The 60,948-nt window shown below is 39.5% G+C and overlaps 7 protein-coding genes across 10 annotated transcripts in view; 2 read left to right on the top strand and 5 right to left on the bottom strand.

Moving 5' to 3' along the window:
• Positions 1–10,092: 10,092 nt before the first annotated feature.
• Positions 10,093–10,906, bottom strand: LOC115743006. The gene has a single exon (XM_030677581.2). The coding sequence runs from the start codon at positions 10,805–10,807 to the stop codon at positions 10,220–10,222; it is 588 nt and encodes a 195-aa protein (XP_030533441.2). The 5' UTR covers positions 10,808–10,906; the 3' UTR covers positions 10,093–10,219.
• A 2,691-nt stretch (positions 10,907–13,597) lies between these two features.
• Positions 13,598–21,680, top strand: LOC115742927. 2 transcript variants are annotated; one of them, XM_030677473.2, is made up of 7 exons: positions 13,598–14,088; positions 14,423–14,699; positions 18,789–18,838; positions 18,946–19,062; positions 19,187–19,945; positions 20,292–20,508; positions 20,677–21,680. In XM_030677473.2, exons 2-7 carry the CDS (start codon positions 14,432–14,434, stop codon positions 21,189–21,191), a joined length of 1,926 nt encoding a protein of 641 aa, XP_030533333.1. In that variant the 5' UTR covers positions 13,598–14,088; positions 14,423–14,431; the 3' UTR covers positions 21,192–21,680. The 2 variants fall into 2 exon arrangements, with proteins under 2 accessions (XP_030533333.1, XP_030533332.1); XM_030677472.2 differs by having other exon boundaries at positions 13,600–14,088; positions 14,394–14,699.
• Positions 21,681–22,695: 1,015 nt separating this feature from the next.
• Positions 22,696–25,502, top strand: LOC115742926. Of its 2 annotated transcripts, none has more exons than XM_030677469.2 (5): positions 22,696–23,363; positions 23,948–24,166; positions 24,621–24,722; positions 24,856–24,957; positions 25,072–25,502. In XM_030677469.2, the coding sequence occupies exons 1-5, from the start codon at positions 22,809–22,811 to the stop codon at positions 25,246–25,248; spliced, it is 1,155 nt and encodes a 384-aa protein (XP_030533329.1). In that variant the 5' UTR covers positions 22,696–22,808; the 3' UTR covers positions 25,249–25,502. The 2 variants fall into 2 exon arrangements, with proteins under 2 accessions (XP_030533329.1, XP_030533327.1); XM_030677467.2 differs by having other exon boundaries at positions 24,853–24,957.
• A 446-nt stretch (positions 25,503–25,948) lies between these two features.
• On the bottom strand, positions 25,949–27,972 carry LOC115743007 (stress-associated endoplasmic reticulum protein 2-like). The gene is made up of 3 exons (XM_030677582.2): positions 27,829–27,972; positions 27,095–27,251; positions 25,949–26,150 (listed from the first exon to the last, which is right to left on the bottom strand). Exons 1-3 carry the CDS (start codon positions 27,829–27,831, stop codon positions 26,104–26,106), a joined length of 207 nt encoding a protein of 68 aa, XP_030533442.1. The 5' UTR covers positions 27,832–27,972; the 3' UTR covers positions 25,949–26,103.
• Positions 27,973–30,058: 2,086 nt separating this feature from the next.
• Positions 30,059–35,245, bottom strand: LOC115742988 (protein NAR1). Of its 2 annotated transcripts, none has more exons than XM_030677560.2 (10): positions 34,902–35,245; positions 34,515–34,585; positions 34,212–34,365; positions 33,737–33,911; positions 33,440–33,566; positions 32,685–32,909; positions 32,436–32,607; positions 31,891–32,017; positions 31,514–31,605; positions 30,059–30,633 (listed from the first exon to the last, which is right to left on the bottom strand). In XM_030677560.2, the coding sequence occupies exons 1-10, from the start codon at positions 35,028–35,030 to the stop codon at positions 30,481–30,483; spliced, it is 1,425 nt and encodes a 474-aa protein (XP_030533420.1). In that variant the 5' UTR covers positions 35,031–35,245; the 3' UTR covers positions 30,059–30,480. The 2 variants fall into 2 exon arrangements, with proteins under 2 accessions (XP_030533420.1, XP_030533421.1); XM_030677561.2 differs by having other exon boundaries at positions 34,515–34,659; positions 34,902–35,244.
• A 17,862-nt stretch (positions 35,246–53,107) lies between these two features.
• On the bottom strand, positions 53,108–55,077 carry LOC115742947 (CASP-like protein 2B1). The gene is made up of 3 exons (XM_030677508.2): positions 54,378–55,077; positions 54,089–54,221; positions 53,108–53,501 (listed from the first exon to the last, which is right to left on the bottom strand). The coding sequence occupies exons 1-3, from the start codon at positions 54,599–54,601 to the stop codon at positions 53,265–53,267; spliced, it is 594 nt and encodes a 197-aa protein (XP_030533368.1). The 5' UTR covers positions 54,602–55,077; the 3' UTR covers positions 53,108–53,264.
• A 5,231-nt stretch (positions 55,078–60,308) lies between these two features.
• Positions 60,309–60,948, bottom strand: part of LOC115742898 (glucan endo-1,3-beta-glucosidase 12-like) — a 1,213-nt gene continuing 573 nt past the window's right edge. Inside the window, exon 3 of the mRNA XM_030677421.2 lies at positions 60,309–60,623. Coding sequence (XP_030533281.1) covers positions 60,589–60,623 — 35 coding nt within the window. The 3' untranslated portion in view covers positions 60,309–60,588. The remainder of the gene's footprint in view (positions 60,624–60,948) is intronic.

Genomic DNA, 60,948 nt, shown 5'->3' with positions numbered 1-60,948 from the left:
CAACCTCGCTGGCCCTTGCTTCTGGCCAGCGACCGGCTAGAGGAAAAAGGAGAAGGAAAAAAATAAAAATACATAAGAAATTGAAAAAAATATTTAAAACATTATTAAAAATTGCCACGTCAATGCCAACCGGTTAAAATTGGCCAGATTGATTGAATTAGCACAAATGCAAGTGGTTTAGAACTCAATTAGCAAAAAAAAAAACTTATTATGACCGAGTTGGCACTACTACAATAGGTTTAGGAGTTTTTTTGGTAAATTTTCCTAAATTTATGTGACCCAAATCTTACATCTTATTGATTATCAACACGATGATGAATGAGATTGAGGATGCGACCCCCATTCAGTATCTAGGTTATGACAATATTAATAATTTTAATGATATTTACGAACACGGCTCTAATCTTCCATGCCATCGGGTTTTTTATGTGCTCAGACATGATTGCTTTCAAGTTTCAACAACCCCCCTACATTATTGGGTTCTCTCTTCTTCTTCTTCTTTTGTTTTTGGTCAAAATGATTGGGTTCTTGAGTGTGTCCAACATTTAGCTTGACATTATATAGCAAGATCATGCAGACCACAAGAAATTGACGATGAAACCAAAGGGAATCTCAACTCATGGTATTCTACTGTCTCCTCTTGCATATCTACTTGAAATTGATTGACGCACGCAATAATTGGGACGCAATCATTTCGGAAAGTACCGACACTTGGAGCTCCTCCACTGGAGAGCACACGAGGGCGGGTGTCAATCGCAAGGAAAATTTCTAACACTTGGAAAGATTAGATTGTCTAAGAGTCGGCTTTGGTGAGTTTTGCCTAGTCTAATTGAGGCCATCTTGTCTTTGTCTAAAAAGCATGGCATAATTGGGGTAGGAAAATTACTAAAAAAATTTTAAATCTATTGTAATTATATCGATTCAATTTTAAATTTTTTTTTATGCTAACTGAGTCCCCAATCTTTTTCATTTGAGCCAATTTAGTCTATCAAGCCGATTTTGATAGAAAATTACTGAAGTAAATAATTTTAATAATATATTAATAGTTTTTCAAATTTTCTAAACTATCTTTATTCTTTTCTTTTTCCTTTTTTATTTTCTTCCTAGTTCTTTTTCTTTCTTTCCTTTTTCCTCTACCGATCGTTGGAAGAGAAAATGAATTCAAAAAAATATCAAAACATTATTAAAAATTATGCACGTCGGTATTGGCCGCACCATGTTAGGAATTTACGGTCAAAATTGGCTGATTAGATTGAATTGACATAAATGTATAATGTTTAGCACTAAATTAGTACAAAAAAAGTTTAGGACTAAATTGTCATAATTACAATTAGTTTATGATTTTTTTTTTTTTTTGTAATCGTCCCAATTGAGATGTAAGCTCAGATTTCAGAGTCATGGTTGCTTCTCGTAGCTAGTGAATTTGATCATGAAATTTGTCTCGTTGTGTGTATGATCGGTACATATCTTTGGTGGGCCTTACACCAACACAAGGCGTGTTAAGGAAGAGACGGTTTGAGATATTGTGTCTCCGTCGCCTTTCCCCACCACACGCATTAGTTGAAGAGTCATACAAAGTCGTCATGTTAAACTTTGGATTATTATCGTGCAAAATATTGGGGTATGGCTCATACTCCCCTACGACAAGAAAGAACGTGGGTCTCGCTCCACAATGAGCGGGCGGGGGTTCGGGAGAGTCACCCCGGCAGGGGTCTCAAGGGGGTAGAACCCCCTAGACACCAGAGAATTTTTACGATTTAAGCCGGTAATTTTTTACTAGTAATTTGGGCTTGAGCTAGGGCTCATAAATAGTTAATACTATATATACTCTTTTTCGTTTGTAATTGAGTGATGTAATGAGAGGTGCGAGATGCTAATTATAGTGGAATGTTATGCTGGACGTAGTTCTAGTTAAGGATAAACCATGATAAAATCACATGCGTCGATTTATCTTTATCACTACGTTTTATTTCATTGTGATTGTGCGTCGATCCTAACATCGCAAAAGACATAAGGGCTCATAGGTAGTATTGGCTTTCATGATACGATCCCTTGTCAAAAAAATAAGCAACTTTTGTGTTAAGTTTTTCAATGACGTGCAATCATATAACTAATCATAGAACAAAACTCTTTTAATATTGTCCGAGCAATGACTACCTTTGTTTTCTGGCTAAACATGTTAAAAATATGCAAATCCTCTTGTCCTCACACGCAGCACTAGAACGGGAGGGGCCAGTCAGGAGAGTCAAGTCATCATGTGACAGATGACTTGATATTGCTTATCAATCACCAGAGCGTCAATTCGATAAGTGATCTCGGAATCAAATCTAAACACTTAACACACTTTGAGGGATATCTGTTTAAAACCAACAAAATCAAATATGTTTTAATTTTATTTCCAGGAATACTAGCTCGATTTGACCCAAGATGACTTGTATTAATATCCGACAAGACAAGATGATGCCACGTAAACTTGTAAACGACTTCTAGCAGAAAGTTGTAATATCGCTGGCGTTTTTCGTTACTCCTTGTGTCATCGGCCATGATCATCTTGTTCCTCGATGTCATCATGTCTTGCTGTTTGATAATTTAGTGCTTCCATTCGTTTCTGATGCCCAAGGAACCGGAAGTTCGATTTTCTGCAGTACACCGAGACATTACACCATATGACCACGTCACTCGTGAGTTTCAGCTTTCATTACAGTTGAAAGAGCATGAGGCTTTTTAGTTCTGTCACGGTAATAATTACTTTGTCCAACAACAATGCGAGTCTCTCTCTCTCTCTCTCTCTCTCTCTCCAGCAGTTTCCACGTAACTCCAGTCCCAAAGTCAACGGAAGATGGCGCTATTTACACGTTGGACACAACCACACCGTGAAAACCCCGAGTCTCACGCAAAAAGAAAAAGATATTGGGACGCGATTTATACTCATCATTAAATAAAAGTATAAAATAACAAATAATTAAAGAATTATTTTCAAAATTACGGGCTTGATAATCTTTTTTTTATTTATTTTGGGGCGCTCATTAGATCGTGATGTTTGAAAGTTTATGAATACAAGCGACGTCAAAAACATGGACTTTGCTTTTATAGATTCCGACATGATCGTCTTTCCTTTTGCTTGGAATCTACTCTTGTTGAAGAACTGCAAAGAGAAGATGAAGATGCATAGAAATTTTATCCTTCCATATAGCGACTCCTATGGAACACTAAGAGCTAGGCACAGTGATATAACTCGAGGGGGGTAAAAGAAAGAAAGGCTAGACATTTTGTTTATGAAACTACAAGTGCTATTTGATCTACGACAGGACTAGCAGTGCTGAAAGAGACATAAACATGAGAGCATGGTTGTCATCCACCCTAGAAGAGACAAACACTTGATGGAATTTGCTTTTAGTTCGCTCATCGTGTACGTGATTGTCCTACAATTACACTGCAATCAGCTGACTTTTTGCTTCAATCCTGATCTCCTCCTTCATCTTCCTAATGAATTCGTCAAACTTTTTGTTCAACTCCTCTGTACTCATCATCTCTTCATTCCCTGTAGCAACTGCTGGTGATTCTGTTTTTCTCCTCGGGTGGCCACATTCTTCTGGTTCTTCTTCTTCTTCTTCTTGTTTGCTGAGTCTGTCATCTTCTTCCACGACCCAAGTTTCATTTTCTTCTTCTGCTTCTTCGACTCCTGTATTGGCAAATTCAGCTTCTTGTGACCTTTGCTCTTCTTGTTGCTCACCTTCATCTCCTTCCCCTTTATCTTTTCCTGGAACTTGAAGTTTCTCCTCCTCTTCCTCCTCTTCTTTTCCTTCAGCTGCAAGAACCAGATTGTTTTCCTGGTATTCGTTATCGCCAATAGTAGCGGCATTTTCAGCAGGCACAGCTTCAACTTCAGATGATTCGGGAGCTGATACTTTGATCTCCTCCTCCCCGTCTTGATTCTTGTACACTTCATCATCACCATCAAGGTCAGACTCAGATGGTGAAGAGCTGCTAGAACTGGAGGAGCTCTTGGCAAGAAAAGCCAAGATCCCATTGCAAACAAGGAACATGAACTTCCTCTCGAGGGGGCGAGTGAAGATCGAAAACAGCACCGTGGAGAAGCAGACGTTGAAGGAGTCGGGGAGGAGAGTGTATCCTGACGGAATAACACACAACGAAAGACAGCAGAGAGATTGAGATGACAAGTTTCAAAGCCCTCTTGAGGAAGTGGCTGTTCTCGATGTTGTTGGTTTTGTGAACGTTCTGGGCTTTCATCAAGTTGTCATTTTGATCCATCTTTTGCTTGGGTTGTTTCGTTGTTGGGCGCAAAAGCTAAAGGCAAGCTGAGCTTGTGGAAGTGAATGATGGAATTCTCTTTGCTTTTTGGTTTTTTTGGGTCGACATGGAATCACAGTGCCCCTGGTTATCTCCCTCTTATAGAAGAGTCCTAAAGAGCTGTAGCTTATGGTGGGGAGCACCATGTGAAATTCCAAGTATACCCTTTGGGGATTGCATTTTCGTGCCTTTTTTGTTTTCGAAAAGCGTGGAAACCAATGATGGGCCTAGCCAACCTCTTCGAATATTATCGATTAAGAAAAAAAATGACATAAATGGTCCCTGAAATTTTATCTCATATGCAATGTGATCTTTAAATTTTTAATTTATTCAATATAGTACATGAATTTTAACTCAATGTGCAATATCGTCCATTGGCTTTTGATTTGTTTAATGTGATCCCCGAACTTTTGGAATATATTCAGTTTAGTTCCCGAACTATGTGAATATCTAAGGTTGTTTTCTAAATTTGTGCGAGAACAACATTGAACACAAGCAAATAATGTACTAAAAGCCTAGGGACTATATTGAACAAACTAAAAATTCAGGGATCATATTGAGGGATTTTATTGAACGAATTAAAAATTCATGGATCATGTTACACAATGGGCCACAGTTCGTAGACTATTTGCGTCATTGTCCCTAATTAACTATTGTCAAAAGACAAATCTGTCATTTCAGCTTCACTATTGGGCAAGCGTATCCTCTTGAATTTGGTATGTTAATATGGGACGAACTTTCTATAACAGAGATGGATACGGACTTCAAGTTGTTCAAGCGTTTCTAGGAGTGGGAGGACCCCTCTGGAGGCACACTCCACCATGAAGCGCATAGGTCTTTTTTATTCCAACTTTGTCAGATAAAGCTAACAAAAGTAGCTAGCTGCAAAGCAGCTAGCTTCTAGCTAAATCTACAACAAGATTTGCTTACACAAATAAATGGAGTCTTTATCCTTATCTAATCATGCAGGTCAAGCAATAATCGCCGTATACGTGTCCGCGCTTAACCAATGTGGCACATAATTTGTTGTGTGCAGAATCTATACAACGACATAACTATTAACTACGTAAAAGAAAGTTAAAGAATTGTTTTGTCTCTTGAAGTAACTAAATTTTTTTTTTTTTTTGCCTCTATACATTTCATGTAGTCCACATCATCAGCAAGCAGATCTTGTAATGATTCTTCCTACTGAACTAGATTTATGCGATTTGCTTCTGTCGTTGGAAGATGGCAAACAATGCAGACAGACATCTCATGCCAAGATTGTTAGCACTATCATTTCCGGTTTTGCCTCTTCCTTTGTCGTTTTGCTAGATTTCTTTGAACAAGGGGCATGGCATGACCTGCAGATGATATTTCTCCTGGAATCATGGTCCACTGTCCATTCAGGACTCTTCCATTCCTATCAAGGGCAAATGAAAAGTGGAATGTCTCTGGAATTCTACTGTTGGTGAATTTTCAGAAGCCTCGGGAAAATTGTGAAGCTCTGCGAAAATGGATCTGCACATTGGCGCTTTTCTCTTGCTAGTACGAACATTGAACGGCTTTCATGAGTCCTTTTAGCATGTTGAAGTACGGCCATGCTAAAAGCTCCAATCCAAAATTTTAAGCTTTTGATTACAAAAAGATTGCACGAACGTAAAGAGTATATAAGACTCAATTGTTGAGTAATATGGGATAATATCTCAACATTGTCTGTTACGTGCAAAACGGATTAGGAGCAGCACGTGAAATTTGACTGATGAAGGTGAATGGACATGCAAAAAAGTGACAGAACTAGCTCTGATACTATATTAGAAAAATCTATCCAAAAGTTTAGTGTTTTAGGTGGAGAAATATATGCACATCTGAAAATTGATTTTTTGTTCGCCATACTAAATCGACCTTCTCAGTCTAATCAATATAGGTCATCCATGGCGGGACAGTATTAGTCAGTGATGTGGTCTCAAAAAGTCAGCATCGAGTAAAATTTGCAACATTTATTTTACTGACAACAACTTTTAGGAAAAAGATTTTTCAGATTTTTCAGCATTTGGTTCACATTATATAAATAGTCAAGGAAAACATTTTTCTTTCTGACAAAAAAAAAAGAAATACATTTTCTACCAACCTAAAAAAATACCTTCAAAAGTGGGAAAAATGATTAAAGAGAAAATCATTTTCTCTTCATCTTTCCTCTCTGCACTCCTTTACATTTATTTTCTTTTTAATTATTTTCTTTTTTTCTCTTTTTTTATTTTCAGTTTTCCTTCGTCCTCAGACGCAGCCACTTCTACCAACCACAAGCGAGGGACGAGCTTGCCTAAGGTCGGCGAGGCTCGAGCTTGTCAGTTCCGCGAGGCTAACAAGGCTCAAGTTCACTTGCCTCAGGCAAGCTCAACCTCACCCGTGGTCGGCAACTAGTAGAAGAAGAAAGAAAAAAATAAAATAATAAATAGAAAATTACCAAAAAAAAAACTTAAAACCAAAAGAGAAAGAAAATATATATAAAATAATTAAAAGAAAATGAAGGTCAAAGAGATAGGGAGAAAAGAAGAGGCAAAATGATTTTCTCCTTTTAAAGATGAAATTATTCGCCACTTTTGAAGGTGCTTTTTCATTTATGGAAAATGTTTTCCTTGTCTAGATTATGTTCTATGAATCAAACGTCGAAAAATTCAAAAAATTTTTTTACTAAAAGTTGTTTTCAGTGAAATAAATGGAGCCTTAGATGTTGCTATTTTTTAGGTGCAAAGTCTAAGCTGTTTTCCCACTAAATCATGAACCTTGAAAATATAACTGTGCTTGGGAGATTAGATTGGTGTCACCTTCATAAATATCACATCTTTAATAGCATTCAGATATAAGATTAAGATTAATTATTTGGCAAAGCTACGTTACGGTTGGTGCAGTCTAAACATATCATGAACCGAACTTTGAAGAAACGTTATCCTAAACAGTGGGAAAGAGAGCATAAGACAGTCAAGATTCCTGACTTCAACAGAATCCGACGATTCTACATTCTTACAGCATTTTCAAAATCCTCCTAATTATGTTACTATTGTTTTAATTATGAAGTAGATTCCACTTCTAGCGTATTCTTGATTATGCCACATTATAGCAAATTAGCAATCTACAGCTGCCTTAGAAGTCCCACATTATCACAAATCAGCATTAATCCAGTGCATTCACAATTTACCCCCGGCGGCCCTCGCCGGCCAAATTTTCCTTTGTCGCCCCTCACTCACCTCAACCAAGAAAGAAAATGAATAGTTGATCTAGGGTTTCACTTTTCTGAGAGGGGTAAAATTAAAATTTTCTTTTAGTAAGGTTCTCAAGGTAAAATAGACAACTGACTAATTTTTTTATTTTATTAATGGAGCCTTCAGCATTTCGAAAATACTAAGAGCCCACTAATATTGGGCTTTCAGTTATTCCAAAGCTAGCATTTGGCCCAATGCCCTTTGAAAAGGCTTACTAAACACCCTAATATTTCTCAAGGGGGCATTGGAGCCCTAAAGCCTCTTGAGCAAACTAAACCAAAAGCATCATATGTCTGATTCATATGGTCTCTAAATATTCCGCGGGAAAAGTGTTAAAAAAGTCATAAACATATTGTATTTGTGCCAATTAAATACTAAACATTTGAATTGTATAAATTTAGTTATAAACCTTTTGCATTTATGACAATTGAGTCCATCTCGACTAATTTTGGCCGGAAATCGTTAACGTGAACGCCGATCGTCCTATGTTTCTAGGCAGATATAGTGTATACAATTAATTTTAACTTTATTCAGAAGATACATTAGTTAAAATAGGTGAGAACATAGATCTTTGCATTTTACACAATGTTTGTTCTCATCAAGTGTGCCGATGAAACTCTGCCTGAGTGGTATTCCCCTAGATGCGTCTCAGAGTCTACTTTCTACACCTCAGCCTGCCTCTTCTCTTGTCCGATGGTGAAGCACTTTGAATTCAGAAGGTCATGTTTACAGAGGCAAATTCATGTCAGATAGCATCTGATCTTCATTTAGTCACCCCTAAGACAGGGCATCTAAGGGGAAATCGAGGAACAATACTAGGAACACAGAAATCTACTCAAATTGATTCACTAACTAGTTTTGCAAACTCCAACAGGGGAACTAACCAAGCGGGATCTTGTACAAAATGCGCAGGATTGGCATTTTAATTAGTCGGACGGAGTTGTGATTAGGGGTGAGATGCCAAGAGCCTCCTCACGTTGGACCTTGTAGGCAACTTTTAAAGAAGTTATTTGGTCTAGCTTGCATTATTGAACAGTGAGACGGTTATGCATCTCGGTGTTCTATGTTTTGTCAACTGAAGCTCCCTTAAGTAGTAATTTTGCCGATTTTAATGGCAATTCTTCCTGCAGAAATGGTGATTTCCCTATGTTTTCCTTGGATACGTTTAATTACCACGAACGCAAAAACAATTACAATCACAAATGTTGACAATTCAGCTAGGATTTGTACGAGACATTAGAGAAGCAATGAGGGCTAAAAGAGGCAGGGGAGGATCGGATATTTAGCCATGATATTGACAAGGGCTTTGTGCTGTTATTATTACTTAAATGTACTCGTTCTTGTTTTGATCATTTAGATTGGATTTCAGTTCATGCACGTACTCTCACATAAAAATGCAGTGACATAAGAAATAGCGATAATCCATCTTCACTGATTCATAAAACAGCGATATGATATGCGATTTCTGTGGGCGTTGCAACATGCATAACAATACATCTAAAGCCTGTAAAAGATCAAACATATCACCATTCTCATGCTTGAGATAATGTCGGACGAGTGAAGTGTTCAAAGAAAAGACCTCTGGTATATTGGTTTGCAGAAATAACTTTTCAATGTCACAATGCAGATCTTTAGGAAGACATCAGAGTTTATTAGTTTACGATCACTGATGAGCATAAAAAATGCTTCAGAAGCACCTATGTGTGAAAATGTTCATTGAACTGTGAAAATCAATAGAACTTGTCCAGAATCTTAGAGAGTAAGCGAAGTCCCTAGAGCAAGCATAGATTTTTCAGGGGATTTGAACAAATGCGAAATCATATTCTTCGATTCAGGAAGCAGGAAGCCCGGATGTTAGAAAGAAAAAAAATCTCTTTGGTATTTCGACGAGTAAGAACAAGTTGAACAACAGATATCAACAGATATAGAACAGTTAAACTATTTCCCCAGTTTAGACAAAACTAACATAAGAGGTTTAGCCATATTTCATCAATTACATTCCAGAAAAGCATTGTAGCCTGCACACTTCCAAGGAAACAATAAAAGGGCAAATTCTAAGGATAGAGACAACTCGGGGAGAGTATCCTCCAGCTGATGGTAGAACATGGAAGATCTTTGCAATAACCTTATATCAGGAAGTTAGGTCGGAAATTGAAGGAAGCGCCTTTTTCTTCTGTTGGGATCAAAATATGAAGTGTTCATTAATCCATTTAGGCCTCTTTCCCTTTGCAGATGGCCAGACAACTAGTGCTTTACAATATGAGTTTTACAGGAGGCTTCAGACAGATTTGTGCACCACCCTTAACATGGATGTGGACTATGAAGGACTCAATCAAACTATCTACCAATTGAGCTAACATACCGAGCATTTAACCCTCTCAAAATCCAAAGCAAACTCTGTAGCTGGACATGTTCTAATATGCCAAGCATACAAAACGCAGCTACAAAATTCCGTACATCAGATGACATTGTAGGACATCATCCATGAGATTAGCAAAACCAACCCGTAGTGAACATCATTATGTCAAATGAGCAAGACTTGCTAACCTTCTGCTATTCCAAGAACTATGTTATGGTTCATGCGTTAAAGACATAAAAGCAGAGAGCAAAATGAAGAGACATTTGAGAAATCTATCTTCCAGAAAAAAATCGAGACTTTGGATTAATTAATATGCATAGTCATAAGAGAATTCATTGACCCCAACCATGGTGGCCACCACCTGGTACACAATGAAGACGCCACCTCCTAAGATCACCAGGATCAGAACCGCGGAAATCGGGTTCTTGAGCAGCTCCAAGATGGGCAGAAATATAGTGTAGACAGCGCCTGTGCTCACAGTGAGGGCATAGAGCGCATATCTCCTGACATTTTCCCAGAACTCCTCTGCAAGTGGCCCTTCAGGTCCAAAGGCCAGAGCCCTGCTGTGGTGGTCTTCAAATCCCATGAGGACCAGCACAACGCCAATCGAAACAGCACCTAAGACCGCCTTTCTTGAACACCCATCTGGCGAAACACGATGGGAGTGCTGATTCTGGGACTTCTGGATGGCTCCTGTGGGTCTTGAAATGGAATTGCATTCGGAAGATGCTGATGCTGATGCCGATGATGATGATGAAGGAGATGGTAGGGAGCGGTGCTTACTGCAAGATGTGATGATTCTCGAGGGGATGAAAGTGGCGGCATTGGATCTTGGGTAGGGGAGCTTGGTGCGTCTTGGAACAAGGAACTGAGATTGCAGAACTAGTGTCTTCATTTCTGTGGAGTCGCTGTTTCTTTTTTAGCTCGTATGGATGAGTGGCGGCATTTTCTGGTGCGCCTTATCGACGGAACGAGAGGATAACGATGGTAGACTGATCATTGCACGGGCTTGGTCAAGATTCGAGATGAGGATGGGCTTGCGCTGAGAATTGAAGCCCTACGACAGGCCTGGCTCCAAAGATTTTCTAAATAATTCCATGAAATTTTGTCTTCACTCATTTTAGATTTTTTTGTTGTTGATGTTGTTGTTGTTGTTGTGGCCATTACATTTGTTTTTTTTTTTAAAGATAAGTGCACTAGAAATCCTAAAACTTGTCACGAAAGTGTGAATGAGCCACAAAACTTTCAATAACTACAATCAAGCCTTAAAACTTATCAAGAAAGTGCAATCGAGTTCTAAAACTTTTAAAAAGTGCAATCAAGTCTTAAAAATTATTACGGAAAATGCAATCGCGTCCCAAAATTTTCAGAAAATGAAATCAGCAAAAGGATTCGATTGCACTTTCGTAATAAATTTTAAGACTTGATGCACTTTTTGAAAGTTTTAGGATATAATTGCACTTTCCGACAAGTTGTAGGACTTAATTACAGTTTTTGAAAATTTTAGGACTCAATTGCACTTTATGCAAGTTTTAGGACTTCCAACGCACTTATTCCTATTTTAAATTGAAAAACTCTACCTTTGCTATCTTCCTCTAATTTATTCTTGAAAACATCTTCAGAGCTTTGAAAAAAAAAAAATTGTGCCAAATGCATTTGCCACAAGTTATACTTTTACATAAATAAAGCATAAATTCCCCCAACTTATTTGGTAACAATTTACAAACAAAATTCGAATTTTTTTTATCCAAATGTAGATGAAATATGTTGAGTCGGTTCTTGCACTTGAGCATGTGGCGTCGATGTATGGTCCATGTACTTTTAGGAATGTTAAATTTAGTCCTTGTACTTTATTTTATTCACAAAGTCAGTCCTTCTGCTATTTCTCAACGAGAATTTAATTCCTTCCATCATGTCTTAATCCGAAATCTCATGAAAATGACAAGTCAAAATCAAGTATTAATTGGTAATTCCTACATCCTATAAGTGTGGCCAACCTGATTGAAAGTCTAACTAAAATGAATGATTTCATCCTATGCAACTTAACATCCTCATTTTCATTATACTTTTATATCTTTTCGGGCTATAGCATAGATCTATATAGCTAGGACTACTTTTAGACAAAAATTAGATAGTATTTACATACTATACCATAACTTTTAACTCAATATTTTATAGGCAAAATACTTAGATAGGTTATTAGAAATCTTTGAATTATTGTGTTATGAACAAGTCCATATCAAATTGATTCCCGTTTATGTTGTGGGAAGGTTGTTAGTATCCGGTGTCAAATTTAAATGACATTATTAAGTAATTCTTACAGAAACACATTTAATTATTAATAAATCCATCAATATGAACTTTAAGACCACGCATGCGTACCATGTATTTAACTGTAGACAACATCATTTTAAGTCTCATTTGGGATAGATTATGAAAAACCGAACTTAAAACCTTATCAATCAATTGTATAGGGACATTTCCAAATAAAAAAAAACATTGGTATGAAGACTTATGGTATTGCAAAAAAAAAAAAAAAACACGATCTAGGGACCGAATTAAAACATTCCTAAAAGTACAAAATAGTATAGGAGCCGCAATTTAAATTTGAGATGCTTCTAAATGGAAGGATAATGTACATGAATAATAAAATCATCGATGAAATCACCAAATTGAAAAATATTGAGTCGTTCATATAGTTTTGTATCAAATAGGTTCACGTGTTGGAGAGAAGCGAGCTCTGAGATCGGCCACAAGATAAACCACTGTCTCCTCGAGCTCCCGACTAAGTATACCATAGTAGCCAACTAAAGGCGTCAACGAAAGGCAACAACTTCACTTGAGCATAGCACGATTTTATCTAGAGGGACAATTTTGTAAAGTCACCACGAAGTATCGACAAATAGCAAACTTCTTTTTGTCGATTAATAGTTGTTGATATTAAGGATAATGCTATTGCTAACAAAACAATCATAATTAAAGTTTGTACCATTTACTTGAAGAACAGTGTTAACATAAATTACACTATTTCGATAAGCAATGTATAACCGTCGTGATTTCCATTCTTGACATTATCGATCACAAAACTACCATATTTAGTAGCATCAGCACCAGCCATCATCATTGCCTAACTACCATTGGCACCTCCTCTTAATGATGCTCATCGTATAATCATCGTGGCCATGGCTATCGCCAGAAAATCGATTTCTCTAAAAGCATTCAATAATCGTTTTTGACTGCCAATCACCGCTCACCAATCGATACCGTTGCCTTCGTCTGCTTATCATGCTTCCATATTACATACCAGTAGAATCGATAGTCGTCGAAACCAACCTACCAACTACTACCACGATACACCTCCGCCATGCATGGAGTTTTAGCGATGCAATAATCATCGGGCGCAAGTACAAAAATACAAAATCGCATCGGCCTCAGAAAACATCCTGAGCAAACCTTTCCTATGCAACTTGTTATTGAGAAAAAATTGTGTTTTTCGAAGGATGTCTGTAGACGGCGAAAATTGCTCTAGAAATCGAAAGCAGATGTTTTCGTTTGATAAAATACTTTTCTGCGTCCGAATTTCAGGCCAAGTTTTTCCCTCACCTAACACAAAACCGGTGCATGGGAAAGGTTTTTGTCGTCTCCTGGCCACTTTGCCTTGCTCCGTAAACCGCAAAAAAAAATAAAAATAAATAAAAAATTCCTCTTCTTTTTTCGCTCGTTAATCGTTAATGCTTAGCTGATTGTGCAACGATGCTCGAATTTTTTCCTTCTTCGCGTCGCTGCGGTCGGCTTACTTCAATCTCTATCTCCCCTGCCGAATTTGGCGGATTGCGATTGTCTCTTAAACCCAAATCCCCACTTCTCGCTCGTTTCTCTCCCCCCTTACTCTCTGGGCATGCGGCGGCCAGACTATATAACACATTACAGCGCCCATTGTTGTTCTCTGTGTGCTGGGCTGGTGTCAAAGATGTCTCCTTTTTTCCTTCTTGTTCCTTTGATACCGGTGAGACCCTTCAGTTTTCTCTCGCTTTATCTGGGTCGTTCTTGACCGGACGACGCCTTTTTCCCCTCTTCGATCACTCTCATTATCTCGTCTTCGGAGCTGTCTGGGAGGGGTGTCTAATTTGCGCGGCGCTAGCTTCGTTAACTCGGTTTTTATGTCTCTGAAAACCTGTGAGTTCTGTCCGTTCTTGCTCGTTCTCTTTCTCAGCCTCGTGATTTTTCTCCGACCCGTGATTGTTTTTCGACTGCTTTGTCTGTGTTGACGCTAGAGCAAGCTTTTGTTATCAGGGGCTTGAAACGGGCTTCGTTTTTCTTGTTTGGTTTGTACGTGGGCTGAAGGTTTTAGGAGTGGTTGAAGTGATATTAGGGTTTTGTGGTTGTCTTTCCCAAGCGTGTGTTGGTGGTCCAACTGAAGGGGTTTGATTAAGTAGACCTGAATTGAGGGAATATTTTTTTTTTTTTTTTTATGTCTTGAGGTTGAAGTGAAACCCTTGTGATGGTCAAGAGGTTCAGGATGTCTGACGATAAGGATGGTTTCGTGGCATGGGAGGAGCGGATCATATGTGCCGAACGAGGCAACAGGGTGGTGCATTTTTACTTGAAGGATGCATCGGGGAATTCGTTGCTGGCAGTTGTTGGGACTGAAAGGAGCATTAGGCACATGATGTATATCGCGACGGATGATTTTGTGCAGTTATACGGGTCCAATGGGTTGATCAAAGGGTACAAAAAGTGGCGAGCTAGAAGAGAAGTCGTGGAATTGCTCGCCTCATTGGTTTCAAGTATGTTCTATGAGTGCTCAATGTTTTCTAAATGCCATTTGTTTCCCTCGCATTGTTATATCAATTGTTTGTACAAGTTGGTTTCCAACAAATGAGTTCATAGGTCAAGCTTCTTTGGCTAGTATGTGAATTGTGATATGTGATGCCATGATAGTTTTGCAAACCCTCTCTTCAGAATAATATAGAGGTAAAACACGGTCGTGTGGAGAGGCAGGTTCAGGACATTTATGTTTCCGCATTCCTAGTGTAAATTACTCACCGCTAGATGCTGTAGTCAATTCAATAGAGAACCCATACATGTCTTCTTACTTTATATTGAGCACACGTGCTCGAAGAAAGAAGGTCTAAAAAATCTACCCTTCCTTTGAGAATTGTTACTGTCCTTGGAATGAGCTCATAATGGTGGAGTTAGCCTTTGAAAATCATTATAACTGTGCAACATTATTTTCATTTATCTAGAATTTTGACAATCACATTTCATTGGCTAATCGTGGTTCTTGCATCATTATCATTTGTAAACTTTAATATGTCCAATTATGTTCGAGACTGAGGTAAACATCCTCTCATCTCTCTGGATAATGGGGTGGCAATGTCTGGTTAAGGACATTAAAAATGACTTTTTTGGGGGTTGTTTCATAATAAATGTTTGAGCATCACCAATTTGAGTTATTCGCATTAAGTGACCATTTTTTGGCTATATAACCTTCGGGAGATTTTCCAGATTAGCACATGTGTCAGCATCAGATTTTTTAGGTGTTAAAGGACCATCGCTTAAAGTGATATGCATTTGCCGAAGACCAAAATAGTGGAGTTGATAGTTAAGGAGGGTGATGATTACTCTATTTAAGTAAGGAGCTAATGCCGTTCAAACCCAAATAACGAAGATGAAAGTGAAGTGGGAGGGAGAAAGCGAAAGACGCTATAATCATAGTGTTGAGAATTGCACTTCTTTTATGATGCTGGGTTTGAGGAAGGATCTTAATCATCCCTAGGTGATATGTATATACTTCAATTGGACCGTTTGCTGGATGGAAGCATTCTAAGGGAGTGCGATACGAATTTGACTTCTGGATCTTGTCAAATTTTGTAGGAGTAGTTTCCTGTCACCTTCTTGAAAATAAGAAAGCTGATGAAGATAATTATCATATAGTCTCATTAGAGTGTTGGCAATTAGTAATCCATCATTATAACGTAGTCAGCTTGCTATCACATAGTCTTACCATGTTGGGCAGATGTATCTCCAAGGAAGTTGTCCACCTAATATCCATTTTTCATTTGGTGATATTGCAATAAAACACTGTTACTGGAGTAAATTTTGAATTTCTCCTTTTATTTTAAGCTATTTTTTGCAAAAGGTTCTCACTGTCTTTACTCTTGAATGCTCCACTGGCCCTTGTGTTACTGGTAATTACACTATTCATCTCAAGAATTGTGTTTTTGTGGACTTTGAATGATGTGAATCACTCAGTATTTCGCTTTGGGATATTCTTAGTGTCATTTCTGTCTTTAGGAATTGAATTGCTTAAAATGTAGAATTGCCTAAAAATTGTGAAAACCCATCATCCGCAATACTACATTCTTCGAGGACCACAGCAGCAGCAGCAATAGGAAGCCTTATCACCTGGTTGTTCCTGCTTCAGAATCATTTTAGTATTTAAACAGGAGATTCACATTGCATTGATCACCGTGAAATGAAGATACATATCTACTTAATACTACCTATTTGTTATGTTACTGAAGAGGTTATTTGTTTAAAGCCTCCATGGTGTAGTGGTCCTGCATATGATAATGATGTGGACCCTTGACTTATATGATGGTTATGCATCATGGGCTGAGTGGTCTTCCTTGTTTCGAGGCTCATAACCTTGAACTGTGATGTTAAGATCCCTGCATATGCTTACGTGCGGAGTTTAGTGAGCTACCATTACATGCACACTCAATTACTAAAGAGCGGACTAGTGATTTGCTTGCTTATTATGTGTAGATGCAGAAGATTCTGTTCATGCAGTACAATTATGGAAGATGAGTCTTCTCCGTGTCCCCTTTGTATTAATTTCGTCTTTGTCTTTTCGGGTGCTAAGTTTTTCTAGTATGTAGTCAAGTGCACATGTGCCTATGGCACCAGGGAGGGAAGAGATTATTGGATATGGGACGTTTATTGACTTACCGTGAAATCTTGTCATGACTGTTAGCTGTTTTCCTTAAGGACCGCATTTATATAGTTGCCGTTTTGAAGAGATTTTTTGCCAATATTACAGAAGAGATTATATTAAACTCTCTGGGAAATGAGCTGCACTCATGTGTCTTTTGCAAGCTTTTTAAGTTTGTGCTACAACTGTTCTTTGATCAGAATCAAAATTTTCTTTTGTCTGGAGAGGAGAGAGAGAGAGAGGTCTTCTGTGATGAGTTCTTCAATGAAGCACGCTGACTGCTGTTATGAAATGGGTATCATCAATTTCTCCAATTACAAATTATTTGTTTGCTCTTGCTTCACGCTATTGTTTGTCGATTTTACAGATCCTTTCTTTGCTATGCAAACTGATGTTGTGCATCGGCTTTGCCTACTTTTGCCTTTTGGTACTGGAATTTATTCACTTTTATGATGGACTTTTGAAAAATTTCCAATGAACTTTTCATTCTATTTGATAGATTTTGATTGATTAGCTGGTGGTTTTCCGAAAAGAGTCCTATGATATCCTTCAAGAGTCTAGTTCATCATGTGATTGCATAGATCTATCTGGGTAACAAATCCCAAGAAGGTATTATGAGCTTGTTGTACATATTTAATGCATATAGCTCACTACTCTGTTGTTCGATAATTGTTTGTAGTTTGGTAGTTCTATAGTTTGTTGATCCTTATCTGGGTCGGCGTGATCTATGGAGCAGTTCGCCCATGATTATGCTAAACTTTTCCTTGTAGAATGGATGCTATTAATGATATTAGAAAGCTGGTCGATTTCGATTTTAAACACGCCTTTAGAGAGGTAGATTTTTGTTATGATGATGCTATTACTCCCATATTTTGTATTAAAGTGCCAATAGAGAGAGAGAGGTTTGGGGGGTTGTCGCGTAGAGAGGAAAATGCCAATGCATTTATTGGTCATGCATGTGAGATCTGACACGAAGCATCATAAGTACTGCCACTTGTTTCATTTTGGTCCATCTCGATCAACTTGCACTCTTTGGAAGAACTACTGATGCTGAGTGTTGAATCCTACCCCAGGATTTTTTTCATCACGGACTCAAAAAGGGCCAGTGTTGCCTTAGGGTTCACTCTATGGCACTCTTGAGTAGCCTTCGGTTTGAGACATTGTTTGGTGCATCTGTGTCTGGTGGCGTGGTGCCTGCTTATCGTTGCCTGCCCATGACATTGGTCTTGTGCTTTGTTTTGCATGCTTGTGTTTTTGTCTGACTTTTTTTGTGTTCGGTGTCTACACCTGTGTGTGTCCTTGTGCATTTGTGTACTGGCCTAGCCAAACTGCAAGCACTCTTTGTTAATTGATATTTTTTTCCTCTATTTCTCCATTACAAACTTTGGTCTGCTCATTAGCGCTCAGATAGAATAATCATTTGACCCTTTCAGATAACTTAAGTACGCAAACACCTCCATCTTCTCCCTGTGTGTGCATGTCTTGAGATTTTTTTATTGTAGCTCCTCAATGAAAGTTAAATTCTGCTCAAAATGCTTTATTATAGTGGAGCATGCTTTGACAAGGGCGATGTTTGTCATGTTCAGTGTCTTGATTTTTGTCTCATCGAGCTATTTGTTAAACCCATGGATGATGCCAGTTGGGTAGCTTACACTGTTTAATTGTATGATGACGAGACTGTCAGTGTCGGTATGATGCTCTTTGCACCTTTATTGTTATGGTTTATTGTCTTTTGGTCAATCAAATCACTATGAGATGGAAATTATAATTCCCTTTTTTTGCATAGGGTATTTAGTGTCGGTGGTTGTGTTTTTCTTCTGTCTGGTTGAGATATTTATGTGAAGTAGGAGTTACCTTTATGCTCTGCAATTCTATGAGTGAACATGGTGCTTTTATCTGGGTCCTGAATTTTTCTGACAAGATTGGATTATTCATGCAGATTCAGAGACTGACGACGCAGTTGAAGCTCTGGTTTCCTATGAAACTGTGGTGAGTATGTTTTTTGCTTGTGAAAGCTAGAGTTTAGCCTGCTAGATTACTGTGATTTGTTGCCCTAGAGATTTCCTATGTTAAAGAATTTCACATCATTGATTCAGCCTCCTAGGAAATTGAAAGCTATAGACCAAGAGATTGAGTGGGCTGGTGTTGCTTGGGTTTGTGCTAAACAGCTCACACATTATCCAGCTTTTCACAGAAAAGATATCACCATTGCTGTAAGTCTCTGCACTTCTTCCAAAAGCTAATTTATTGCCGTGAGCCCATCCATCAACCTTGTTTATTTTGTCATAGAAAATATGGACTTTCTTCTCCTTAAGATTTCAACCCTTTAATTTTCAGATCCATTCTTTTGCACTGATCATGGCCGAAGAAGGTTGTCTATACCTTGGCTATGTGGAAGATATGTACGAGGATAAGAAAGGACTGAAAAAGGTGAAAGTGCGCTGGTTTTACCAGAATGAGGAAGTTCAGCATGTAATTCCTCAGTTGAACTTGCATCCCAGGGAAGTTCTTATAACACCTTATGTTCAGATGATCAGTGCCGAATGTGTTGAGGGTCCAGCAGCGGTTTTGACTGCACAGCACTATGAAAAGTGCGTGGCTTCTGCTTCACAGGCCTCAGCTGCTGGAATATACATGTGCTCGAGGCAGTTTAAGAACAATAAGGTCAAGCCCTTTTCACTCGCTAAATTACGTGGCTACCCGAGCCAAGCAATTTTGTCTTGTCTTGATAGTTCTTTTGTCTGTAAGACCAAAAATATGGTCCCCAATAAGAATGGGGAGGATAAGGAAGAGGGCAAGGCCATTGATGGAAGTGGTGGTTCGGGCATTAAAATTTCAGAACCCCGGAGCCAGACTCCATCGGCATACCCTAAGCTGAAATTAAAGTTGCCAAGGAAAAACACGGGCATCAAAATTTTGACCGCGAAACCCGAAGTTCCCTTTTCGTTTAGGGTTAACGATAAGATAGAGCTGCTTTGCCAAGACAGTGGTATTCGAGGCTGCTGGTTTAGATGCCAAATCATACAAATGTCGGAGAAGCGTCTGAAAGTGAAGTACGATGATCTACTGGATGCAGATGATTTTGCTAAACTCGAGGTATGGAATCGTCTGAATATCTTAACTTTTTTTTTTTTTTAGATACTTCTTCTGAACTGGAAGTAGGAGACATTGGTGTTAATGAGTCAGTATGCTCGTGCTGGGGCATTTTGACATGGGGCTTGTGTCTTCCAGCATAGAGAATAGGCTAATCATGCATCATGTAGAATTAGTTGACAATCTAACTATTTTATTCTAGTTGAAACTCCAAGCTAGCAGTAGCATTTGCTAGAGATATATAGCTGTATTACCGGAATGTGAGCATTTTCTGGTCATTAACGATTCATATCAAATGTCGAACTAAAGTTTAGAAAAAGCAAATGAATTCCGTGTTTCTTGATCACAGGAATGGGTTCCTGCAGTCAAGGTGGCTTCTCCTGATAAATTGGGCATGCGGTGCCCAGGCCGACAAACAATTCGGCCACGCCCTCCCAAGAATTCTAGTGACTGTAAGTTTGAGGTTGGGATGGCAGTAGATGCGTGGTGGTGTGATGGTTGGTGGGAAGGTGTTGTGACTCGACTTAAAGTCTCTGGAAAGAATAGTCTGGAGGTTTATTTCCCAGGTATGCTCGAATCTAGCAAACTCTTGATGGGTTGCCCTTACTTTGTTTCTGAATCTTGGAATTCATGTGTAAATTGCCATTTGTCTGAGTTTAGGAACTAATTTGTGATTGTGTAAATCCGCTAAGCTTTTTTGGCTAAATAATGTTTCTTTTCTGCCATTATTTTAGGCGAAGGCAGGCTAGCTACATTCCAAAAAAAGAAAGTCCGTGTGTCAAGAGAATGGGTTGATCAAAGATGGGTAGACATTAAGTCAAAACCTGACATCAATGCATTTCTATCAGCAAATTCTTCTGCTGGCATTAAGTCCTCATCGTGTACTCCTGTTGAAGAGGCACCTAACTGTGACAAATCTCCACCGGGGTCTCAGAAAATCGTCTCAACCTCTAAGAAGGGAAAAGTGATCACAGAAGAGAAAGAATTGCCTGATTTATCTGCATCTCATGATCTCCGAGAAAGTGTAGGAGTGAACAAGCAGACCTGTTTCAGCCAATCTGATGTCCAAACATCAATTGGCGTTACCAACCGCAATGGTGGTAGCGGCACTGCCACAGTTGCCGTTGGCAATGAGAAAAGAACTGCATCGATTGAGAACCCTCAGTCCGCCAACAGGTTATTTGAAATAGCAGATGCTGTAGAACTGATGACTCAAGCTGCCGAAGAAGGGATATCTATTCTCGATTAATCCTGAAGTGGGGTGGGAGGCAGTTTTGTTGGGAATATGGAGACAAGGTGTTGGTGACTGGTGACTGGTGATGCTAATCTGTTTCTTTTTCTTATATGAAATTCGGTGTACAGTAACATAGCAGCGGTTTCGACCGTCTACAGGATCAAGACTCCCCTACAAATTTTAGTCGTGGTCCATCCAAATGGAAGTTGTAGTCCAGTTTCAAAGGTACAGTTTATTAGCCCGTGGTTTTGCTCGGCTGCAGAAGCAGGCATGAAGCTTTCGACTGAATCGGCTTTTGCCCCTTTGATCTTTATACCTTTCTGATAGTAACCCTCATAGAATGATGATGAAGTATAGTGCAAGTCTGTTCAGCTCTCAATGTTAATAGACTCAGACAGTCTCTCCCCTCCCTCTCAGAGGAGATGAATTTTTTCTTTCTTGGAAACGAACTGGGTATTGAGCCTCACATGCTGCACATTGGAATGGAATGCTGCATTCATTGCTAAACTGTTTGTATTCTGTAGCACTCTCTCTCTCTCTCTCTCTCTCTCTCTCTTAGACTGTCAGGAGCTGGTCCGCGGTCGCCTCTAAAGAGGAAGATCTTCCGAGACGCAGCTCCGAGTGGATGAAGGACTCGACCAAAGTTCTGCCATTGAGCCCACACCCACTTCCTCTACTCCAGTTTGAGACTCCCGAGGAGCTCTCCCCACAATGACAAGTTGCCAGACCGGATTCTCGGTCATTCTCGAAGTACTTGATTGTTCTTTCCTAGAAAGATTTAGTACAGTTTGCATCAAGTGAAAGATAAACGACTCCTATACCGCCCCAGCACCAACATGATCGCCATCGACCAGTGAATAAGCAGGGAGCGCTATCAACATGATGCAGAGAGATTTTTGCCATCGAGTTCACAACTAATTCGTCCATTCCACATGAAGCAATTTCGATTTCATATAAGCAATCCTTTTCGAGATAAGTAAGTAATCTCATTATCTCAAACCAAGCAGGTTGACCGCTCCTAATACAAGTCACGAAGGCTTAATCACTGATACGTGATACCGCCAAGTAAACAACCACACTAGATCAAGCTTCCCGGTTGAACCGGCAATGCAACAATAGAACTAATGGTAGAGGAGAATAAGAATGATGAAAAAGCTCCCTAACTTTGAAATAGAGCTGAAAGAACCGATTGGCACAATGTTGAAATTGACACAAGCATGACTCATCCGAATTGAACCGGCTAGTTTCGGCTCACAGTAGCGGGCTGGCCCGGTCCACCACTTCCATATAAACAAAATTATGGAAAAAAACTCTTCCTGGGTCACATTCGTAATTTCGGCGAAGGTTGGGGACGAATTTGCAAATCAAACGAAAACCGAAATAGAAAACCGCGCCTTTCACGCTTCATCAAAATCTTTTGAATTCGGGCAGCGCCCCTGAAACTCTGCCAACGGCCGCCACGTGTCCCATCTTCCTCATTCAAATTCAACTCGGTCACTCACTCTTTCCAAAAATCTCTCTCTGTGCAGATCTTCGTCGTCGTCGTCTTCTTCTTCTTCTTCCAGAAACCCTAGAAATGCTCATCTGAATCGCGACAAGTTCTCCTCTTTGAATGCAGCAACTTTAACAAGAATGGCGGCGACATTCAAAGCAGCCTCGCGCTACAGCTCCTACGACTCGCGCTCTTCCACGTCGTCCTCGACGGAACTCAAGCAGAAACCGGGCAAATCTCCCGCGCTCGCGCCTGCCTCCTCGTCCTCATCCTCCTCCCGCGCGCTTGTCAGGACCAAGGCCTCCGACCTCCCCTCCGGCGCGAAGAACCGGAACTTCGCGGACATGGTGAAGAAGTTCATGGGGAAGAAGTCGTCCTCGGGGGCGGCTTCGAGAGGGAAGCTAGGGAGCGCCAATCTAGTGATCCCCGTGGATGTGATCGCGGAGGACTTGAAGAAGGGGGCGAAGAGCAGGAATCAGCTGGGCGTGTTGCCGAAGAAGCTGTTTGGAGGAGGATTGGAGAAGAAGGTGAAGAAAGAGAGTGTGAAAGCGTTGACGGAGGTCAAGGGCGGAGGGATCAACGCGCGGACTTTGGCGATGGTGTTGAGGGGTGAGAGAGAGCTTCTGAGCGCGAACAAGGAGTTGGAAATGGAGGTCGCTGAGCTCAAGTTAATGCTCGAGCAGAAGAACAGAGAAGTTAGTCTTTGTTTGCTTGTTTTCTTCGTTTCGTCTATGATTATTCGCTTTTTGATTTTCCATGGGATTTTTCCGGATGGAGTTGATATTAGATTTAAGATCTGATTTTTTTTTTCATGTACATTCTAATAATCTCTGATCTAATTCGTTCGGAAAAAATGTAATTTTTTTTTTTTTTGTGATTCGAAGTTCTTACTTAATTGACCGCAGGACCATTAGCAATCATTAGATTGAATGTTTCACCAGGCTTTGGACTTTGAATTGAATCGATGTTTCAGATTCTTTATGTTTCCCCAGATTTGATCATCTTCGAATTTTAGAAGGTTTTAAAACGTTGTCAACTTGTCATGGTTCTTTGATCCTTAATTCCTCTCCATGAATACATTTCATCGTGAGTTTTATTCATGACATCAGTTCCTAACCTGCGGCACGTTCTCTTGGAATCAAAGGACAAACTTGATCCACCAGAAAGGTTAAAACCAGGAAAAAAAAAGCAGTAATTTATTTACCTCAGCCCGATTTTCTGGTTTTATACCCTGTACTAAATTCGAGCATGTGGATCGACTGTTCTCTCAAATTTGCAGGTTGAGAAGTTGAAAGATCTGTGCTTGAGCCAGAGGGATGAAATCAAGGCATTAAAGAGCGCGGTGCTTTTCCCTGAGGTGACAAATAATGAGCTTCAAGAACAATTGGAGAAGCAAGGGACAGAATTAAGGCAAGCCAAAATGATAATCCCTGCTCTACAGAAGCAGGTCACTTCTCTCACTGGTCAGCTCCAATGCCTTGCAGATGATCTCGCTGAGGTACCATGGCTTTGACTTCTGCTGGTTTTATATAGTGGGATCACCTTGGATTCAGATTAATTCATGGGTATGATTAGAAATTTAAGACTTCTGTTCTGTGTGATGAAGTTTATCCTTGTGGTCGTTGAAGTCATAGTTTGTACTTATTCTTGGAACAATTTCTTCCACCGTTAATCATTTGCGTGAAAATAATTCTTGCTCATGAAGTAAAAGGTTTTCTTCAATTTCTAACATGGGTATTATCTGACCACCCTTTTAAGAGGAGAGTATGTCATGTATCTCTCTGGATTCTCATTCCATGTTGTTATGGACATGAGTTTCCGTTATATATAGTCTAGATGATGTTTCTATCAGACGCTTCATTTGGAAATTCATGTGCTTTCTTATTTGTTAAAACGGTGCTTGTGGTCAAGCATACATCAACACTGATGGAGAATTGACTTTGCTTGAGCAGGTGAAGGCGGATACATATTCTGCTAAGGCATGTTTTCAACACCAGATTGGCAGCTCCCCGAGGACTCCTATATACAACCATGAAGAGGCAGCTAATTCTTTGGTAAAGTTCATAGCATGCTGGATTTTCATGTGGCTTCTTTTCCTTCGGCCTGTTTCTGTATTTATTTCTCCTAGCTTCTGCATTCGCTATATTTTCTTCAATAACAGGAATTAAACATCTTTTCATTCAGCAGTTTAGCTCCAGTGAAGCAACAGCCCCTGGTAGTCCAGATGACTTGTTCCTCAAGGACTTGAATCCTTGTTTAACTCCCAATAATGGCAAGACAGGATCGTTGGTGAAAACTCTTTATCTCATATACTAGTTTCGAATCTCATTTTTACGTATCTTTTGATAGAGAATGCCGAGAAATATCGTTTGATTTCATTCAGGAATCGCCACAATTTTGCAGGAATTTAAAGAGGAACTAGAGTATAGTTCTTCAAGATGTGTCGGCTTCTCTGACGGGAATATAGGGACATTCTATGAAGCTGGTTTCAACCCTTGTCCCAGGAAGTTGTCCAAAAGTTCTGATTGCTGCCAGAAACCTTGTACCACCAACCGAATGGCCCGCGCAGGTCGCAGATAAGATGAAAGCTAATGCACATACAGAAAACCCGTGCACCGGCAGTATTTTCAAGATGTATTTCGATTTCCATCCAAAGGTTATCTGCTCAATGATTCCTAATGTCGCTTTTCAACTCCTTCCCACAAAACGGACATAATTGTGCCCGTATCCTGTACCATACCGAGTTCTTCCCTCACTAGCAAAGGGTCGTAACCATGTTGACAGGATATCAGCTCGGCATGTATTATAAGTTTGGTCAATTAAGTGGTCCTATCCGTACATGGCGTTGGCATATGCATGCTCTTCTTAACAATAAGCTATTCTAGTCGAATTCTCTAATAAATGAAAAAAAATATAGCTTTTTTTTTCCTTAAAAATGCCTAGCTTATTTTGTTCAAATGTCATCAAACCTTTCAAGTATTCTGAATATATCATTTTGACTAGGAGGTACAATGAACTGGACTTGAGTTCGACAGTTTTAGGCCGGTGAATTGATTTCTCGAGAGATCATATTTGCATTAATCTTGCGTGAAACACAGAGTGCAAGCACTAGTACACACGATGAGGATGCAATACTCGCTCATCTTGAAGGATTCATGCTCGGGCTCCTCTGCATTTGATGTACTAGTGATTTGCATTATTTCCTTTCATCATTCTCCGTGGGTCATCACAGGACCACTTTCAATAAATGCCATCAGATCAACACAGATAGATAGCCATATTTTCACAAGGCAGGAGATCCATTTTATAGCTAGACATTATACATTGTCATTAAGCTCTTAAAACCAGCATCTTTCCTTCACGATATACATGAAAGTACATGAAACTCATCACATCCCGGTGTCCCCAGCTCCCTGCAACTAATAACGCTAGCCCTTAAGCCATTCCCTTACTTGTAGCTGTCCTGATTATCTGAAACAAAGCTGCAAAATAGAAAGGCGTGTCAAACCCTCTTCCGAAAATGGCAATCTGAGTCCCCTTGGTAAGAAAAGCAAAGTGATCAGCATCAACTCTTGAATACAGAGAACCCAAAACTACTAAGTTTCGTTTACTAATGGCTCTATAAAGATTTCCAGCCTCTGAATCTGAGTATAACAATAAGCAGTCTACAGCAGCTACATATAGATGACCGCGATAAGCAGTTGGAAACTAAGCACTTTCATATGTTGATCAGCTCTTAAAATTGAAAGACAGTTGCAAACAGCAATGAATGTCAAAAGCAAATTGTCCAGAATACGCTCAGCATCTTATAGTAGAAGATTATAATAGACGCACCAGCAGGACATCTTGCATATGCTGCAGAGAGGGTAAAGAAAGAAGAAATGTACAAGTTTTGTCAATAAAAAATACAAAAGGATAAAGTATGCGACCAGAAAAGTCTATGTATACAGAACAAACTTGGATAAACAGATGTATACTTGTATGATTCATATGTAGTTTAAGATCCCACCAACCCACAAGTCCACATAAAATGCTCAATTGCCCATGAACATTCTAAGATGGCGCCTCATTTGACACCCACATTACAAATTGAGATATTTCCTCATGCTCTAGTTTGTGTCATTAGATAAACATAAAATTTGACATCACATTACCTCTTTTGCATCTCTTGTGAAATGCAAAAAGAGGAAACATTTTAACCACACCTGCAGAGATGACTGGCAGCTTTCTCTATATCAAGTACCATTAACAGAGCTATACAAACCTATAAAGTAACAAGTTCTTTGAACAGCCTGTAGAAATCTTTTCCCGTTCATCTAAAAAATGCTATAGAAGTCTCACTAAACCATTGAAGCAAACAGAACTAGATATAAAGCTCCACATGCAAACAACGAGCACACGAACTGGACAAGACGAAATATCATACATGATCCAACAACAACGAAGACAAAGAATCCGAGGACAATACGGCCGACTGGGTAGTCATATCCTTTCTTGGATGAGGTTTCAGGCACCGTTCCCCTCCTTGTAATGTTCTTCTGAAACTTGGCAACCTTCCTTTCGGCAAAGCGCTTTGATGTTGTCTGTCCAAACCAAAAACAGCACAGATCGAAAAAGTCATGACTTCATCATATTATCCAGAAAAATGATTCATGTACATTCCTAAAAACAGATTTTGGACACACCAATCCGCCAAACAAAAAGAACTTGCTGCCTTTTTCTCTTGAGACAGGAAAAAACAAAAAATGCACAGATCCTGGTGACAAGCAGCTTTATAACGAGAAAGATTCTATAATCACCGTCAAAAAGGAACAAACTTTAAAAGCAGACACAAAACCACAGCCCTAAAAACTTCAGGAGAGATTCTTGATAACACCCAAACAAGCCGTATGAATTGCCTTCGGTTTTCAAGGACAGGCAACAAGCTAAAATCATCTGTTTATCAAGAAGAAAACTATTTCAACATGAAGCCATGAGTAACGGAAGAGCATGAAATCCTTCATCAGACCACCCAAAACCAAAACTTGGAAAGAAATGAAAACCAAATCAGGCCGTTTCTCCTCTCCTGGAGCCACGAGAAAGCGCAGGCACGAAGAATCACCAGATGAGAACCAAACCCACCTCGCGGAAATCCCACAAGGAAGAGGAAGAAGACGTTACCATTTTCGAGGTTTAGGCAGATCAAGAACAGGAGGGTCTGCGTTGGAGCGCGAAGAGAGGGAGAGTGCTTTCTGTTGAATAATGGTTTGGTATGGCAAGTGGAATTGATGGAAAGACTGTATTTTTGGTAGTTTTCTGGAACCAGAGATTCTTTTCCTTTTCTTTTTTTTTTTTTTTTTGCAATGAATTTAATGACCATGTTTTTTTAGGGACTCATTGGACTCAATGGTTCAATTCTGGTATGCACATAATGACATTATTTCCCAATCTATACATCACACGACAGTCGAAATTGTAGTATCCATTTATACCCATGACCCAATTTTTATCATGATATTCGACAAAAACCTCATCAAAATTGGAATGAAATCAACTCAGTTATTCATCTTTATTTTCCGTAATCACATATTCCTAAATTTATTATGCAGCTTCTATGTTTTTAGAAAAGATATTTATTCGAGTGGGGCAGTTCTTCTAAGACATTATCTTTATGGCAAGAAATCTATACATGTTGAATGTAGTCCGTTCTAAAGTGTGTGCAAGAATAATGCTAGATGGAGAATGATTATTATTTTCAATCCGGAGAAAAGTGAGAATCTCATGTATGTATGAATTCGTATTATTTAAGAGATAATGACACAAATGATCCCTGAATTTTGATTCAATGTGCAATATAGTCCATGGAGTTTAATTTGACCAATATGGTCTTTGAACTTTAACTCAATGTACAAAGTGGTCCCTAGACTTTTAATTTGATCAATGTGATTCCCGAACTTTTGAAAAATATTTGACTTGGTCCATGAACTATAGAAAGGTATTTAATATAGTTCGGAGATTAAGTTGAACATGTTCCAAATATTCATTGATATTGATTAAGTTAAAAGTTGAGGTACCGGATTGCATATCGAGTTAAAGTTCAATAACCATATTGGTTAAATCAAAAGTTTAGGAACTATATTGCATATTGGATCAAAGTTCAAGGATCATTTATGTCATTTTGCGTATTATTTAATTGAATGGGTACAATGGTGTATGTATGTGTCTCTATATACGTGTGTGTCGAAATGAAATAGATTGTGAAGTAACTAGTAAGAAATAGCTACAGCATTCCTAAGGGTACGCTTTGCCTCATCAGAAAAAAATGATATTCAAGTATCTATATAACAAAGGATGTTCAAACGTTCACAAACTCTCGAAGGGATTCTCTAAAAGTACGTGAAGTCGGCTAGTTGAGCTCCTAACAATTTTGTAGAAACGTCTCCAATTTCGAACTCTTTGTCATAGACTCATAGGGCCCCAAATTCTTGAGAAAATTTCAAATAATGATATAAGGTGTGACTATTTTCTCCACACAAAAAAAAAAAAAAAAAAAGTTAAAGAGTAGATCGTCTTAGATAAAAATCTGACTTGGCCAATTTTATCACCGTTTTCTTAAAAAAAAATAAAAGCCAAAAATGAATATGATCTCAATAAGAGTATGAATTGGCCAATTTAATCTCAAATAATGACCTGAAACAGGCTATTTTCTCATAAGAATGCCTCAAATAGACCTTGTCTAAAAAAAAAAATGCACTAGCTTACTAGCTGGCCAAATCTTTGAGAGCTAGATTGCATGTGCAACTCACATTCTTATTCCGGGGCAAAATGGAGGAAATTTGTCCAAAATTTTCCACTTCAACCCAAATTGAAGAAGCTTCATATGAAAGCTTTTCGATCGTATCTGGCGTTCTTTGCTTTCAAATGAGCACGTGCGGCATATGCAAGCCAACCACAAAGATTTGGCCACCCAAAATGCTCAGGCCCTTATTTAAGACTAAATCAGCTTATTTAAAATAATATCTACTTTGACTTCTCTTTTGAAAATACTACTCCACTTCAAACCCTAGGTTAAAATTAAACTGACTACTTCAAGCCTTATTAAAGATAAGATCTAAACCCTCCTTAAAAAAAAATGCTATCTTATATCCTTATTTGAGACTAATTTGATAATTTCATGTCTTTATTTAAAACAAAATCCATTGCCTTCTTTCGAAAAAAAAAACCCCTACTTTGAAATTCCCTAAAATCCTCAAACAAGTGGTTAAACAACAATAATCTTGGGTGTCCCAAATCTTCTCAAGACAATTCTCGTCCGATGATTTGTCGAGGACATTACATTCCCAGTTTTGGGGCATCTCATACAAAAGGTTGCTTAAGGGAAACAGTGATGAGTATTATCACAGTACAGTTAATCAACTAATCTGCATCTTCACTTTATTTATCACGATAATGTACACATAAAAATGACGACTTTCTTCCTTCAAAGGAAACAAACATGATGACAGCCTTGTACAGAGGCAAGAGGAAAAATTTGAGGAAGAGAAGGAAAAGAAAAAAGAACAAAGAAAATAATGAACTACTGACTCCCGCCTTTCCTCTCTATGATAGTTGAAATCTTCTGAAACTTAATGCGTATATACATAATATACAAACCCTACTTCTTCCCTCAAAACCGGATATCTGTGGAGGTGCATGTGGAGGTGCATCCCAACGAACGACTGATGATTCATGGCTTAAGTTATTGTGTCGTGAAACGTAAGATATAGGAAGAGTATATCCGAGGGGATACGGGCCAAAGACTGAAGCCAGCCCTTGTTTCTATGCTGAAATTTTTTACCAGTTATGTAACTCTGAAGAAATGCTTTTTACCACCGGATGGTACTCTGTATGCATATACTTCTTTGCTTTCTTTGAACCAGGCTGCTCAAGCCATTCATCATACAACTTTCTCACCAAGGGGTTCCTAAAAGGATCAGCAACATAAATCTGTGCAAAATTGACAAATGGGTGTGAGATAGGAACAGGTCATACTCAGATCCAAGCACGAAAAGGAAAAGATGCAACTTTGATATATTTATACACACTTGCAAATCACATCTATAAAAAAGAAAGATCATTTTTTCTTAAACAGCATTCCCAGGGGAGACTAGATGCTGTAAGGGGAAATGGGAATATGCATCTTAAAATAAATACAATTCAAATCTCTTCTTCCCATATAAGCATTAACTATTACTGGAGCTTCAAATAGGATTTCACCATAAAGGCCAATGGGGATACAAGGAGCTCTAGAAAGCAACAAGTATCAACCCAAAATTACAAGATAAGAGAGCAATATTTCTATAGCCTCATGGTTAACACCTTACAGAGATATACTAAACAGTAGGTCTTACGCTACCAGAGAGGGGGAATAAATGAGAGGGGGTTACAAAAAATTTCAGAAACTTTTGATTTTCTTTTTTTGAAGGATTGTAGGGAAAACGTAAAATTTTCTCTACCCACCCCCACGATTTCTTCTCTCTCTACCTCCCAAGCAAAGCGTTAGTAATTTGGGATGGGTTCCATCCTCGGAAGACAAGTTCTAATGTAGAAAAGTGGGGTGGATGGTGGGGTGGATGGCTCACTGATGCTTATTTGTCATCTTTCCTTCCGCCAAAGACCAATGTAATAATAAAACATTTTGAGAAAAAGCAGTCATTAAATAAGAGAAGCTCTTTAAAATTCCACAATCCTCCAAGCTGTATTGGATGATTTATCACTTCCATAATTACTTCATGAATTGGGTGCTTGTAGAGAGAACCTACTTTTGAAGTAGTAATCTACGAACAAGTCCTTGTGAAAAAAACAAATTATGTGACAAACAACATACCTGATCCATGTAAACAGTTTCCAATCTCTGAATCAAGTCCTTCGCAGATTGTCCTGGTTCTGGCTTAATTTGACCTCCACCATTTAAGCAACCTATCGATAAAAAAATTCCTTACAAGCTCAGAACAAGCATCCACCTTAGTAAACAAGGAAAAATGAGCTTCTACACATAGCCACAGATAGCAGCTTCTCCAACAACAATAGAACACCCACCCCCAGGCCAAGAACTTCCTTTAAATGCAAAAATTGCCATAAAATATAATTTTAGTAAAAGAAATAAGGACTTGCCCCAATCGCAAAATAATTGTTCCAGTATTGTCCAACAAGACAGTGCATGAGATATGAATGAATGGCATAACCTACGGAAAAATGCCATACCTGAAGGGCATGCCATCACCTCCACAAAGTCATAATCACACTTGTTAATTTTAACTTTCCTCACGATATTCTGCAGGTTCCGGAAGCCATAACATAATGCAAATTTCAGCGCTGTTTTGCCATCCACCTGCTTGCAGCAAATGTCATGAAACAAGAGAGATTCAGAAAGCGAAAAGACTACAGTATCTTTACAGGTGGAACTGCAGACCAGCAATTTGGAAGTCCTACTTGCAGAGGCAGTGCAAATCCAGATCATTACCAGGAAATACAAAATGTGACTCAAATACTCGCAACCTATGCTACTTTTATATTTTATAAGATGATATCAAAGAAACATCGAAAAGCATAAGCTGCAATTGACAGATCATTGAAAAGCCAGAAGAAGTTTAGCAAATGCGCTGATCATTATCAGTGCTTGACCAGTGGGGATCAAACCCCACCAATAGATCTTATTCCAGCATTTACAGAAGTCTCTTATTGGAGTCAGTACAGAACTTCTACATATTCATTTCGTAATGATGCTAGAGAAGATAAAGCGCACTTACTTCCAAACTCACTTCCTGAAAATCTGAATTCCTTATGATTTTAAGATCCAGGGGACCCTCAATGTCTCTTCCAAATAGTTCTTTAGCTGCATATCTAAAGATGGTTTCTGCGTATCCTCCAGAGCTTCCCAGGACACCATAAAGATGACCATCTTCATTGACATTTGTCATCCTGCACAAAAAGATCGGATGTAATAAAGGCCTGGTTAATGGATACTAAAATGGATAGACAGTTCATTGTGCCCTTACATTTTGTCTAGAGGCGACTCCTCTAAAGATCTGAAATCCACGGTTTTAAGCTTTATCAAATCTAAAACTTCTCCAGATGTCAAAACTGAATCAACTTCCGTAAGTTGAACTTCATCCAGTTGTGTGTCTTTAGGAGAGTCCAACTGGAAAACAAAGTCATCCCGGACGGCCTCCAGCTTCTTATCATAACAGGGCATGACACTTACATGATATACTTCATCAACCCTGTAACAGAAGATACAGGAAAAGCACAATCACAGGAGTTAGTTTGAGAAATTTACAGGACGTGAGAAAAGCTTTAGCATTGACAGGAACGTCATGTGGAATCCTTATGTTCTCTTCTTGCCATGAAGATGGATTGAACATGCTGACCAACTAGCCGACTAAGTCCATAATTGGCCATGTGACGGACCACCCAGTCTTCATGGCTTTACCATAATCCTATCTACTCAAATTAGGCTGGCACCATGAAAGATGAACAGGTCTAACTGACCATCAATACATATGATTCTTGCGACAATCTTGTGACATATGTTACGTACAAAACCAAACTACGCTTTTTTTTTTTTTTTTTGGTTGGAGTTGAGGGGACAGGCAGCCCACGGGAGGCAACTAAAGCTTGAGCAGGCTAATATGTATTCCCTATAGAACCAAACTAAAGTTGCTTGCCTTGAAAGAGTGTTCAAGTTCATATTTAAAATATTGAAAACAAGGACAAAGGAGGGAAAAAGAAAAACTTTAGCTGGATTGTCTACCTGAGGCCCATTATCTGGCATACATGATGCTTAAGAGCAGCTCCCATAGTTTGCTGAGGGCTTTTCACGGTTGAGATGTAAGGCAAAATATAGGACCCTAGTGTTTTTTCAGCATAGCAGATCCAACCTGCGCAGATAGAAAGACATCTGGTTAGAGCAATTTTCCATTTCTTTAGAATTCCCTAAACCATCACTCCTCTCCATTCACTCTCACTTTTTGAGGGTATGCAGATAGACTACTAGTCAGCTCTAATGCTCATACACACGTTTTTGCACAGAATCGATCGGAACACATACCCGGGCATGCTGAAGCAAGCATGGGCAGAGAATTATCTCCCTTCAATTTTTTTTGTTTGTACCGCATCACGAACTCATTACAAGACTCAATGAGGGTTATATCTCGACTACAACTTGTATCCAACACAGCCTTTACTCCCACAGACTTGAAAAAAGTCACGAGTTTCCTTAAAACCTGAAAAGAATAGGTAGGATACTCAGAGTACGAATGGAAGAACGTCATACATGAGTAGAACTAGGTACTATAGATTTTTGAGCGATGACGATTCATGACAATCTTTTCAAAGGGGAAATACAGCACTGGTAAATATCTTGAAACTGGAACAGAGTGACACACAGATAAACAGACAAAGAAAAGAATAAACCATTTCCCTGCTTCATGGTCAAAGTGGAGACCCCATTCATTTAAAAGCCAGAAAGAGCACTTCTATTGGATCATGAAATAGGAATGTGCTTATCTATATCTCAGAATCACCTGAAGAGGAGATAAGCCAAAATGAGCTGCAAGAGAAGCTCTTGATTGCGGAGAGACAGAGACTATGACAGCCTTCCCCTTATCAATGTTAGAGAGAAACTCGTCCAAGCTTTGCTTCTCGAGCATAACTGTCTCTGCCGATGTAATGCATCCACTGCATGGTCGCCAGCAAATAACATACAAGGAGAGTTTATGGAATCAATAGGAGACTAATGAGAGTTCTATCTGTCCAACCAAATTCTTCACAAAGGCAGCAACTAACATCATGTCCCAGAACAAAGCGACAGATAAAAGGAAAACTACCTGCATGCCAAGCAATCCTTGAGCGAAATTTTGACCGGCTCTGTCTTCACTGGTCTGTTGGCAATTGCTACCTTCACCAACAAGTAGGAACACAAACAATCACATTTATTAGTCGGGAAGAGGAAGGAGAATCAAGCATCTTACCCTGCAAACCCGCAAATTAGCAAAGCTCAAATTAGCTCCAACACAATCAAACCAAGCATCTCCGATCCAAAAATATATACGAATAGATAAAGTATTGCCAGTTCCAAACTATTCCCACAACACAGCCACTAAAAGAATTCCGAATTGACTTCAACCCGCTCGAATTCCAAGTCCTAACGCTGAAGCTACAGGAATCAAACGGCCAACAGCACAACCGAGTAAAAACCTCGGCAGAATTCTGACCTCCGGCTTATCGCTTCTCGCCGAGGAAGCCGGTTTGAGGCCCTTGACGGAGACGATGCAAGCTTGGGACGGCGCAATGAAGTCGTTGAGATCTCCAATCCGAAGAGTGGCCGAGAACTTCTCCGACATCCTCCTCTTCCCGAGCCCGAAAGATGCCCACGCGACCGGCAACTCGCAAGGGTATCGAAATCGAATCCAAGATTCTTCTCCTCTGGCGAAGTATGTTAAGAAGGGAGTGGTGACAAATTAGGGTTTTGGGGGGAGGAACAGAGGCGGGACTACGGAGACGAGAGAAGCCGCGAATGGCGGTGATGTTAATCAGACGTAGACGAAGATCAACCCACAGGCGGCGAGAATTCATCTATTTTTATTCCGTATTTTTTTGGTAAAATAAATTTTTAGCGGCTGATATTTATCGATTTGAAATGTTTTTATTAAATTTAATATAGCATTTTTTTTATAACCAAGGTTTTCCACGTGCAATGAATTATTTTTCGGGATCGTATAAGTCCATGAGACGTGATCGTTGGGAGTTGAACCCGCGATCTCATCGCTTAACTCTTTAAAACTCAAGTGTCTCACCAATTTGTCCGACACCTCATTTAATTCGTCAAAAGTAAATAAATTTGAGAAATAAAAAATAATTATTTGTTTCATAATTTTTGAATTTTAATAAAAAAATTCTTTATTTGTGGTAATTTTATGTGGTAATCAAAATAAAGATAACAACAAATAGATAATAGAGTTTTGGATCGTATATCGACATCGACACATACAATCTTCAAGAGAAGAAAAAGTTCCATCGAAACAATTATTTAGTTCAGGGCAACCTTGTTTTTTTTAATTATTTTAAAAAAAAATGCTTCTTCATATACAGATAATAATACATATTCAAATATTTTCGTTTGAGTAATAATTAAAAAAGTTTAGATAATGCATTTTTCATAAAGCGAGCCGAACCTTAAATAATAATTAATAAATCTCATCAGAAAAACTAATATCATGTAATGGAAAATTAATTAAAATTATTTCTCGCAGGTGAATGTTTGATTTAGACCCGACCAAGAGAAATGTCTGATTTGAACGGGTCAAAAAAGTTCACGTGATCGGAGAGCTGGACACCACGTGTTGGCCACGCGCCATTGGTCGCTCCGCGGATTTCGTGTCCTACTCCCTTGTCCGTAGCGGGTCATGGGCCAGCGGCAGATTGGGCCGAGTCTAGGCCCCTGTAAACTTAATTCATGACATGGTAATGCCACATAAGTAAAATCTTAGCACATGAAAAATTACTAAAAAAAATCATAAACCTATTATACTTGCTTAATTCAGTTCTAAAACTTTAAATTGTATCAATTAGGCTCTAAATATTTTCACATTTTGCCAATTGAGCCACTTCAACGAATTTCATGTCGACCCCACCCCTCCTATATTAGCATGGCCAACGTTGACGCGAAAATTATTAATAATTTTATGAATTAATTATTCATTCCTTTTATTTTCATTTTCCTTTAGTTTTTTCTTTTCTTTTCTTTTCCTTCTTTACTTTTTGTTTCACTATGGCCAGCAAGGGCGTTTTGACCCTCGTCTAGCGACCTCACCCATGGGCATGATGGTCCAGCGAGGCCGTTTTGCCTAGATTTAGGCAAGGCCGGCCTCGCCGTGGCCACGATAGCCTCATGTAAATGGGGAGAATGTGACAGATCGATGTTTTGGCAGCCCAACCGGTCAATCGTATAGTTGAGAAGACCTCCAAGACTTGTTGTGTCTTGGCAATTGAGGGTTTCCTAGGGTTCTCTTTAGAACATTCTCGGGGGTGGACGATATTGTAATTGTCCCTCTCCCTAGAAACTTCCTATTTATTATCGGTGGTTAGGTAGATGGGAGACGCGATCTTAGCCATTGGATGGAATAGAGATTAACAGTTGTAATCCGATGCCCTCTACTACATAAAGAGGCGTCCTCCTTCTCATTTGATCACCTACGAAAAAGAATAACAAAAGCATTCCTTCCGGAATCTCTCTCTTGAACTCTCCTCTCTCTACACGATCCGAGTGAAACATTAAGAGAAGACTTGGCTTAGGCGGATCAACCCTCAAGAGTCGGCTTGTGACACTACAAAATCAGAATCAATTACTCTAAAAAAGTTCATGGGAGAAAAATAAAGACTGAACCAACAAAACAGAAAACAAAGAAAAGAGAGGTGGGCCTTCTTAGTTTCGAACTTTATGTGGGCGCTAGCTTTGTAGGGCAATGTATATATGTCTCACATTACGTAGGCATAATTGGTCGATGCTCCAAAGGATTGTGGATTTGGAAAGGAAAACCCTAATTTCCACTTCCTCTCCTCCATTCCTCTTTTGAGCTTCTGTGGGTTCCCTCTCCTCAACTCAACTCGCCATCGCTCCCTCTCTCGTGTGACATCGAAGGTAACCTCTCTATCTCTCTCTCACACTCTGAAGCTTCCGATTTTGCTTTCATATTTAGTTCAATGTGTTTTATAGTTTTAGTTTGCATGTCTTAGTATTTCGTATTCCAAGATACATATGATTGGCGGGACGAGAGGGAGTTTGATCAAACAACTGATCGACTTTCAGCAAGAAGCTATGAGATTGGGCCAAGCTATTCGAGGGCCGTTATCCTTTGGGGACACAAGACGTTACGCAACCAATGATTTTCCTAGTAGAATGTTACTTCTATTTCAAGGAATGATCAAAAGGAGAGTATATCGAGATTTTCTAGGGTTTTTCTACGCAAATGATCATACTAGCTATATGCCTATTTATTATGTTCGTTGGGATGCTGACTTCTGTTTATCCATATTGCATTAACATAATCTCTCTGTGCGATTTTTTTATAGTTATGTTCAACTACTAATGTTTGGTCCGATGCGTTTTAATAGACAAAGCGCCGGCACCAGCACTGGTACATGGCCTTGGATAAATTTTGGATATGTGAAAATTACCAGGTAAACTTTTCTTTTGGTTATATGATGCAAGAAGAGAAAGTCAAAGTTAGTGAGGTGCATGCACTATTATCACAAGGAGCAGTTTCACTTACCCCTCTCCATGAGCGATACATCCCATGTCTTTGCCATAAACTCAACTATCGTTTGTACATGAACTTTGCCGATATAGCCAAAGAGACATCCCATGAGTGGCAGCCACTTTGACTTGGCGGAAGTGAGAAATTTCCACTTCCACGGTGTCAATGTTAGTTGACAGTGGTCGCTTCCAGTGCTCCTCATGAATCTTCATGTAGGGTGATCATCTACTCCATTGTGAAACTCGCAACAGAGGATTCTTTACACCAAAAGGCATGAGTTAGGACAACTAAAGAGCTCAAAATGAATTTCGTGATTTTCCATAGAACGAAGGTAAAAAAATTGACCTTGCAAATGCATCCAATATGGTTTCCATATGTAATAAACAAGGCCGGATTTTCCTCTCCTAATAGAAATTTCTCCTCCCGCCCTCCTACTTCCGACCTTGTATGAGCTTTTGTTGCATTTTTTAAAATATTTTTTATCCTAGAATATGGGAAGCTCTACAACAGTTGATCAAAAACTTTGAGGCTGAATAGTAGATGAAATAAAACATTTCGGATTTAGCTCGAGCAAGATGAGTCCAGTGGCCTTTTGGGGGCAAGTGGCAAAAGTCCATCCTAGACATCTCCGAAGCCAACTATATCGATGATGCCATCATCTACATACGGGGGAGTGAAATTCCCCTGCACATCATGTTATTTAGGCTAATATTCATGAATTTTAAGGACAATAACACTGAGTTTTTGTGATCTCACTTAAGTTCACTCTCATCAAAGACACGAGGAAAGCTAAAGCTAACGACACCCACTGTGGTGTTACTCGGGATTTAATCCACCGTAAAAAGCTCGGTAAGTTGAGGCATATAATTGGCCTTATGCTATTAACACAAAAGGTGTTGGAAGGGAAAAAGAACTGCTACTCCAAGAGATAGGAAATTTCGATACTCTCTCTACCTTCAGTTGACACCTAAATTTTGATTTTTCTTAAATCATTATTTTTTACATAAAAATGAGAATTAGCTTTAATACTCACCAAAAATTAATTTCTTATGCATAGCACATTTATTTTCTGTCACTCATACGTTATCATGCACTAAGGCCAACGGGAAAGCAATTCAACTTAATTTGATGAGCGAGTGGACTAGACTTAGTTTGAAATTTTTTACTAAGGTTACAAGAGGGTGCCAAAATTTATTAAGGCCATTTGGACCTTATTTTGAGCTCAAATTAGGCCATTAGAGCTTATTTAAATTAGAAAGGCTTTTATTCAAAAAAACCTTAATTTGGGCCCAAAAATATGCGGCAAGCTTTTAAATTGATTGAGAAAATTCGTCCAAGGCATGGACATGGGTGTGCCGAATTCTAATGGAGCTTGGACCCTATTTTCAAATTCAAATTAGCTCATTTTAGCTCTCTTAAATATGTGAGGCCTTTAATTAATTAGAGCCCGAATTGAGACCGGGATTGTACCATAAGCCCACAAGGACATGTCAATTTTGGCCACCATCACATCACATTCACTTGGCCAAAGTTCATAGAGTTGTAGGGGAATATGACTCTTCAAAACTTAAATTAATTTAGAATTTATTTAAATTGGGAGTCCTACCCTAGCTAGAGGTTGAATGGTTTTGGACACCTAAGATCTAATGGCTCATATTTAATCCTACCCTAGCTTGGATTATTAATCCAATGGTCCAAAATAAATCCTACTCCTACTAGGATTAATAGATTAAGCTCTATATAAACACTCTTAGGCCTAGGGTTAATTCATTTGGCATTTTCATTGAGCACATATCAAATTTTCGGCATTCAAAGAGCAAAAAAATTGAGAACTTTGAGAAGTTTTAAGGAGTTTGATTGTCTCCCTCGCCGGTCGAGACAATCCTCCCCGTTTTAGGTGTGACCGAGACACCATTCTCGGCCAACTCCCTCACCAAGAGATCTACTCCTTCTCTAGTGTTGCTCGAGGCTCAAATGCCACTGTCCTCTCCAATCGTGGTCCATCTCAGCCCGTTTAAGGTCAGCCGCGCTTCAAATAGCTCGCCGTTTCCGCCGAAGCCACCAAAACTCCCTTACTATCCTCCTTTGTGCCACTGTTCATCCCCGGTTTGAGGTCGAACAGCCCCTGTTTTACTATAATTTGAAGTTTTAACCTTATTACTACTTGTGTTAGATCATTCGGGACATTTCTGCGGCGAATCAAGCTCAAAAATGGGTTTTTTTGGGTGAATTTCCAGCAAGTGTGCGTACTGGAATTTGGCTTGGAAAAAGGTAATTTTTCACTACTTTTTTATTGCAATTCGTGCTTATTTAATTGACAACTTGCATGTATGTTTCAGTACCTTGATGAACACATATTGATTTGCAATTAAAATTGGAAAACTCAAGCCTTTTCTATCACCTTTATGTCAAAACTGAAAATTGCTATTTATCGCATAAAATTTTCATTTTTGTTTAGTAAGTTTAATTTGATTGTGGAATTGGACGACTTTGAATGAATTTTTTGAGAATTGATGGAAATTGATTGGAAAATTTGTTTTCTCAAAAATTTCTTAAACAATTTTAAGATTAAACTAAGCGAACTGGAAAAGATAAGAATTTCTGTGAAAATTTGATTTTCGGCACACATTCACTCCTCTTCGCCTAAATTTACATATGGTGGATAATCCTTGCTTTGAATTCTATTTTGTGTTGGTTGGATTATCTTATTCTTTTATTATTTGATAATATCTTGTTGTTATGGATAAGGATTGTGCTGAATTGGATAATATCTAATTTTTTGAGAATTAATTGACTTGGATAATATTTGATTTATCATGGATAATCATTTGCTCTCGACAACTATCTCATGTCTATCAAATTGGTTGATTTTTCTTATCTCGTGGATTTTTTATGTCATGGATAATGACTTAATTGGATTGGATAAATATCTTATTTTTTTTTAGAATTAATTGAAATACTTTGCAAATCCTAAATGATAATTTTCTCGAATTTAATATTGGACTTTGGATAGGGAAAGTTGACCCACATAGGATTTTCAGCCACCCCTTCATATTTTAAAAAATTTGAATAAGGCTGGTTGTTTTTGCTTCTTGTCTAGTTGACCTTTATTTCTTGTCTGGTCATGTTTGTTTTATTTAATTATTTTACTACAAGGTTTGCACAATCATAAATAAACATGCCCATAATATATGCTCCTATGTGTCTAGACCCTTTGGAAAATAAATTACATACTCTAACTATATTCTTATGGAATGGGATGATAATTTAGTATAGAATTCCGTAATCTACCCTTCATAGAATGGGATGATGTTATTTTAGCTCATATCCGCCTACCGACTCGAATCTAAGAGTATGTTGCGGATAAAATTCCCCTTTGACTCTAATCTTTGGGTATGATGCAAATTAATCAGAAAAATCGGATGTTAAGGTATATTATGGGCATATTTATTTATTTTGGTTCAATCTTTTATCTATTTGATTTATATCCGGAAAACACAAATTTCACTCATTTTTCACATACCATATGGACATCCATGTCACATTTTTTCTAAGAACAAAAATCATCTTATTCACATCATCAATCAAAAGGGATGTTTCATTAAATTTAATACCGAAAGGGCATTAATTTTTCTAAATTAATGTAACCAAATCTCTGGAGTCATTTTATCTTGTTCGTAGAAATAAAATAGTTCTCCCACTATTTTATTTAGGTTTCTAATCGACCAACCAAAAACGATTAGTGGTGACTTCAATTGAAGAAGTTTTGTATGAATTAAACTTAAATTGCGATTCAAGAGGATTTGGGAGAGTTTGAATTAGGTTAGTTAATTTAATTAATCCGATAATTCATTAGCCTGATTTTAGATCACGACACCTCCTATGATCCACATTTACACAAAGATTTTTTTTCTATAACTCCTCAATTGAGACAATGCCACATGAAAGTAATTTTTCCTAGTGAATCGATAGGTCTCTATCTTTTTATCATTTTCCAGGTTAAATGACAAAAGGAAAAGAACAACAAGAATTTACTAAAAAGTTTTACTTGGAAAGGTGCAAGCTTTCATAATCGAGCGAGTACGAACTACTGTAACGATAGTGCATTGAATTCAAAGCTTAAACCATTAAGAGATGACCAAAGTATAAAAAGGTTTATTGGCGGCGTTTGCAAGAATGCATTGCTGCCAACGTGATATTGTCCTCTATAACCGCAATTCATATTGTTCCATGCAGCTTTAATATGCATTGTGCTAGTTTCATGTTGCACAAGAGTTATATGCTGGTGTAACATGTCACATATTCGTGGGTAAGGTGAAACTAGAAATATGTTTGACAGATAAGAACCCACATCTCTACCGTGACTAACTTATCTAAACCAATGTAAGTGACTCATATGAGCTCACTATGCCAACACACAAAACTCTAGCTTTGTCGCAAGCTAATCATGTTGGCATGGCTTCGTAACTTGCCATACTAGTTTGAGACTGGACAAGACTTATCTATCAATACAATGACTCGAAAATGGCGATGTGAGATCGAAGAGGCATCTAACACCCAATGCATCTCCCAAAAAAAAAATCATGGCATAGAAATTTTGAATCTTCGAACGTATTGTTAGGATACACGTGTGAGTTGTATTAGAGAAGTCTCACATCGGATAATTGATGTGATATGGAGCGGTTAATATATCTTAGTTTGCCCATAACTCATTGGCTTAAGCTTTTGAGGGAAGATGGGTCCAACTAGATATGTTGACGGGCTTGAACTTGGGCTCCCTCTTGGTGATCTCCCGGGCAAAAGTATTGGACTTACGCTGCGCGCTCGCTTCAAATAATATCGGAGCCAATGGTTGATTGGTGGCTCATTCCCAATATATATCGGTGCTTGGTGAATATCTCAAGGAAGGAATCTAGTGGCTAACGCGGTTTCTAGGCCGGTAGGCGTTGTGGTGTAGCAATGCGGGCTCGATGGGCGTTGATGGAGATTCAAGTTGAGATAAGTTGGTGCGGAAGGATACTTGGATTAAAGGGGAGCAAAACCTAATACCGAAGCTCACACGTGAGGGGGAGATTGTTAGGATACACGTGTGAGTTGTATTAGAGAAGTCCCACATCGGATAATTGATGTGGTGTGGAGCGGTTAATATATCTTAGTTGGCCTATAGCTCATTGGCTTAAGCTTTTGAGTGAAGCGGGGTCCAACTAGATATGTTGACGGACTCGAGCTTGGGCTCTCTCTTGGTGATCTTCCAGGCGAAAGTATTGGACTTCTGTTGCGCACTCCCTTCACGTATAATCATGGCAATACATTTAGGGGGACATTCATCTACGTGTACATATGTATATGCATGCACAAAATTTATAAAACGTCTTGAAAAGATCAGCAATGAAATCTGAGCCAATATCTTCCGCAGTTGCTTAACTACCTCAAATTCAATTGTCTTGATGATAGAAAGTAGTTGTTTCACGTCCTCCTCGGTTACGCCCTTCTTTTTAAGTTCTCTCTCGATAGGCGCATTACATCTCCCAGAACGAGTAATGGCATCTATATTCCTTGTGCCATAATCCCAAGGAGCTACTTTTGGCTCAAAGTCTTCTACGGGAGGGATCTCAATCACAAAAGGCTTAGTTTCAAAATCCTCTTCTTCCGCGTCATCATATGTCTCCATCAATCCAACTAAACCAATCAAGTTATCTTCGACGGGATCATCCATACCATCCAAACCATCGGGTATAATGTCTTCAGAATTGATAATAAAAAAAACTAGGAGGAGCCGGATAGAGCACATTAAAATTGTACTTTCCCGTATCTTGCCCTAGGTTGTCTATTGTGTCAAAGCCTCTTGCATAAATCGCTGATCATTTTGGCGCGTCTGTTCCATGTCAAACTCATGTTCATATATTTCTTCCTCGTGTCTCATCAAGGTTCCCGCACCACCAAGTGGCACTCACAAGGTATTCTCCATAAATTGCAACATCGAATTTCGAAAATGAAATGATAGGAGGATAAATCGACAATGGTGAATGTCCGTTTAGCCATCGAATAATCAACTTCACTAATCACGCCCTTGCTAAACAGTTTGGCGGGACAAATCATTTTATCTTCTCTTGAGATATCCTCCCCTCCAGGGCATAATGATGCTACAACTAGGAAATTCTGTAATTTGGCGGTGTCAATTAGGAACTCCAACTTATCTCCTTCCTCCTCTTCGTCGTCTATCATATTCACTCCTTAGTGCTCTAGTAGCGGATTCCGTTGCATATTTAGTTCCGGCTTATCAAACTTCAAAATCTCATTATCTATTAGAGCTTGTACCTTGAACTTAAGTATTATGCATTTGTTGACATTATGCCCTTTTTCACCCATCTGGTATGCGCAGAATTGCGTTTCACCATAACCGGCAAACTTTGGAGGATTCGGTCTCGCTAGTTCTTTAGCAACTGACCACTCTTCTATAAGTATTGGGAGAAGCTTCAAGAGAGGGCGAGGAGGTGGTGTAAACTACTTAAAAGGAAATTTCTTCTTGGACTCATAAGCTTTTGGTGTCGACCAAGATGTCTCTCCTTGAGTCGGGTTTGAATATGTGAACTTATTAGGCTCAGGAGGATTAGGAACAAAGGCCACATCACCAGAATGCTCTGTTTCCTTCCTAACCGGATATTGTCGCCTAAACTGTACTTCAAGCGCTTGTCTTTCTCTTTTGCCCATCTTGCTCTTTCAGCCACCTTGATCAAATATGCGAAAGTCTAGCACCCAAATCGTGCAAATATGTCGAAGAACTCATGTGGGAGTGCTTTTAGGAATATGTCAGCAAGTTCGTATTCAAGAATTGGAGGTTTGACTTGTGTAGCCATCGTTATCTGTAACTTGTGTAGCCAACGTTATTTGTAACGCACGGGGACGTCCTAGGGTGTCTACCTTGCTTACGAGCTCTGTTTTAATCTTTTATTTCATAATAAGGTGCATGCATAAGACTAAAATAAAAATACAAGTACATGCAAAATAAAACGGTGGGCATGACACCTAAAGGATATAGCCTTATTAAGGGTTTCCTAACCTGTTAAATCACACAAATCACAATCAAATTCATATACATATACATATACATATATCTTTGTATCCTTCTCTAGCTAATTAATCTGAAAATAGTTAATCCAACGAGAGTGAGCCGAAGCTCCACGGGCATCATTCTAACACAATAACAAATGGCCTATCAATCAATGAGCAAGCAGATAACACCAATCAAACATGACGGGGTACATAGAAATCAACAGATCAAGATAACCGGACCATATGAGCAACAATCATAACACGCGATTCATTCAAGCTATTTACACATCCGTCGAAAGCCATTCTGGCTTTCTAACATAAATCTGTCCATGCATGGTCCATCAACATATTGCCCAATTCACCTCGAACTCCACCTACTCAATTCCACTTGCACTTCATCCGACTACGAACAACCACGAGCAAGCCATTCTCGTGACCTTTCACACCCACGGATACCCATTCTCTGCCTTTACGTGTACAATCCATCGACATCCATCGCCCACCACGACGATTAACGAACGAAACCCTTATACCCGGCGCCACCATAAGCTGTTCCATTCACCGAATCCAACATGCAAACTGTTCGAGAATCGCCACGTCTATGCTGATAACACCAAACCCACGAGCGGTCATTCTTCATTCGCCACCAGAATTGAAGACACATCTATTCCGTTAATAAACCCAACATGCATGAATAATCGACAGTCCAAAGATCGAAGGGTTAGAAATTCTACTCACTTGGAAAACTACCACAAAACCGCCACGAAAACCGATGTTGGTCTCTTCAGCTTCATCTGACCTCTTTGCTCGCCCAGACCGAACTTGACCACACCTGGTATTCGACGCACGGCAACAATCCAACCATTGCACCTCCACAGCTCGAGCTCGCTTCGATCTCATGCCCGTAAACTCCCACAAGACCAGCACCATACTGCCGCTTCGTGCTCCTCCTTCCTTCCACATGGCTTGGGTGAGGGTGGCGAAAGAGATTGAGGGAGATGAGAGCAACTGAGAGAGAAAATGAGAGAGGAAGGCCGGGCGAAATGCACGAGGAGGGAGAGGATCTGTCCTCCAACGAAGGGAAGAGAAAAATGAGGGGGAGAGAGAGAGAGAGGAGAGGGCTTTTATAGTGGATGGGGGTCCACGTCAGTTCCAAGGGCTTCATCTAATTCGCGAACCAATTTCGCGTCAGACCGATCACACACGAACTACCACACCCGGCCAAACCTTTTAGCTCAAATAATCTACCGTCCAAAATAATAAAACCCCAAAGTCACTTTCATCATTAATCAAGGTCCGATCATATGTAACCCGTTTATTAATCTGATTGAACATAAACTTAGGTTGTCACACTCTCCACCTCTGTACATACATCCTGACAGCCTCATTCTTTCCTTTGGCCGTTCTAAGCAGATCTTCTCTAGTCAAAACGGTCGTAGCGTTGGATTTATATTGGCATAAGAACTCATCTGCAAACTCTTGCCAATCATCAAAATCCTCGATGTCCGATTCCATATATTAGGATAGAGCTGCGCCAACCAAACTCTCTTGAAACGTATATATCAAAAGAGGGATTTTGTCAGAGCATTTAGCTATCTTGTGAAGGTAGTACTTGAAATGGGCCTTGGGACGACCCGACCCATCCTGTTATATTTTCTTACAAAATCGGCCTCCTTCTAATCGGCGGGAACCTTAATCTTTGTGAAGGGAGTATCTTGTCGAATCTAACCATTTCATAACCTTAGCTACTCGGGTATTCTTCGGTTTTAGTCGGTCTCTTCGATCCTTTCTCATCTTTCCGAGCTCCAGATTTCCCTTTCTTCTCTTTTTCTAGATCAATTACCATGGGCGTAACCTTCGAGGGAATTTCCACATTAGGAAACTGATTATCATTTGGGATTTGATTGGCATATGAGGTATTCGAGGAACTCAGCTAGGATGCGGGGTTTGAATTTGTGCCGCCGGATATGTGCTTTGTGAGGCGATGAATTTCATTTCGCAACCAGAAGTTGCAATCCGACCCATTTGAGTTTCCATATTGACCATGCGAGTACTCAAATCTTCTTGCTCCATCGGGGCTTATAAGTGTATCCTTATACGCGTTCTTTTAGATTCCGTGATTAAGGATCACACGTTTGAAGTAGTAAATCAAAGTTAGGATATTAAAAATGGTAATGAAAGCTCAAATCCTTTTGATACCATATTTTCTTATAATTAATGGAGATAACGGCTTCCATGTGAGCCCTAGCCTCACATTAGAAGTTCTTTTCACCATTCCTTATAGGAAATCATGCTATCAAAAGGAGAGTAACATATGGTAATTGCTTTTCAATGATTTCACTAGAATACCTCAAATATGAATAAATGGAACGAAATGAGTATGTTTATGATGAAAAGTCCTAATAGAACGTCCAAAAGACATAAAGTGCAACATTAATATATTATAAACTCGATGATAATCAACTATCCACGAGGGAGTTTGATCGCTAAGGTAACTCCAACGTCCCCAAGGTCATTTCGTTCTCGAATTTGAGATTCCCCATCTCATTGAAAAGCGGGCGGCCAAGAAACATACTTGAAATCTCCCGAATTGTTACCTACAATCGGGCTCACCGCATTGTACCTATCTTTTCACCCGAGGCAAGATTTAAACAAACATGTGCATAGATAAAATGAATCAATGCAATGTGCTTTCAAAGTTCATGAATTTGGTTGCATTACCAATCCGAGAGGTCTTTATGAGGACCGTAATGCAAGCTTGGTCACTGTTTTAACGAAGGGGACTCATGTGAGTCATGGCTTCGAAAGAAATTATACCATCACCTTCGCCGAGTTTACAAATTAGGAACCCTACAAAATGAGATAGAATAATATTGTTTGCAATTATTCGAGCAACATCTATAAATATTTGAGATCTTATGTTAATTCAATTGCCCCAATGTAAAGAGACTTGGTAAGGGACGTAACGTAGGTTCGATTGGCTTGGAAATGAATGGCCTATTAGTACCAAAAGGTGTATGATTTAAGGAAATTGGTGATCAACATTCATGCTTCTGTCACCGATTTTTTTTCGCCTTCCGACAGTCTCAAAATTCCCTTCAGAAACTCTTTTCTGCCGATATTCTTTGAAGATTTGACAATTTTCCGCAGATTTTCTTTTTGCTGGTTTCCAAATGTCTCCACTGCTGAGGGATATTTTGCAAGTTTTTCTGCTAAGTTTTCCCCTTTTTCCTCTTTTTTTTTCATTTTTTTTTTCATTTTTTTTTTTTTTTTTGGTTTCTTTTTTTTTTTTATTTCAAACTGGCCTGATGTGCTCTACATTGATTGCATTGTTTTGTACAAAAATAATCGCGAACACCTTTCTTCTAGAACTTCTGCAGTAGATGTCCCTTCAGAATTATTTTGTTTTTCAGTTCACTCAGGGTAGAATTACAGAAGTTCTATTGCAGTTTAAACTCGAATCGTCATCAATTTTTGTGGGTCGGAAAGGGATAAATTTCGTTGCTAATTAAGATTTGGCAAAAAAAAGGCATAAGACTGTAGGAGTGGTTCGGTGGATAGGCAAGCCAGTTTCGAGCTAAGCATGGGGCCTTCGCCAACAAATCTGCATCTCTGTTACAGTGCTCCAAAGATAGATTGACAAGGCCCAGCAGCCTGGACTTGGCCTTAGTGATAAGTTGGTGCACTTCTCATATCAAGTGACTTGACCTCAGACTGAACTAAGCTTAGATTGTCTGGATACTAGATCGGGTTGGATTTCGGAAAAACCCGAATTCACTCTCCGACCAGTTATTGGGAAAATCTAAATAAGGGCCCAAGTGCCCTGTTTTTTCTCAAAATAAGGGTGTTTGAAGTAAATATTATTTCAAATAAAGGTATCAAGTACCCTTTTTATTTCAAATAAGGATCTGAAATGATCATTGTTATTTCAAAAAGAGGCTTGGCCTGGCTAGCCGGCCGATCAAGCATATTTTTTCCAAAATATAATTTTAAGTTAACTTAAATAAGAAATAAAAAAAAAGTAAAAAAAAAAGAAACAAAGACAGAAGAATACAGGCGGGAAGTCGTCCCACCGGCGGTGGGGCTGCATTGGTGGCCGACGAGGTCATCGGTGCCTCAGCAGGGGTCGGCGACCCAACCGGCGACCTTACCAACTAGCGGCAAAGGCTAGCAAACCCTAGCCCTCGTCGGAGCCGGGAGAGGACCGCGACTCTCTCCCATATCCAAAGGAGGGCCACGGCCCTCAACGGGACCTAGGCGAGGGTCGCCGCCCTTGGCTAGACCCAAGCAAGGTCCTACGGCCCCGGCACTAGTCTTGGCGAGGGCCACGGCACTTACCCGAATATGGGAGAGTCACGACCCTCCGCTTGACGATGGAAGGTCACCAAGCGCCGGCGACCCCGACGGCTATCCAACCCCCATAGACGGGAGGAGGGCTTCCACATGCGAGAGTTGCCCTCTTGCTTGTTGTTTTTTTTTTTTTTTCATTTTTTTAAAAATTTTTAAAAAAAGAAGAGGCAAAAAAATAAAGAAAAAGGAGAAAAAAAAAAGGAAAAATGATGAAAATGCCCATAAATAGTTAGTGAGAGGCTCTTTTTTGAGACTGATATGGCCACTTCATGTTCTTATTTGAAATAATGAGCGCATTTCAAATCCTTATTTGCAACAAAGCCCATTTTAGGCCCTTATTTGAAAAAATCAGAGCACTTCGAATCCTTATTTGAAATTTTTTCTCGTTATTAAAAGTGCTCTGTCTCTCTCTCACCCCGCACTGCGCCTCCCCCGCTACCAAATCCTCTCAACGTGCCAATGTGACGGATCAGAGCTCTCGTCGCCCTTATGTTGCTCCACGTCTTTACGGATCTTCTCCGGTCTCTCTCTAGTAAGATTCATCTCTGCCTTACACGTTGGTTGGATCCGTTCCTTCTTTTTCGAAAAGATGGTATTTTTCCTGATCGTCTAGTTTGAAATACTGTGAAATCAGTTTGTGTTGTGTGCTTACATGTCCCAAAAAGAAAGAGAAAAAAAAAAAAAAAAGTGACACTTGTGGTTGTCTGGTTTTAAAATTTGTAATTTTTTTCTCTTTTGCAAATTATGTCCTGTGCTCAGTAATCCTCTGCCGCCTGTTTTAGTGTAGATAAGACTCTTTTCTGGTATCTCCGCCGCTAATTTTAACGTAGGTATGGTTGATTGGTGTTATTTTCCGGGTGGATCTCCCCCAATACCGGCGAAACGAGTAATGTCAGTGATTGGTTTCGCTAATGTTTGCTTTGTTTCTAATTCCTAGATATGGGAATTTGTCTTTGCTTCACGTGGCTTTCACGACTTTGGAGTCACTCCATCTTCTCCTCAACCAGTCAAGATATGGCGAGTCTGGAAAGCCTACCGGATGATGTCATGACTGGTGTTCTCAGCAGGCTACCTCCTGATCAGGTTGTTAACTTGCGGTGGGTGTGTAAAAGACGGCGCTCTTTGACTGCTACCCCTCATTTTGGTGAACTGCATCTTCAAAGATCTTCTACTCCGGTAACCATTTTCCATGCACTGTCGTTTGAGCATATTGCAAGTGACAAGTTCACGCTCTACTTTGTCGACAGGAGCTCTAAGGAAAAGAAGCAGCTGATTAGGAAAATTCGGACTAAGAAACTTGAATCACTGCCGTTAAAGGGATGGCTTCGATTTTGGGGTAGTTGTAATGGGCTGTTCATCTTCTTCATAAGCGGGAAGTTTTCGCTTACTTGTTACGTTGTCAACCTTATCACACAAGAGCACATCACCGTGAAGCCGGGGTTTGATTTTTGGCTTCTTTTTCAACTCGCTCACAAACAAGTACCAGTTGCTTACGCTTGATAATAGAACCGATGACTTCGGATTTTGCGAAGGCACTTTAGGGCAACCAACTATATATGTCGAGGGAAGTTGGGTCCTTTCCTTATGGTCCTAGAGAACTATTCGTACCCCCATCAGTTGTAAATGGGTGTCTTCACTGGATGGCAATTGGGAAGCGAAGCCGCAAAGGTATATTGCCCTCGTGTTCACACTCTATCATGGCCTTTAGCATAGAAGATTGCGAATTCCGTTTTCTGCCTCATCCTGGAAAGGTGAATCAGTCATGTCAAGGTCATCAAAATACGCACTTGTTGGCAACAAAAGGTGAGCTATATGCATATGGTATGTATGCTAAAATGTTGGATACATGGGTTTTGGAGGACTCTGCAAGTTGGTATCGGGTTAAAAAGCTCAGCATCCATCTTGAACGGGACTTGAAGCAGTATTCAATTGATGATACTTCCATCATGAGTTACCAGTCATATTTCAAATTGACGCTTATCGACATATGGAAAGATGAAGTGCTCTTGGTAATACCTGGGCGGGGCTTCTTTAGGCACCACATGCAGGTGAAAACGCTAACAGAAGCTCAATTTGCACATCCACGTGCTGATAGGCTCTGCGAAGCGATTGCCCTTGAATGTAAGTTGAGCGTCTTGTCTCCGAGGGATTTCTTTGATTCGTTTCAAGTTGTGAAGTAAAAAGTTCATGCAGATGCAGTAAGGAAGTAGTGGAGTTACTATCTTCAAGGAATGCTCGACTGTTGTCTTTGGTAATAAGTTATGTTTTTATGTTCCAGGAGAAAAGAGCCTCTCGAAATATTTGCTTGAGCTTCGACTCCGAGGTGTTACGAGAAAATAAGTGGTTTACGAGTTGACGTGCAATTTTTTTTAGTCCGAGCCAATGAGAAATTGACACATGTATAATGCGGAATTAATTTTTAAAAAATTAGAAATTTTTACCCATCTGCCTTGTCCCTCCATGTTACCATTGCAGCCACTGCGAGTCCACACCGCCGTTGCGACCGATGGAGTTGCAATGGACTTCGCCCATCATCTTTGCCCGGTTCCTTCAGATCTACTCGGACTTCACCCATCATCCTTGCCCGGTTCCTGCAGATCTACTCGGACGTGGCCGTGGCTCCAATGCCTGATGTAGCCATGGACGAGGAAGGACAACATAGGGGTGGTTGGTGTGGATGGCTCCGAGGTCTACTGCTGCCATGACCCCGGGGTTCCAGATCTGGACGCGACCGTGGCTCCAAGGCTTGTTGCAGCCATGGACGAGCAAGCACCTGCCATGGGCCAGGAAGGACGACGGAGGGGTGGTCGGCGTGGATGGCTTCGAGGTCTGTCGTGGCCATGGCTCCGCAGTTCCAGATCTGGACGCGACCATGTCTGTCGCGACCACGGCCAAGCAAGCACTGGCCATGGACGAGGATGGCTCTGAAGTCTATCGTTGCCATGGACGAGAAAGGACGACGGGGCGGTGCTCTGTGATGGAAGAGGACGCCGCAAGGGGTGGAGATGGTGGTCGGAGGGTGGTGGCGCTCCGAGATGGAGGAAGAAGAAGAAATACGTTTTTATTTCAAATCAACTGACACTTGCCAATTTGCTATTGGATACAAATAAATAGAAAATGGAGTTCTATAGACTCCACTATTTTATGTCGTGCGATTTTATTTTGGTGATATTATTATCACCCACTCACTAATCACCACTAATTTGATTTAAATCAGACCGCTTAAGCCTCATAATCCCCCACCATGGAACTTAAAAAGGGTAAGCAACAGAGTGCGTTCGGATCGGGCCGAACCGAACCCGGCAATTCTAGGCGAATTTTCGATCCGATATTTGATTCTAAAGGTGAGAAACAAAGTGCGTTGTCTTCTATTGAATCGTTCCGTGTAGCTAGGAACGGTATTAAGTGGTCCGGTTCCTGATTTCTGGTTGGAACCGAATCGCCACGGAACCGATCAATAGATTTGGGATATTTTTTAGTACTTTTCCCTGATTTCTTTAGTAACACTTTTGGAGTATAAAGATAATACACGAAGACTCAAATGAATATGCCATAGCTTAAATGGGACAAGTTTAAGATACCAACTTTCGCCAAAAATGTTAAATCGCTTTATGGGTCTCTTTTAAGCGAATTCATTCTTCTAATGATTCAATGCGATCCGAAACAAGTTCGTAAACTAGTTCGAATCTTTCAGCTTTAGTGAACCATATCGTTCCTACTACGTATCATATTTGCCGAATCTGAGTGACAATTCTCAAAGATTAGGACAATAGCAACGTTTGTCATCTCCACATCAAACTAAAGACCCTGCATAGCTCCCTTGCACATACGCGACACATTTACACAGCCACATTATCAGATGGTACGACTGAGTACACAGAGGCATCACTAGAAAAAGGCAAGAACAGAACAATTTCACTACCCTCTGTTTCTTCCATTGTACAAACGGAAGAGGCTGAAGGCCGAGATCACGGACAACGCCACCATGCTAATGCTCACGAGCAGCGCGCTCACGATGCCCTCCCCGACCTGGTTACAGAACTTCTCGTACATCCCGCATATCTTCATCCACTGGAGCTCTGGCTGTCCCAGCTTGGCGATCACGGCCGATTGAGCTGCCGCCGCCACCGCGGCCAAGGTCACGTAAGCCATGACCTGCACGGAGCCACGGCAAAGTCTGATGATTCCGTTGCTCTAATCGCCAGTATGGACATGCTGATGCAAATGGATTGGCATTGACCTAGTTCCTTCGAAAAATGGGAGATTCGACTAAATCACGGCACGAAGGGCACCCACATAGGCGCGATTAACTCGCCCTGGGCCGGGCGCAAGGACGTTCAGGCTCGGTATACGACCGGCCCACCCGACGCCCGCCCATCGATCAGGTCTACTGAACTGAACCGGACGACCGTACCGCACACAATCATAGTCTAGGCCACACATTTATTCCCATCGCATCTCTCTGGTTCAGCAAATCTGACCACACATCAATGTGTCAGTCTCTGAGGTTGTTTTAAGGGATCATGATCCCACACGGCAAACATGCAACCGCAGCCTTAAATGAATCATTAACTCTCTCACATGATGATCAAGCCTCACCAAACGAATCCCACTCACATTCAATGACACGAGCAGGATAGCAACACCAAGATCCAAGACATGGTACTAGGATTTCAACACCATTGAAAGTTAATTCCACTTTTGAATGAAGATTTTAACTGGTTGTCATCCCCATTGGGTACCTGATCACCAGAGAAGATGGCCCAAGCTAAGGGCTTGCTGAAGAGCACACTCCCTCTGACCATGCTCACAACACACCTCAGGGCTTGGATCATCGAGTATGAAGCAGCCATCCCATTTGCTATCACCAAGAAACTGTTGAAAAGAGAGAACCCAGAAGATGGGCAAGAACAAGATCACATTTTTTTGTCCAGAAGTACCAACAAAATCAAGACTTTGGTTCATCAAAAGAAGCAAGATCAAGAAAGAAACTGATGATGATGATGATGGGTTGTTGGGGTCTGGTCTTACACAAGAGCCTTCATGTCAGTGAACTTTGCCTTCTTCTCGATGGTGAAGATCTCCCTGACCTGAGTGTCGGTACCGACAAGAACAGCCGCGAGCACGCCCAAGCCACAGATCACGAACCTCAGCACCAGCTCAACAAGCCTCACTCTCCGATCGATCACCTTCAGGCTCGTCCCATGGTACACCGGGACGTTCCCAGGACTCACCCCAACGCCCAAAGAGCTCATTCTCGCGTGCTTTTCGGCCTCCGAAAAGTGAAGCACAAGAAAGAACAAGAAGAACAAGAAAGCCCAAGCTATCTTGGAAACCCACTCAGTCCCACTCACTGTGTAACGTACGGACAGACACAAACCATTGCAGGAGTGGGAGCTTCTTATGGACAGCACACGGAAGCACACAAGCCCACTACGAAAGTGTTTGGTAATAAATTTCCTTCTGCAAAGCTGTGCTGCAGAAGAGACAGGAGGGGTTGCCACGTGGAGGAGAAAGGGTTTCCTAACCAGCACGACTTGCACACTTCGAGGGCATTAACTGAGGGAAACTCGGGACATGAATCCATCGTCGGGTCCGTGACGCATTCTACTTGAGTGAATCTAATCGCAATTTCCATGCCGAAGATGATCGAATTTGAAGGAATGACATGAGAGTGGAGGGTTGAGCTGAAGCCGAGAGGGTGAAGTGGCGAGACCCTTCTCTTTTTCTAGGAAGAGGCGAATTGTAAATGGTCTTTGGTGTCCCGAGAACAGGAGTGAGATAAGAGGTAAGGGTAAGGGATGCCCTTTTTCACTAGCCTGCTAGAAATCATATATTTCATATGCACATTCTAAAATTAAAAAAAAAAAAAAAAAGCTATAATTTGATAAGAAGACCTTTTTCTTGACCTAATCATTTAGTCATGTTACTAATAACTTCTAATGGCAAACACCAAGAAGGGTTTCGCTGAACTAAAAAGTAGCAAGTGCACTTCCCAACACATCAACAATGCGCTTGAAAGTGGAAATCAAAGCTTGCACCGTTAGGATTCGACGCACAACCACAATGAAATAGAACGTAAAAGTGATAAAAAGAAATTAAAATAAGATTTATTTTAATTCACCCTTAAATTATAGTTACATTCAGTAGAGAATTTCACTATAATTATCACATCGTACATCTCTATTACAACACTCAAGTTCTCAGGAGTATAAATCACACTGCACAAAAAGGGTTTCACTATACTGCAAGCTCGCAAGTGCACTGTCCAACCCACCATGAATGCGCTTGCAAGTGGAAACCAAAGCTGCCACCGCACCAAGTCATTATCTCAAAAACGTGATTAAAGTGACGACTTAATCGGGACGTAAGTGTTCCTGTTCTGGTGGGTTTTTCCTGGTGGTGGACCAAGAGGAGTAGGTGTGCTTCATGGCCGAGCGCCCACGTTAGCAAAAAGATCGATCCCACGATCCAAACTTTGCCTCGATCAGAAGTCACGGTCGTGTTGCGCCCCGAGGCACGGGGCGAGAAGGGTCCCCTAGCAATTAATCCCAGACGTGTTTTCGGTATCAGTTAATTGAATTCGAAGCCAAAAAGGAACAAGAAAATCCGATGTATGACGGGACAGAAGCTGGGTCGTCCCGTCTGCGGAATCCTAGAATCAGAAACGTCTTTGGGAAGCGCGTCGTGTGTGGGAACTGAGGTAAGAAGAGATGATGATGATGATGATGAGGATAGAGACTTAGAGTGACGAAACGATAGCAACAGAGATAGTTCCATGCGAAGAGGCATGGTCTGTATCATTTGTCATGCACTTTCTTCTTGTTTAATTCACACAATGCATGGGTTGAGCACTGCGCAAGCATTGCGTCCATAAGTAGAGGGCCATTTGGGCCCGTGGGCCGGAACCGGCCCGTTGACCGGGCCACGGTTCCGGAACCGTGGGAACCGGCCCGAACCGGCGGTTCCGGGCCGGTTGAACCGTGAAAATAAAAAAATAAAAAAATAAGAGAGCCGTTGGGCTCTCGCCCCGGCCCGCACACCCCCTCCCCCTCTTTGGTCAAAAAAAAATAATTAAAAATAATCTTGCCTATAAATACATATGCCCTTTCATTTTTTCACAAATTCTCTTAACAATATCTCGAATTCTCCGAAACCTTTCAAATCGCTCAAATTCTCCCAATCTTAATCCAATTTATTTTTCCCACCGGATTTCCGATCAATTCTCTCAAAAATGGCAAGTGGAAGATTCGAGTATCACATTCTGAATATGATCCTCGTGAGTATGCAAGTTGGGAAGACGATGACGATAATATCAACTATGCACGTCGAGCACATCCCAACACAAAAAGTCTTCATCCTCCCAGGTGTCGAAGAAATGTCAAGCAAATGAGCCGGAACGGAAGGGCCGAGATAATACATCGGACTTGTGGCTACACTTGACAAGGTACGTGATGAAGTCAAAGGTAAGTATAATATAAAATATAAATATTGTTCGCAAACATATAAATTTACGAAAGGAGACAGATTTAACATTCCGTCGGCATTTGACGAAAAAATATCCAACGAAACGGGATCGACAATACGCAACAACAAATTTCCGGGTACGCCACTTCTAATCATCATCCTTTATTTCGTTTCAATGCACTTTATAAACAAACATTATGTGAATATGTTGCCCTTAATCATGCTCCGTTTAATACGGTGAAAATTTTAATATGAAATATTTGATAAATCTGCGTTGGTTCCATAGCGCCAACTATTCCAAAAATACTCTTAAACGAAGTTTTCCTTTATAAAAAGGAAAAAATCTTTAGCAAAATTTTTGAATTCAATGGACGTGTACATATAGGTAGCGATATTTGTGGCAAATTCATTCTTATATGGGTGTCACGTGTCATTGGATAGGTGACGATTGGACGATTCAAAAAGACTTATTGCATTCGAGTTTTTAATGAAAGACATTCGGCTCATAATATTTATAGAATAATTAGGCAAGTTTTAGAAGAATATAATTTAATAAATAAAGTATTTTCAATTGGTTTTGATAAATGTCGCCGCAAATACCGCTTCTATTCCCGAATTAGAAAATATTTGCAAACCCACTTTTAGCGAACAATTTTTCACATTAGATGTGCTTGTCATGTTTTAAATTTATGTGTACAAGATGGTTTACAAACTTGACACTTCTCTCGCCCCAATAAAAAGTGCAATTAAATTTTATGAGTCCCCAATGTAAATCATGGGGAAAATTTTGTAAACAAAATGGGAAAAGGGCAAGAAGATTTCCAAAGATATTCCCTGTTCTGATTTTTTGGCAAACTTTTGAATATAAAGATTTATTATGTATGTTTATTTCACAAAATATTCCCGAAATTACTTTACTTCCTCAACATTGGGACGTTTGCAAGAAAATTTTAGATATTTTGAAAATTTTTAATGATGCTACTAAGACTTTATCTGGTATTTATTATCCTACAACGCATTTATTTTTAATAGAGTGTGTTAATATTGGTAGTGTTTTTAGTGAATATGAAAATGATACCGAATTAGGTCGAACTATTTTAGTAATGCGAGAAAAATGGTTGCATTATTATTTGCAAATTCCTCTTGTATATTTAGTTGGTATTGTTTTTGATCCACGTATTAAATTAGACGGTTTACAAGATTATTTGAATGTGTATTATCATGATTGTTTACATTTGGAAGAATCAATAGATATTTCAAATATATTAGGAGATGTTAAAGAATCTATAGTAGCATTATATGGAGAATTTTGTAGTAGATATGGTTTAAGTGATTCTTGATCTTTACAATCTATTGCCTCACGTAGCGAAGGTGGTAGTTCACTTAGTAGAGGGTATAATATGCTTAAGAGTAGGCAAAAAAAAACAAAAAGGGGCAACAGTAGTATTTTGAATTAGAAAAATATTTAACCACTCAATTTGAGTTTCGTGATGCGAAAGTACAGATTTCAAATCTTAAGTGGTGGAAGAGTCACCAAATCAGTATCAGTTCTCGCCCTCATCGCTCGTCAAATATTAACAACCCCTTCTTCAACGGTTGCGATTGAACAAGCATTTAGTCTAAGGATTAATTTTGGACTCTCGCCGTTCAAGATTAAGCCCGGACTCGTGGAAGCTCAAGCTTGTGTCGGCGATTGGACGAGGCGAAATATCGACACCAAGAGTTAGATCGTGAACACGAATTTTTAGCGATGATGTTGGAGATACCACCGCCACGGGTAGCGACGATTGACGATGAGGTAAGTTGGGGTTCTCAAAGGTAAAAGGACTACATGTGCTTTGATTCTTCTATCCCCAAGAAGATATGTAGGCGCTTAATGATAATTCATTAAGTTCAAGCCCATTCCTTCTTCTTTTTTCCCATATTTTATTACAATGTACAATTTAATTGTATTTTATAATTTATAATTTATTTTATTTATTTTATTATTTATTATTTTAAAAATTATTATTAAAAAGGAATCGGAATGAACCAGCGGTTCCGAACCGGAATCGGAACCGGAATTATACACGGCCGGTTCTGGTTCCACCTTTTCGTGGAACCGGAACCGCAGTTTCCTGAACCGGAACCAGCGGTTCCACCGAACCGGCCGTGGCTATCCATAAGCCAATTGGGATTTTCGGAGGAAAATGTCTAAAAAAAATGGCATACTTATTGCATTTTTGCCAACCTTTTAGTTTTACTAATAGAATCTTAAACATTTTCAAATTTTGCCAATTGAATCTATTCGATTAATTTCAATTGAAAATCGATGACATGAATACCGGTCGTCCTACATGACACGAACGGGAGGATAGCCGGTGCTGATGCTAAAAAATAACAATAAAATTAAAAAATATTGAAACGCTATTAGAAATGGTTCACGTCGGTGCCGGCCGTGCCACATAAAACAACTAGCATACATGTCAACGATTTCTGGCCAAAATTAAATGCATGTACTCAATGTACAAAACTTGAAAAGGTTTAGGACTCAATTGCCAAAATTAAAAAATTTAGGACTGAATTGACAAAAGCGAAATAAGTGTATAATTTTTTGGACAATTTTCTCGTGATTTCTATGCATGGATTATGAGTGATCTGGCTTCCATCTCTAGCCTGACTTGCTGTAGAGTGCTAAAGAATACTCACCAACTCATTGAGATAATCTTATCCACTAATGACTAATGAGGGATCAATCCTCCCAATCTTGTAGATAAATGGTTTCTTTGCTTAGTAATAGAAATCTAAAAGTACTTATTTGTTTTCCTGCCAAAGTTTAAATCATCATCTATAATGCAAAATAATCGTATGTTAATTGAAACATCAATATTTATATGTTTATTAGAGTTTGAGGTGTTTTGAAATTTAAAAAAGTCAGAATGTGTATGTTGAAAGATTTTGATTAAGCAAAACATAAAAAGAAAAAAATTCAAGTCAAACACGCGTGTTATAATCTTTACTTTTTTCGAGGGCGTGCTGTAAGCACAACGTAAGGTCGTCGAAACAATCTCCTATTTAAATAAGTTTGGAATACCCGCTTTGGTGAATTGTAATTTCTGTTTTTTACTTTATGTAGACATTGCGGCTTTCATATTTTGATTTTTACTTGTTATGATACGCTTGCAACTCCTCAAATTATTATTGATCTGTAAATTTGGATAATTCATTGCCAGAACTTTTGTGATCTTCAAATTATGAAGGAAAAGTCATTCGTAGAAATAAGAATTGCTAAAAGCTACGCCAAACAAGTCATAAATTTGTTTGTATTGCTATTGAATTCTAATTTATACAAAGACATTCTATAAAACTGCTTATATGGATGGGAATAAAAATAAAGAGACTTCTAAGTTAAAAATATTTAAAGAAGATTCGCTTTTATTATGGTTTGAAAACCCTCTTGTGAGTTTTCTTTTCGATTATAAATGATGGTGTGGAATCCAATTTGGCTTTTTTGGGGATATTAATGTTTAGTAATCGAAAGCGAAAAGCTGTCTTCTACGACATACTTTATTATAAACAGAACAAAATCATGTATAAAAAAACCATCTCATGTGAACGTTTCAGCATGGTTGGTCTCTCTAGCTAATGAGGTTTTCCTTGAACACGAATAAGAAACCAAAAAGTAAAAGAAAAGAAAAAGGGAAAAAGAGCAGAAAATGCAAGCATACGACTGTAAGAGCTCCAAGTAGCCCCCCACTCTTGAATCCTTGAGGCTGAATTTCTGTCGGACGCTTACTTAAGGAAGATATTCAAACTTGCATGATCCATGACCTGTCACCAGAAATCGGAATAAAATCAGAAAAATTATAAGTGGTGATAATTCATGTGATGAGTGGAGAAAATAACTAATAAATTAAGGTATAAATGTTAGGATTCAGCGTATAACCATAACGAAGCAAAACGTAGCGAGAAAGAGAAATCAAGATAAGAGATTTTTATCATGGTTTATTCTTAAATAAGCCTAGAGGATTCTACTATAATAGAAATCCATTATATCACAATTAAGTATGTATAGTAGTAGATATTCATGAGCCTAAATCCAAATTACTAATAAAAAATTATAGGTTAAATGTAAAAGTCTATTATCCAGGCGTGC

This window comes from Rhodamnia argentea, chromosome 9 (genome assembly GCF_020921035.1).
Source record: "Rhodamnia argentea isolate NSW1041297 chromosome 9, ASM2092103v1, whole genome shotgun sequence".
In the NCBI taxonomy this organism is placed as follows: domain Eukaryota; kingdom Viridiplantae; phylum Streptophyta; class Magnoliopsida; order Myrtales; family Myrtaceae; genus Rhodamnia; species Rhodamnia argentea.
The sequence above is the reverse complement of the archived record's forward strand: the minus strand, read 5'-3'. Positions and strand labels throughout refer to the sequence as shown.

Excerpts from the sequence above, each read along its gene's own strand:
- LOC115742947 (XM_030677508.2), bottom strand. The coding sequence starts at position 54,601 with ATGAGCTCTTTGGGCGTTGGGGTGAGTCCTGGGAACGTCCCGGTGTAC. Across the intron at positions 54,222-54,377 it reads ACTGACATGAAGGCTCTTGT|TTTCTTGGTGATAGCAAATG; the intron begins GTAAGACCAGAC and ends TCTTTTCAACAG. Across the intron at positions 53,502-54,088 it reads CCATCTTCTCTGGTGATCAG|GTCATGGCTTACGTGACCTT; the intron begins GTACCCAATGGG and ends GGCTCCGTGCAG.
- LOC115742988 (XM_030677560.2), bottom strand. The coding sequence starts at position 35,030 with ATGTCGGAGAAGTTCTCGGCCACTCTTCGGATTGGAGATCTCAACGAC. Across the intron at positions 33,567-33,736 it reads GCTTGCTTCAGCATGCCCGG|GTTGGATCTGCTATGCTGAA; the intron begins GTATGTGTTCCG and ends CTATCTGCGCAG. Across the intron at positions 31,606-31,890 it reads GGTGATGGCATGCCCTTCAG|GTTGCTTAAATGGTGGAGGT; the intron begins GTATGGCATTTT and ends TTTTATCGATAG.
- LOC115743007 (XM_030677582.2), bottom strand. Across the intron at positions 26,151-27,094 it reads CTTCGTTGTTGTTGGATCAT|CTTTGTTTCAGATAATCAGG; the intron begins GTATGATATTTC and ends TCTATTTTGCAG.
- LOC115742927 (XM_030677472.2), top strand. The coding sequence starts at position 14,414 with ATGGTCAAGAGGTTCAGGATGTCTGACGATAAGGATGGTTTCGTGGCA. Across the intron at positions 18,839-18,945 it reads TGGTTTCCTATGAAACTGTG|CCTCCTAGGAAATTGAAAGC; the intron begins GTGAGTATGTTT and ends TCATTGATTCAG. Across the intron at positions 19,063-19,186 it reads GAAAAGATATCACCATTGCT|ATCCATTCTTTTGCACTGAT; the intron begins GTAAGTCTCTGC and ends TTTAATTTTCAG.
- LOC115743006 (XM_030677581.2), bottom strand. The coding sequence starts at position 10,807 with ATGAAGACACTAGTTCTGCAATCTCAGTTCCTTGTTCCAAGACGCACC.
- LOC115742926 (XM_030677467.2), top strand. The coding sequence starts at position 22,809 with ATGGCGGCGACATTCAAAGCAGCCTCGCGCTACAGCTCCTACGACTCG. Across the intron at positions 23,364-23,947 it reads TCGAGCAGAAGAACAGAGAA|GTTGAGAAGTTGAAAGATCT; the intron begins GTTAGTCTTTGT and ends TCAAATTTGCAG. Across the intron at positions 24,958-25,071 it reads ATGGCAAGACAGGATCGTTG|GAATTTAAAGAGGAACTAGA; the intron begins GTGAAAACTCTT and ends ACAATTTTGCAG.